The following is a 72089-nucleotide window of genomic DNA, read 5'->3' on the forward strand; positions in this document are numbered from 1 at the left end:
ATGTCGGCACTAGTACAGTGTATATCCACCTTTCGCAACAATGCAGGCTGCTATTCTCCCATGGAGACGATCGTAGAGATGCTGGATGTAGTCCTGTGGAACGGCTTGCCATGCCATTTCCACCTGGCGCCTCAGTTGGACCAGCGTTCGTGCTGGACGTGCAGACCGCGTGAGACGACGCTTCATCCAGTCCCAAACATGCTCAATGGGGGACAGATCCGGAGATCTTGCTGGCCAGGGTAGTTGACTTACACCTTCTAGAGCACGTTGGGTGGCACGGGATACATGAGGACGTGCATTGCCCTGTTGGAACAGCAAGTTCCCTTGCCGGTCTAGGAATGGTAGAACGATGGGTTCGATGACGGTTTGGATGTACCGTGCACTATTCAGTGTCCCCTCGACGATCACCAGTGGTGTACGGCCAGTGTAGGAGATCGCTCCCCACACCATGATGCCGGGTGTTGGCCCTGTGTGCCTCGGTCGTATGCAGTCCTGATTGTGGCGCTCACCTGCACGGCGCCAAACACGCATACGACCATCATTGGCACCAGGGCAGAAGCAACTCTCATCGCTGAAGACGACACGTCTCCATTCGTCCCTCCATTCACGCCTGTCGCGACACCACTGGAAGCGGGCTGCACGATGTTGGGGCGTGAGCGGAAGACGGCCTAACGTTGTGCGGGACCGTAGCCCACCTTCATGGAGACGGTTGCGAATGGTCCTCGCCGATACCCCAGGAGCAACAGTGTCCCTAATTTGCTGGGAAGTGGCGGTGCGGTCCCCTACGGCACTGCGTAGGATCCTACGGTCTTGGCGTGCATCCGTGCGTCGCTGCGGTCCGGTCCCAGGTCGACGGGCACGTGCACCTTCCGCCGACCACTGGCGACAACATCGATGTACTGTGGAGACCTCACGCCCCACGTGTTGAGCAATTCGGCGGTACGTCCACCCGGCCTCCCGCATGCCCTCCATACGCCCTCGCTCAAAGTCCGTCAACTGCACATACGGTTCACGTCCACGCTGTCGCGGCATGCTACCAGTGTTAAAGACTGCGATGGAGCTCCGTATGCCACGCCAAACTGGCTGACACTGACGGCGGCGGTGCACAAATGCTGCGCAGCTAGCGCCATTCGACGGCCAACACCGTGGTTCCTGGTGCGTCCGCTGTGCCGTGCGTGTGATCATTGCTTGTACAGCCCTCTCGCAGTGTCCGGAGCAAGTATGGTGGGTCTGACACACCGGTGTCAATGTGTTCTTTTTTCCATTTCCAGGAGTGTACTAGTACCTCCATCAACAAGTCGGAAATAATGTCATGAAGGTCATAATTTTCATGTTTTAAAGTAATTCTGTCCATAATTTCCATATCAGCTGTCTGATTATACACTGAAGCACCAAAGAAACTGGTATACGCATGTGTATTCCAATACACAGATATGTAAAGAGCCAGAATACGGCGCTGCGGTCGGGAACGGCTATGTAAGACGACAAGTGTCTGACGCAGTTGTTAGATCGGTTACTGCTGCTACAGTGGCAGATCATCAAGATTTAAGTGAGTTTGAACGTGGTATTATAGCCAGCACATGAGCGATTGGACATAGCATCTCCCAGGTAGCAACGAAGTGGGGATGTCTTGCAACGTGCTGCTCAGAAGAGACATCCAGCCCCACGTACTCTTACGAATTTATGGAGAGCCCTGCAGGATTCATGGTGTCAGTTCCCTCCAGCACTACTTGAGACTCAGGCGAGTCCGTGCCACGTCGTGTTGCGGCACTTGTGGGTGCTCTTGGGGGCCCTATACAGTATTAAGCGGGTGTACCGGTTTCTTCGGCTCAGCAGTGTAAAAGAAGATGTTTCTCGACATGATATTCGGTATGAAGTTGTAGGTATTCGGTAAGGCTGCGTTGTACGCCTCATGAGACAATCTTAGCATCCGGTTAAAGACAACAGCTACAATCGAGTTTTTATCCATAATGTTAAACGTTACACAGTGCTCGATGACATACATTGTGATACTGTCACTACGTGCCAAAAAAAAAAAGCTAATTTATCTAAAGTTCAGAAAATTTAAACAAATGTGATCATACCTCTGCCTTCTAAGTGATTGGAAGGTATTGTAGTTGTAGTTTATTGTATAGGTCCTGAAATACCTCGCTGTTTTCCTAGGAGGCAGTAAGTTGCCAAAGCTATCAAAATAACGCACAACAGTGCCCTTTTACTTGTACGTAGGTTGGAACTTAAATAGTGGCATCACTGCTGTGGAGACACTATGCAATGGAATCTACTGTTGTTGACACACCCACCTTACCTCCGAGCGAATGGACTCGCCCGTCCCACGTCACCAGCGTGCGCACAATCGAGGGAAACACAGTCACTTGAGTGGCCTAACGTAACGATGTCACAATGTTTTCTGAACAGGAACAACGGAGTTGATCAAGATTGAATGTGCCAGAGGTCGTACAGCACGACAGTGTAATCAAGGTCTTCAAGAGGCGTGCTGGGAATCGGTATTGCCGTACAGAACAGTGGCACACTGGGTAAAAGACTTCAACGAAGGTCGGCAAACTGTTGCAGACATGCATCGGGCAGGTCGTCCTAGCGTCTCTGAAGAAACAGTGCACGCTGTTGCCGCGTTAGTGGACAGTGACCGACGCCAGTCCTATATGGTCCTAAATCGCACTCCTTCAAATGGTTCAAATGGTTCCGAGCACTATGGGACTTAACTTCTGACGTCATCAGTCCCCTAGAACTTAGAACTACTTAAATCTATCTAACCTACGGACATCACACATATCCATACCCGAGATAGGATTCGAACGTGCGACCGTAGCGGTTGCGCGGTTCCAGACTGAAGCGCCTAGAACCGCTCGGTCACTACGGCCGGCCTCCACCCCTTTCCCTTCACTGTTGCTTAAGTAGTATAATTATATCTTTGCCTAACCCAGATATAACTTTTAGTGCACTCGTAGAAATGTGTAAACGTGCAGAGGAAGGGAATGCATGCAATTTTCTGGATACAATAAAGATGATGACTTAAATAATGGATGTTATTGTATTAATTTCTATATATTTGTATTTAACATCGTCCACTACGTGTAAGCTGTGGTATAAATTGCGATGTCTGTTTATAATACGTTCAGATGTTGATTGAGTATTGTGACTGTGAACAAGTCTCTCAGTTCCACTGGACAAAAGATTAAAAAGTCAAGTATTGGACTTTCAGTGAAAAATCCATAGAAAATTGGCACGGTCTCTAACAAAGCAAGCTGAGGCTGACTTATTTAAATCAATTTCCCAGATGTTACACAGTTTGAGAAAGGTATTCCAAAAGAAGGGACTGGAGAAGACAAAGCAAGGCAAAGAGGATGTAGCATAAGGAAACAACTTTTTTACGAAAGCAGAATGCACAGAAGAAGACGAAGAAGAAGTAGATGATGATGATGATGATGATGATGAAGAGTCATGAAAGGAAACTGCAACACAGACTATGAGTAAACTAACAGCATCCTCTATTAGTAAACTACCATACATGTGATACTTTGTACGGTACGGCACCAATTTGAGCCAACAGCTCAATTCACAGGTAACTGTCAAAGGAGAAGATTTAATAATTCACAGTGAATATATCAAGGAACAAGAGGGTTATGTAATCTGTTGTTTAAAATTAGAGCCCCTAAAAACAGTTACTCAGTATGAGGTTTTCAAAATTATGGCGTAACTATCAGAGCGAGCAATGTTCATAAACCGATCTAACACTCTTACAGACCAGTAAATTCCAAAATAAGCATATCTTTAAGTCCGCGTTAAAAAAAGGAAAACTGAAAATACAGGTTGAATTAGAGAGACAATATTGCAAGCTGAAAGCTTATCAGAGGTATGTGTTTGCTCCAGAGTGTATGAGGCTTGTTGAAAACAAGTGTAACGTAAAATATGCACACAGGTGATGGAGAGGATCGCATTTGACTCTCGGTTTTCCGAATGGGTTATACAAATCAGTTATACATCAGCAAGTCTCAGCTTGCTGACTACGCATTTTGCAAGTCTCAGCTTGTCCTGATTTGTCGAGTCTGTGTAATATGAGACGCTTGGAGGTTATTGAAGTATTGACTCACTGGTTAAGCAATTTTGCTTCTCAGAAATTGTTGGTAATTGCTGACTTACAGAAAACGGTGTGCAAATACGAGACAACTACTAGAGAAGTAAGTCGTTGGTACTGTTGCTGTTGGTGCTGCTGTTCTTGATGTTGCTGTTATTTTTGCTGCTGTCCTCTGCATGTGCATCATTGAATTAGTAAAAATGTTAGTCTAATATGCACTACCACTGCCAGTAGCTAAAATTCGTAGTTTAGTTACCAATTGGTTTCTGCAATTCAAGAAAGCAGGGAGTCTTGTGGTACTATGTCACAGAACATGAAGCATCTGTGTGATGGCGGAAGAGTAATATGCACCGAAAGACTGACTGTGTGCGTTGGAGATGGGCGGGCGGCACCCAACCTTGAGTGCAAAGTGTGTCAACACCAAACATGGAGTGGCAATGGTAGTCTGTCTGAAGAACTACGAGATACACCTACCATCAATATTCTCGGCTATTAGCAAAGATGAACTTAACTTCTGAACAATGATACCACATGCATGATATATCGTAAAGGAGTGATTTCGAAATTAGTGAAGTGAGCCAATGTGCGTGCTTGGTACAAATCTGTATGTATAATAATGCCAGTTCCTATTCATAAGGAATCACGCAGTGGAAATGTAAGAGACTTTAATGTTCAATCTCTAGAAGAAAGTTGTTGTTGCTCTTTATTTAATTTGAGTTTTCGCATACAAAGACATTTGATTTATTTCTGACCGCAGCGTATTTTCAGAAGTGAATGTCAAAATAATAAGTTGCTTACGTAGGAGTGCTTTACAAATTCTGAGCATTTTGATGCTTTTGAAATGTATTATAAACATGAATTTGTTTATTGTACTCAAGTGATTCTGTTTCAATATAATAAATTAGTTAAATGTTACATTAGGATGTATTATTCATATTATATACAGTTTGCCCACAAAATGGAATTCAGTGTAATTTAAATTTTCTTAAGGCAGATGCAGCTGTGTAAACTTGGTTAGCTCAAGAATTTACCCAAATTGTAACAATCTCAGTTTACAATAGACGATATTCTAAAAAGTGCCAAAGATAAATCACGATATGTGTTAAATTCCCACGTTTCCACTGTGTGTAACATGATTAGAAACTGTTTCAGTGTAAGAAACTGACTTTAAGGGAACTAGAGTATTTTTCTAGTGTGAAAAAATGTAAAAAAACATTAAATGTGTTAAAAATGTAAAAAGTATGTACAGTTTTAATTCGGAATATTCCTCGTTGTATGTAAATGTGTTCAGTCACTGAAGCGTGCATCTAACTTTCTTTAGGATATTAAAAATTGTATATTTAGAGTATTTTGGTGAAAAGTTTGAATTTTTTTCTTTACCATTCCCTCAGGAAGTATATTAAAAGGAAATGTACTGATGATGAGGTAGTCTGTATTGTGGCATAAACATTAATGGAATATGAAATTTACTCAAAAGTCAGATGTGAGATGCAATTTAATGACGAGAGAGTACAGTATTTGACAATTTACTCATTAAGTATGAAAGTAGAGAGAACATTAGGCAAAGTGAGATAAAATTTACTGTCAGGACAGTACAATATTTGACATAAACATCATCTGAATAGCATCAATTTATCTTCAGAGTTCAGGTGAAGAAGCTTGAAAATACTGTAGTATTGATAAATATCTCTGACTTTCACTAAATAATGCCTATCTTTCAACTTCAAGTAAAGTTTACGTAACTTTTTACTGCATATAATATGACATTATCGCTTTAATACTAATCTGTGAGGGAGAGGGTGACGTACAGTGCAAAGGGCGTGGAATGCAGAACTCAAGAGAACTAATTCCACGTAAGTTTTGTTTCATTTATGTAATTTATTTATTTATTGAAACCACTTTCTGATTGAAGTGCCTCATTTTAATAGTAGTACGCAGAGACTGGCTGGAGAGGATGCGGCGCTTGATGACTTATAAATAGGACGCGGCTTCGCCACAACGGGGTCAGAACGTACAATGTAAACAGAGTTGGCTGCAGTCGCCGTAGTCAATACTACTTACCTGTGCCTAGGTCGATACCGTTCATGACGAGAACGCTGGTGCCGACTTGTCGGGACCTTTACGGAGTATGTCAGGATTGTATGCTATTTCAGTTGTGCATAATAAAAGCAGGCGGCGAAAATTTCTTTCCAAACAAAACGGCAGTCCTCCCAAAAATGGGAAACTACCACAATCTACCTCACGGTGGGCGAGACATCACTTTCGAGGAGCTACTGTTGTACATGGTGCGTTGATGTCTGGTAAACGCGCCTGGCGCATAAGGAAGAACCATCGAAACCGGCGAGGCACACAGGGGACATGTGTGATCCGTGAGCTGCCGCAAGGTCTTGTAATTCTTGTAGTGAGCAACTTGTTGTAAGTCCGCAAGTTTGGCAACCGTTTTATGTAGCAACATGCTCTTTGGAAATTTATTTATTTTTTGATGGGTTTCACTATGTTACCCACCTTGAGAACCTATTAAATATAAACAATTTCCTAAAAAAGCGCAACATTTGCAATCTGTAACAAATTCTCATAATACTAACGACGAATGTGGTACGGGTTCAAGAGGTTTTCCATTTCGAATTCTCGTAGCTGATACTGTAAAGTGTGCGTTCTCCAGACTAAAATGGCCATTTTAACGATTTGAGGGAAAGAAATGCCCGTTGCTACAGGCGAGTAAAAATGAAATCGCTGTGATTTGTAGGTGACTGCCGGAGTGGTTAACACGAATATGTCACGAGGAATCCCTTCACAATTCGTGTTTATCTGAGCGAAGGTTACATCTCTAACGACCTCACGGTCGGTGGGAAACTAAATTCTTAACTTTTCCAAATTTCCCTGTAGTCATCCTGATTTTGGTTTATGCAGATTCCCTAAATCACTTCACTCGAATTTCTGGGGCGTTTTCTTCAAAAAAATTATGACCGATTTCGTTCTACTCCCTCCTCCCACTTACCTAGTTCTCCAGCTCTAATGACTTTCATGTGAATTGGACGTTGAACTGGAGGTCCTATTTCTTTTCTTGCAAGAATACCCAGAAGTCCGCCCCCACAGACTCAACGAAGAGGTCGATAAAATGAATGCCTGTTAATATGTGTACGGACAGTGAAGAAAGAGTTTGCTATAATTTTAATACTGACGATAGTACGGTCGATGGTAAATAAATCGATATGGCCATGTCTGGATCAAACAGGCAAGTGAAAAGGCTCCTTTTGCAACATCAGTGAAGGGGAAGTACGATGATGATATATCCATATTATGAGATAACCGTAACTAACTAAGAAAAGGTGCAAGCTGTTGATCAGAAAAGGATGCAAAAAATAGAAAATGTGTCCCAAGCAAGCGTATGAGGATGAAGGCATGACGATGAACGGCGGGAACCACAGGAAAATATGAGACTGGCCAGACGCAAGATATTTAAGGCGAAATTCTTTAGGTGCTAATTGTTCCCACCGGGAAATTAGCTTAATTGGTTACAAGGAAATTAAGGGTCCGTCTGTGATACTAAGATGAAGTTAACGCAATCGATGCAGTGCCACAGCCAGTCTGACTAATTCCCTGGCGAATTAAATGCCTGGTATTTGTTTGGCTGAGAACTGAATAATTGAGGCAGCAGCTCCTAGAGCTAAGCGCCACGACTATTACTGCCATCGTAAATTTTTATATTTTTAAGTTGCTCTAGCTTAAGACAATTTGGCACTTCAAGTGTAATGCTATGTAGGTAATGTGTAATGAGTCGTTATCAACGCCGTCACCACGTAAGAGCGATTGGTAGAATCTGGCTTTACTCAAGAATGATCTGTTGTTATCCAGTCTAAAAATGGTTCAAATGGCTCTAAGCACTATTGGTCTTAACATCTGACGTCATGAGTCCCCTAGAACTTAGAACTACTTAAACCTAACTAACCTAAGGACGTCACACACATCCATGCCCGAGGCAGGATTCGAACCTGCGACCGTAGCAGCAGCGCGGGTCCGGACTGAAGCGCCTAGAACCGCTCGGCCACAGCAGCCAGCGTTATCCAGTCTATTTGAGTGTCTCATCTCCAATTATTTTGAATTTACTGGACAGTTCTTTTCTTTTCTCTTTTTTTTCGACGACCTGGTAAGAAGATCAAATGCATTTTCGTAACTATGTTAATTTCAGAATAACGGATAGGAAACTACTAAGAATTGAAGAGGGAAGAAGCAGTAGATGGAAATATGCGTACTACAGCGAAAGTCTCTAAACTTAATATGAACCCAGTAATAGTGTTGTAGGAACAGAGGAAGCGAGCAATGTGGACTCAAGAGATGAGTCATTTCTTTAATGTTAACTTGACGGGGTGACGAATGGTGGGAGCTCAGTCAAGGCAACAGGTGTCCATGAGATACCGCCAGAATCTCTAATGTCAACAGGGTGATTTAAGTTCTAAAAGATTATTAAATTTGGTATCTAGCGGTTAGAAAATGATGAGCACGTATCACCAGTTTTTCAGAGTAGCAGCGACGTCGTATCCAGGCTAGTGACCATGGTAAAGGCTGACAACATGGAACTATACTACTAATTTTCATCCTTCATGTTGTGCGGTATATCGACAACGATACTGAACGTCTTACTTCGAGTGAACGCTGAGGATACAACAGTATTTTTATATACTTCGCAGTTCCTACGTTTCTAGGGTATGTAGGCTACAGAATGACATATTTATGACTATAGCGTCTGGTCGCTTGCAGTGCGTGACTCTTACTGTCAAAAGTTAGCTCGCTATCTTGCGCACCAGATTCCTAGTATTTGTCACCTATCGAAGACGTCTAAAACCGTATGGGGCGGCGATATGGACTAGCTTTTATTCAAATTAGTAATTAGTTTAGAGACTGTGGGGTGCGTACTGTAGGACCTTCAGTACACACACCATCAGATTATTTGACTTGTCGCTCTTACGAAGTAGGCGAGTGTCAGCAATATGTCTCGTGGTCTTATCGTGGCGTGTTTATCTTTTGCCGTTAGGTCAGACTATAGAAATGCCACTGGCACGCTTAGAGTAGCAGATTGACGGTGACCAACTTTAAACAGAACTTGATTAATTTTCACACACATTTATTAAAATGATAACAAGCAAAAAAAGTTTCTTAACTTGGTTCTGGATGCTATTTACAATTGACAAGCTGAAGTTCCTTTGGTATTGGTACGTTAATCTTATTCTCGCATATATCTCTGATACTTGACAAAAGTGTCTATACATTTATCTTCATGGCTATGTACAGGAATATGGTAATCCTATTAGGCGCAGACTGAAACTTGGTTATAATACCTCGCGCGTTCATGTATCACTGCGCGAGTGTGATCCACGAGGAGAAAAGGGTCTACGTTAGCAGCAATATCATTGGCTGCGTTACATATTAATACGCGGATGGGCGGAAGCAGTATTTAGTCCGTCTCTATGGCAGCGACATCTCGTAGTGCGGAGACGGACGAGCGCTGCGCCTGCGCTGTTGTGCTTAGTGGGGCGCGCTCTAGTGGGAAAGTTGTGTACGCGTTGACTATGCAGAACTATGTACACAACATCGACACATTAATAAAGGTAGCAAGCGTTAACTAGTATCCAGTCAACATCGGTGTCCAGTCGTTACATGATGCTCACACGACACCAATGGCGTGTAATGTAACAAATGTTGATGGTAATAATCATCATTTTCCCGCCTGTGTGACATCACATAAACATTTATGAATTGTATTTCGATGTATTTACATTCCCTTTATTTGAATAGTAGCTGTACCCGGCCATGCCTTGCTGTGACTCAGTGTGGTTAAATGGGAAAGAAAAGAAAGAGAAAGCACACGTATCTGATTTGTATGGGAACTGGATTTACGTTCTAATGTCCTTACCCCCCCCCCCCCCCCCCGTCTCTGTCCACATCCTCCTTCCCCTCTCTTTCTACATCTCCTCTCTCCCCCTCCCACTGTCCATTACCTCTTGCCCCCTCTCACTGCTGATATTCTGCTCCCCCACTCTCTCCATCTCCTCCTGCTCCACATCTCTGCTCTTTATGTCCACTTCCTCACACCCCTCTGTCCATCTCCTCTTCCCCCCCCCCAACCCCCCCTTTCTCTCTCTCTCTGAGCCTTGTCACTGCAAATCAGATTCTGTGGCAGTATTGTGATCATAAGGCGATAAGGTAGAAATACAACTCCCTATTTTATGTGAAAACCGTCTGTGAGGAAGAAAACAAAACAGCACATTGTTGTGTGCGCAATTTATATTTAAAATATATATAATGAGAAAGATATATACGGGAAAAATTATTTCTCTAACGGTTTAAATGCCCTGCTATCGTAGATACGAGTGAAACTGGCTGCGGCAAAGGAAGTAAAACAGTATATTTTTGCACGAGAGCATTGTATTTCTCACAGTCGGTTTTGACAGAAAGCATGTGAATTGTTATTTAAGAAGCTATACAGTCTGAATGATTAACAGAAAATCGTTTAAAATTTGAAGTAAATCGATCAATAACTTCCCGAGTTTTGCTATACGCATTTCACTATTATGTCATCCAAATGTTCATTAGAAGAACGTGTAAAAATCTGAGGTATGTTGGTCAAGCACTTTCTGAGATTACGGGAAACAACGTTTCCTCTTTATATGTTACATACATATTAATATATTTCAATATTAAAAATATATATCCTATGTCCGTCTAAATGTTAGAGTACCGTGAGAATATTTGAAGTAAGTCGGTCAAAGTGTTTCGAGATTTTTAGTAACAACGTTTCCATACGTGTTCTGTCATGACTTCAAAACAGTCGCTGAAGAACTGTCGGAGATTTAAGATTTAGAATAAAAGAACGAGAGATTTGTGCTACGAGATAACAACTTACCGCTTTATACATATATAATTATTTTAGATTATTCCCTTTTAAGAGAGTGATTGAACCTGATTAGTCATGATTTCATCTTCTTTCTTCGTTCTTCCAAAAATCCTCTTCGTACGTTCACTGTGTTCCCTCTTGCGTACTTCCGACCATCTTTTTCCCGTTCTGTTCTCCGTATGTTCTTGTTTAAGTGTGTGTCTCTGTATGATGTTTCTAAACTGTTCTCTATTGTTTATGTTGTCTTGTGTGATCCCCAGTTCTTTACTGTCTTCTTGTGCTTCAGTGATCCACTTTGTCTTGTTTTTGCCCTTGTTTACTATCTCAAAGATTTGTCTTGTGAGCCTGCTTTTATTCATCTTTCTGATGCATCCATAAAATTTCATACTTCTCCTTCTAATGGTGTCTGTTATTGTTTCTATGTCTTTGTAAATCTCTCTAGCTGGCCTCTTCATCCAAATTCCTTCCCGAAACACTAGTTCATATATTTTCCTCAGAATTTTTGTTTCCTGCTTTTCAATCTCTCTGATCTTCGTGTGACCATGAATCACTGTAGTTTCTGCAGCATCATGTGGTTCTGGTAGGACTACTGTGTTTTAGTCCGTAGTTTCGCAATGACAAAAATAGATTTCTTATTATAGTGATTCCAAGTGAGCTTATATGCTTTTTGTAATCTGGAGATTCTACCTTTATTGGCTATTGAGTTCAGTCCTGTTGGTTGGATTATCTCTCCCAGCTATCTGAAGTGGGGTGTTGAGTAGTAATGGTGAGATTATCTACAGGTTTGTTTTCGGTGTACTGTGTTTCTCGTAGGAGATTTGTAGCCCAGTTTTCTGTGAGATTTCGTGTAGTTTTTCCAATGCAAGTTTGGCTTCCTCTCTATTGTTCGTTAGAATGGCAAGATCGTCCGCGAATGCCAGATACTTCACCCTGATTCTCTGCTCTTTTTTAATCCCAAGCTGAATTCCTTTTATTTCCTTTTCCCATGTCCTCACAGTTTTTTCCAGAAACATGTCAAATAGAAAGGGGGGGGGGGTCATTCCATCTCCTTGGCGAACACCAATGTGAATACGGAATGCTTCTGATGTTTCTACTTTGAATCTGTATCTGTTAATGCCTGTTGAATAATTGCCGGCCGCTGTGGCCGAGCGGTTCTAGGCGCTTCAGTCCGGAACCCCGCTGCTGCTACGGTCGCAGGTTCGAATCCTGCCTCGGGCATGGATGTGTGTGATGTCCTTGGGTTAGTTAGTTTTCAGTAGTTCTACGTCTAGGGGACTGATGACCTAATATGGTAAGTCCCATAGTGCTTAGAGCCATTTGAACAATTTTTATTGAATAATTAACCTAGTTTTCCTGTCAATGCTGAACTCCTCTAAAGTGTGGAATAATGTTTGTCAATCTACTGAATCGAAAGCCTCTTTAAAATCGACAAAAGTTACCAGAGTATTTCTACATTTTCATCAGACTACCCTCCATTAGGAAAGTGGGTGCTCTCAGCGACTGTTACGTAATTTATAAATGATCTAGCGCAGCAATCAGTCGTCTTTTTTTCTTAGTTTTTTTTGCAGGTTTTATTCCGCAAATCCAGATTTCGTCTAGTGCCTAGCCACTATCAATGCACTATTTTTTATCTAAAAAATGGTTTAATGACTCTGAGCACTATGGGACATAACTTCTGAGGTCATCAGTCCCCTAGAACTTAGAACTACTTAAACCTAACTAACCTAAGGACATCACACACACCTATGCCCGAGGCAGGATTCGAACCTGCGACCGTAGCGGTTGCGCGGTGCTAGACTGTAGCGCCTAGAACCGCTCGGTCACCCCGGCCGGTTTTTTAATCTCGATGCATGTTAGTTCCCTGTTGTTCGGGCGTCAGTCACAGTTCTTTGAATACTGTTCAAAGAACTGTGACCGACGCCAGAACAACAGGGAACTAAAATGCGTCGAGATTAAAAAATAGTACATTGATGATGGCTAGACACTCGCCGAAATCTGGATTTGCGTAATAAACCATGCAAAAAAAAGGACGACTGATTTCTGCGCTCTATCATTTATAAATTTAAAAATTTCTACTTCTTCTCGTTTGCAAAATTATATTTAATTTCCAAATCTGTCAGAGGCAAGCTCAACCTTTGCCTGATACTCCCATATTAACTGGTCCGTTTGTTTTTCTAGTCTGTTTAACAGGGCCTTTTAAAGAATTTTGTATATTTCAGGGAGCAGTGAAATTGTCCTGTAATTATTTGGATCGGTTTTTGCACCTTTTTTGTAGAGAGGGTGAATTAATGCACATATATTTAATTTCCGTACTTCTGCTATGTTTCCGTCTTCCCCTTGTTGTTCTTCAAAGAATTGATTATTTCCTATACCTCTTTAAGTGATGGTGGATTTGAATCGGAATTGGGTGTGGGTTTTTCGAAATCAAGTTGTTCTGTCGGAGGCTCGCAGTTGAGAAGTGAGTGAAAATATTTAGCTAAAATTTGACAGTTATTTTTAGGGTTGGTTTCCAGTGATACACCGGGCCTGCGAAAGCATAGGGTAGGTGGCAGATACCCTGTTAGGTTTTGTTTAAAAATTTTGTACAAATTTCTGGTGTTCTTCTTGATAAATTCTTGTTCAATTTGTTTAAGCCAGCTTATATCTACGTTTTTCTCTTCGAATCACTTTGGATGAACTCTTCTGTATTCTCAAACATTCCAGCCATTTTTCTGTAGTTTTGTTGCTACTGAAAGTTTTCCAAGCTTTTATTCTTTCTTCTTTTGCTTGATCACAAGCGCTGTTCCACCATTTGTTTTTCCTCTTTCTTGAGGATTTTCCAAATTTCATAGTGTTTTTCAGTACTTCCGCAAGTTCCTTCCAGTTGGTTGCGTTTGATTGCCCAATTTCTTGGAGAATTTGCCTTTTCTTAATTTTAAGGTATTCTGGATAAGTTCTAACGGTTTTGTTCATTGGTGGTTTCTTTCTGTTAGGTTGAAATCCAATCTTTATTTGCAGCACACGGTGGTCTGACTCAAAAAATCCCTTACTGGTTCGTACGTTGAGTATTTCTTTGGTATTCTTAATAGATATGTCAACATGGTCTACCTGTAATTTACTCAAAGTTGAATTTGGTAATTTTCTTGTTGCAAGTTTGTTTACAGGTTTAAGGACTTGTGTGGACATGATTTTAATATCAAAATTTTCACAGAAGTTTATCACTCTCTCGGCGTTTTTATTTGTTCTCTTGTGAGCTGTATGAATTCCCGTTGTTTTCCTGAATTTTTTCTCTTTGCCGAATTGTCCATTGAAATCTCCTAACATAATTTTCACGTGATGAGTAGGGATTTTATTTGAGATTTCCTCCAATAGTTCCCAGAAGTAATCTATTATTTGTGGATCTCTTCTATTGTAATCATTTGTGGGGGCATGTGCATTTATCAGTGTCTGTGCCTTGTTTCCAGGTTTTACTGAGATTGCGGAGATTCTTTCTGATATTGAATGGAAGTTTATTATTGAATCTATAATTGATTTGTGTACAACAGAAGCTGCGCCAAATTGTTTGTGTCCGTTGTTCAGGTGGACTGCAGGTTTTCCTTTATAGATTCTGAAGTTTCCTGAATGAAAATGATTTTCGTCAGTAAATCGTACTTCCAGAATCGCAAGGATTTATATGTGGAATTTTTCCACTGCATTTGTGAGTTGTTTGAGTTTACCTGCTTTGGAGAGTGTGTTTGTGTTGAGAGTTCCTATGAAGTTTTTCTGTTTTGGTCTAAGAAATTTTGAGAAGCTCCGACTCTTCTGCGCATGAAGTTCCTGGTCCCCCAGAATCCGATGACCAGGAAAATTCATTCTAGAGACTGATGCCTGGGGTAGTGGATTTCTTTCCTTTTGTTCCATCATGCTTATTCAATTTGAAACTTGTTTTGTGGTGATCTTCGGTGATGGTTACACGTTTACGACTTGATTGTTGAGATCAAGATGGGCATTGAGCAGCCGCACCAACTAGGTGAACAGACGCTGACTACTACCCGCTGGATTCCAGAACAGACGCTAGTGGATATGGGCTACCTCTTCCACCACTTCCGCCGTACCGATGATCTTCACGTCCGCCTCGATTGCCGTTGAGGTCTTCACCGCATCCCTGGCAAGGGACCCTCATAAGCTACTATCACCAGGTGAACCTTGGTTACGGGGTGATACTCCTCACCTTCCTCCTTCTTCAGCCGGGCTTGGGACCGGCTTTCGCGGAGTTGCATTATATATATATATCGTGATCAAAAGTATAGGGACACCTCACTGAAAATGACTTCACTCTCGCAGGCATACGTTCAATCAGGTGCTGGAAGGTTTCTTGGGAATGGCAGCCCATTCTTCACGGAGTGCTGCACTAAGGAGAGGTATCGATGTCGATCGGTGAGGCCTGGCACGAAGTCAGCGTTCCAAAACATCCCAAACGTGTTCTATAGGATTCAGGTCAGGACGCTGTGCAGGCAAGTCCATTACAGGGATGTTATTACACTAAAATGTAGACTTTCACGGCCGGAAATGTCATGTCCATTATAATTATCCGGGCTGTTATGCCGTGGTCGGTTGATGAATTCTATGTCAATTCCCAACGTTTCGTCCCTGTCTGCGGAGTACATCTTCAAGGAGGTCTGTAGCTCGATGGAAGATCCAACACATCCACTGGCTCGCTACTGACTGCCGCTAAATTCCGTGTCCGCGCGCTCCCGCGCCGAGGCGTGACGTCACGTGTTTTGAAAACGTCAGTGCAATTGGCCGCTGTCCGCTGCCGTCGATCGCCGTTGCCATCACCCAGTAGTGGACGGGTGGTACACATCTTCTTCAACACCGGCATCCATATACCGTTTAATTTCACGCCCTCCTCCTTTCTACTGAAATTATTAGGGTGTTTGGCGATTTCGATTGCCTTCCTGTAGAGCCTTCCGTAATATCCGCTTGGGGCCGCTAGTACTTGCCTCTCCAAGAAACGAATATGGTGGTTACCTGGTTGGAAAGCATGCTCCGCAACAGCTAATCGTTCCGTTTCTCCTCTTCTGCAATTGCCCTTGTGCTCTTCCAAAAGTTTTGAAACAGTTCTTTTAGTGGTACCCACATAAACATCTCCAAAGCTGCATGGGATCCTATACACTCCAGCTTTTTCCAATGGTTTCCGAGCGTCCTTGGCAGGCTTAAGGTATTCCTGTATCTTCCTGTTGGGCCTGTAAGTTACGGCAATATTTCGCTTCGTCAAGATCCTCCTTATTCTTTCCGTTACATTTTTAACAAACGGCAGGAAAACCTTAGATTTTGCAGTAGCCTGTACGTCACTATGGTTTCTGGGTGGCAGTCTCAACGCACGTTTTATTTCGGCGGACGAATACCCGTTCTTCAATAGTGCATTGTGGAGATGTTCCATCTCAGCGTCGAGCAACTCAGGTTCAAAAATGTTTCTAGCTCTGTCCGCTAACGTCTTGATAACACCCCGCTTCTGTTGTCGGTGGTGGTTCGAATCCTGGTACAAATGACGGTCAGTGTGCGTGGGTTTGTGGTATACTGAGTGACCCAAACTACCATTTTCGTTTCTAAAAACAAGCACATCGACGAAATGTAATTTGCCGTCTACCTCCTCCTCCATTGTAAACTGAATTCTCCAGTTTGTACTACTCGGATGTTCGTGGAACCGGCATAGTTCCTCCCTGCCATGTCTCCCCAGCACAAACGTGTCATCCACGTATAGGAACAATACATTTGGTTTTTTGCTGTTCTTCGAATTTCTCCATAAAGAAGTTTGCAATTACGGGACTTAGGGGGCTTCCCATTTCCACGCCATCCGTTTGTTCATATAACTGTTCATTCCACTTGAAGTATGTGGTCGTCAAAGAATACTTAAACAACTCTGAAATATCGGCAGGAAAAATTCGATCCAGCTGTTCCAATACATCATCAAGTGGAACCATGGTAAACAGCGATAGCACATCGAGGCTGACCAATATGTCCTCCGGCTGGACCACTATGCCATTCAACCTGCTGATGAAATGTGTCGAATTCTTTATATAAGAGCCCGAACGGCCCACATGTGGTTTTTAACAGCGCAGTCCAAAACTTTGCTAGCGAGTTGTAAGGTGCCAGGCAAACCCAAAACCTTTCATGAAAACCCTGACATAATAAGCAAATCCAGTAGTATGTCACATAGCTCCGAATAAATCGTGACATTAAATTAACCAAAGTAATACGAGTAACGAGTGAGCAAATGGAATACCACAGACTAACACAAGAATGCCTAAATGTATGTCGTACCTTCCCACCGTGAGACAGACACAGTTCCGAGGGCAGAAACGAGAACAGAAGCCGAGAGCGGAACCGTGTTAAGCTAGAGGGCCCTACGATAAGGGACGGACACCCACGTCGCCAACTAACCACCAGGACCACCCCCCCCCCAGCCCATGTTAAAAGCTAGAGCCCTCCAGAAAAACAGTATAGATCTTACGATAACACAAAAAGGGCTACACCAGCCGCAAGTTTTAGCGTGAGACTTTTTCGCGTGTAACGTTGCAAACCTAAAAGACATTGCCCCACCACGAAAAGTAACCGCTAGGACCACCCCCCAGCCCATGTTAAAAGCTAGAGCCCTCCAGAAGAACAGTATAGATCTTACGATAACACAAAAAGGGCTACACCAGCCGCAAGTTTTAGCGTGAGACTTTTTCGCGTGTTACGTTGCAAACGTTAAAAACATTGCCCCACCACGAAAAGTAATCGCCAGGACCACCCCCCAGCCCATGTTAAAAGATAGAGCCCTCCAGAAGAACAGTATAGATCTTACGATAACACTAAAAGGGCTACACCAGCTGCAAGTTTAAGCGTGAGACATTTTCGCGTCTCTGTTACGTTGCAAACTTTAAAAACATTGCCCCACCACGAAAAGTATAACGTTTCTCATTGGATAGACAGACTTTTTGTAGGCGGAGCTTAAGGTTAACATTGAGACCCTGATTGGTCAGATGAAAACACAGCCAGACAGTTTTTTTTAAACCAACTTCGGTAAATTGTAGTAAAGAGAAGTTAGGAGAGAGTTGCTTCTGAGACGGCGAGATGCATGGAGCTGCGCAGACCGCCGCCCCCTGACGAACACCGACAAGGTAATGAACGCACGCGATGCCGCATTTTTGAGCGCATAAGGCTTCGCTCAGAACTGCAGAAGTCTCATCTGTTACATCCCCTTTTTACGTAATACTAGTGTCGATCGTCAATTGAAGCTCATGGTATTCACATTTGCTATTAGAAGTTAAAATCTGAAACGCGATGATTTTTCTGTTATATCATTATTGAGAAGCCACATCAGCCACTGTAATTTACGACAAGTTAGATAAGTAATTAAAGATAATTGAGGGTCACTGTAGACCATTTTGATAGTTTTCTCTTTTGTGAAACTTAATTTAAACCTAGATTATAGATGTGATATGGCACAGGTCATCCTTCGATCCATTGTAGAACTTGGAAACCCATTCAGGGAACATTCGTTCACATTTTTGTTGAACGCAGTTGGTTTTTATCATCCTGTATTAAAACATTTCCTTTTATCAATAGTGCAATTTATAAACAATGTTTTGCGAGTAGAATAAAATTTCCAATGGTAAACTTAACTGCTTTTTCGACGTTATTTTACCAGCTAACTAAAAATAGGAAAGCCTTGAACCCCTTCCACTAAATTTAGTTAGTATTAAGATTCTGTTACAGGGAGTGCAGTGGAGCTGACGCTGAAATCATTAAGTATTTGGTTATATCATCCCTAGTCTCACTGAATTCTTCTGAACTCTACATGTCATGTGTGGTCTGGCGTCTCCTTACCAGCAACAGGTCCCAGGTTCAAACTAGTCAATTCTCTAAAAAACACGCTCAGAGCGTCGTTGCGCGAAAGTGGTAGGGAGACACGACTTAGAACAAACAGATACCACGCAGAATGTTAGAGAATGGCGACCCTGCCAGGATGGTAAAATACCATGATTGAAGGGCGACCACATGCCTAACTAGGTCAGAAAAATATCGTGTTGAAAATTTTCGTAAAAGTAATTTTTGTTTTAGGCATAAATAGTTGAAAACAGTAGCTGCAGCGATAGATAGTAACAAAGTATTCAATAGAAAGTGAGACATTCTAGCAGAGACAATAGCATAATTAAGTTATGAATTTTAATATTGTTAGAATTAAGTTTTCTCTCCAATGCAAGCGCACAGGTGGCGGATACATCGTTGACAAGTTGATTCTGACCCAACAAGTAAGTGAATGGATTGTCAGTCTTGGGTATAATAAGTGCCAAGTCGTGTGTGCAAAAAGTTTATGAAACGCGTGAGATCGTATGAGCGCATGTTAACGCGAAGTAGGGCGCGTTAATTACTTTTAAAACAGAAAATAAGGGATTCGGAAAGATTATCAATGGCAGATCGAGACCTTGACCGAATTGAGGTAGAGACCCAACATGAAGATGGACAGAGATTAGAGGACAGTACAACAGACGATGCAGTATCGCGAGAAATAGGTCAGATAACGCACCATAACGAGGATAATGTACGTCAAGGCATAGAAAACGTAAGTCAGCATACGACAGAGGAGCAGGAAAGTAGAGAGACAGCCGATGAGGATTCTAACTTGCGTCTTGAATACGTAGAACCAATAGTACAAGTAATCAGAGCTCCCTCACCACAGAGCACAAGGAATGCGAGCAGAAAACGTGTCACCGCACTGTTCAATGCAATCGGTTGCAAACCAACACTTGGGCGGAAATACAGAGCGTCGGACTTCGGAAGAAAACGCAATAGGACCCACCAATCTGGCAGAATTGTTACAATTAATGACGGAAACCATGACAAGACAAAATAAAGAAATTGGGATCCAAATTAAAATTCAGAATGCAGAAACAACGAACCAAATTGCAGAAACCACGAGACAAATGCGTGAGATTAAAGAACAAAACAAAAAAATTCTGCTACACCTAAGTCATATTGAAGACGAGGCAAAAGAATCCCGAGAAGTGATAGAAAACTTAATAACAGGTCACAATCAATTGAGAACAGACATTGACAAGGTACAAACATTGCGTAATGACACTCAGGGCGAGATCAAAACATTACGTAACAACACCCAGGGAGAAGTCAAGAAACTAGAGAAACAGATAAACGTAATTACTAGACAAGCAGCAGGTACAGCGCGTGAAATTGTTGAAAACAGTGTGCTACACAAACGTATCACAAAAGCAGCGCTGAAAAGATATGATAACCGCATAGTCAAAATAGAAGCGCAAACGAAGCAACAATTTCAGAAATTGCGAACAGAGTTGTTGCAAACCATTGAAGAGCTTAGTGAACAAAATCGAACAAGCACTGAGGCTGCAACCACATCCGTATCTGTAACAGCACCGGAAAAACAAGCAATTAACGAAGATATCATGCATTTGCGATTCCAGTCACAGGTGGAAAATAAAATACGTGAAATCAGACAGCCTGCACCGCAACAAACACGTTTCGAAATTCTTGATGAACAAACGGCACCACAAATACATGCAGAACCACAAATGTATGTTTCAAGACAGTTTGGATCGTGCAATGAAGCAGCAAGGTTAGCCAGACGAGATACCGAACCAATACGTGACAATGGAAAGCCAGGTCGCGAAGAGTACAGTGCAATGCATTCAGCTACACGTTCACAACCGATGGAAGAAAATTATTGCGTATCACTTCAACGATACTACTCAAGGGTAGGCGAAAGTTACAGTGGACAATATCCAATGGATCTACCACAACCGGAAAGAACGACGGGAGAAATGATCAGAAACAAAAGTGGCGAAGAATCGCGATTTTCATATGGAACTATGACGAAGTACGACAACGAACATTTTCTCACAGTCAGAAAATTTCAACACTTTCGAGAAGGAAACTCATTACATCCACGAACTTTTATTGACCAATTCCGAGTACGATTAACAGAACACTGGACGCTAGCACACATGTCAGGAACAGTCGCAGAAACCATGCAAAACGTTGCAGCGACATGCCGATCGTACGAAGATTTCAGAGAGAAGTTTCTCTCACGATATTGGCCCAGCGAAGCACAGAACAGAGTGAAGTACGAATTATTACAAGACCCATATTTTGAAAATTCAGGAGAGAAGAGTCCCGTGAAATTTTTCGAAGTAATGGCAAAGAAAAATCAATGCTTAGATGTACCACACAGTGACGGAGAGTTGATTAAATTATGCGCGATGAAGTTACCATTGAAATACCAGCAATCATTAGCAGGTCGCGGAGGCAATGACGTCGAAGCAATTAAAGGTGTTCTAAGGGAACTAGAGTTCATATTTTCGGAAGATGACTCAAGAAAAAGACGAAGCGCACGTGAAAACGAAAGCAAAAAGCAGTGGAATCCACAAGACACAGTACGAAGAAACAATAATTACGAACCACGTGATAACTTCGCAACAAGAAACGACAATAGATTTCAACAAAGAACCGGTTATGGATTTAGAAGAGAATATGGCAATAACTATAATTCACCCAGGAACGGCAACAACTATTACAGAGGGAATAACGACAACCGGAACGGGTACTGGAGAACCAATAGACCGACAAATTATCAACATAGAAACCACTATCAACAAGCTGAACAAGAAAAGAGAATACAGATAGAAGAGGTGGAGGTAAGACCACCAAACCCCGATAAACGTTCGAATTGACAGCTAAGCGCCCATGCCAAAGGGAATGGCGCACCGACCCAGGACAAGTGCAGCACCTTGAACAGAGAAGTAAATACCTTATCACGAGAAGAGAAGAAGGAAGAAACAAATCCGCAGGGAACAGATGAAAACGAAGACAGGAAAATAACAATATCGTGTTGGGACGAAATTAATTGGGAGAATACTGAAGAGGAAGATGAATTAGCAGAGGCATGCACAACGAATGTAGGAGGAAAAGACGAAGTAATGAGTATTGCAGAGCTATTTGAGATGGAAACCAGGGAAAGTGAATTCAATGAGGATAAAGCGCAGTCAACAGAAGTTGAAAATAAGTTACTAGTGGGCACACAGCCCAACGTATATAATGAAGGAAGTTATGAAGCGATAATTAGAGCATTTAGATGCGATTATGTGGAAGTAGCGACGGAGAAGGAGAAGATAGACGAAGATGAGGAAAAAGTAGAGGATGTTGAAGAAAGCGTAAATGAAGGAAGAAATAGAGAAGAGGAAATAAAAGAGAGAGAAGTAGCAGTCTAAGCGTATCCAACAGAAAGTTCGAATTCACAAGGAAAATTCCTGAAAAGACTCATGTATGATTCAGTGGAGGATTCGTTGATGCAAGAAGAAGAAGAACAGAACCAACCCTCTCAAATTCAACCAATTGTGAAGGCCATGGTAAAGCGCATCCCAGTCAATATTGTAACTGATAACGGAAGTGAACTGACTGCGATCTCAGAAAATTTATTCATGCAGTGTAATGCCAATCAGGAATTGCCAGTTCTGAAAACATGTTAGATTAAAGTAAGAGGTCCTATTAGAAACAATGCTGCGGAAGTTACGAGACAAACAAGGTTAACTCTTTCGTGTCAAGGTCAAAAGATCGAAGCCAACTTCGTAATTATACCTAAACTAACTGCAGACGAGCGATAATGGATATGGGGAAAGGTAGCGTAACATTCGGGAATGTCACACTTCTCTTTGAGCAAAAGCTAAAATTAGAAGAAATACCAGTTATAAACAAACAATTAAGAATGATGCGAGATAAAGAGGATGAAGAATTAGAATGGTATGCACAAAAGGGGGAATCGCCTCAACTCATGTTAGAAGTCCATAAAGAAATCGACGAAAAATTGCAAGAAGTTCAAGGTATTTCGGAACACAGTAAAAGAGAATTAGAGGGTATTTTACGAGATAAAGCAGAGGTATTTTTACCTAAGACTGGCAGTATTAAACACTTTCAGTACAAGTTTGAAGTAAAACAGCACAAACCATTTAGAGTGCCACCCTATACAGTCCCATTAAGCTACAGGAATAAAGTATTCCAGTAGATATCTAAAACGTTAGATGACGATATTATTGAACCAGCTACCTCCACATGTAACAACCCGCTCCATACTGTACAAAAACGAGATGGGAGCATCAGGTTAGTGCTTGATTCCAGACAGATCAACACAATCATAATCACTGAGACAGATCGCCCAGAAAAATTAGAGGAATTGATACAAAACTTCCACGGTGCTTAGATATTTTCATCAATTGATTTATGGAGTAGTTTCTGGCAAATAGAATTGGCCCCAGAATGTAGAAATTTACAGCATTTGTCATATTCGGTAGATGTTACCAGTTTAAACGATTGCCATTTGGTTTAAACATACCATCAGCAGCGTTTATTAGGGGATTTAATACTATACTCAGTCCTGAAATTTTGCAAAAAAATTACTTGTTATGTTGATGATGTGATTATAGCAGAACCCTCTTTGGAACATCACAACGACACATTAAATCAGTTTTTACAGATCATGAAAGAGCATGGGGTCACAGTAAATATAACAAAATCCAAATTTGGAAGGCGAGAGGTCAAATTTCTAGGACACATAATTTCAGAGAAAGGGGTAATGCCCAACCCAGAAAAACTAACGGCGATCAAAGAATTCTGTACTCCATATAATAAGAAAACTCTCAGAGGATTTCTAGGTCTCACCGGGTTCTATAAAAAATTTATTTGTATCGACTCTTTCGCAACACCACGCCTATGTGCATTGACTGGAAAAAACACGCCATGGGTATGGGATCAACAAGCCAATGAAGAATTTTTAAAAGTGAAAAACGCACTAACAACAGCATCCAATTTTAGCACATCCTGATCTAACACAAAATTTTTGTATGGCCACTGATAGCGCGAAAATAGGTTTAGGAGCTGTTTTATTCCAAGAATACGAACAGGCAGAGCTAAGATCATATAGAACAATTGCATTTGCCAGTCGGGTACTCACAAAAAGCGAGAAAAACTATTCAGTCACGGAGCTGGAAGCATTGGCCATTGTATGGGGCTTCCAACATTTTCGATACTTCCTATTCGGAAGAAAAACAAAAGTATACACTGACCACAAAGCATCAGAATTTCTGTTATCCGCCAAACTAACTCATGGGAGGTTAGCCAGATGGATGTTAATACTACAAGAATTTGACTTCACTATTACACAGCGAATGTATTAGCAGATGCTTCATCACGATGTCCACAGGGTGCATCCAATAACATAGCGGAAGACCAGTTTACAATGTACTATATGAAACAAGTACCTTTCGAAAATTACATTACGACAGCATTGAAAAACATAGGCAAAGAACAGGACAAGGATCCCGAAATACTAGGAATCAAACACAAGTGGAGAAGTAAGGCTTTTCCAGACATTCGACAGCACTATCTCGTAAAAAAAAATGTTTTATTTTTTAGACGAAATGTTGCAACGAACGAATGGTTAATTTATATCCCAGATGAACTAATTAATAAGTACATATGGTACACACATTTAAGTAATGGCCACTTTGGACCAAAGAAATGCTTTTTAAAAATAAAACAAACAAGCCATTTTCTTAATATGGAAAGACGAATTAGAACAGTATTAGTCAAATGCAAAAAATGTATGAGGGCTAAACACATCACTTTCCAAACCAAACCATCTATGTTTCCAATAATCCCTAAAAAATTAAAACAAATAGCTGCAACAGATTTGATGGGGCCCCTCCCACGCACAAAAACGGATATATTTTGATATTTGTCGTTTTGGAACTTACTTCTAAATATGTTACCTTGACACCATTAAAATGGGCAACAGGTCTTACTATAAGTAAAGCATTTAGACAAGATTTTCTCAGACAAGTAGGTCGAGTGGAACGAATAATTTCGGATAATGGCCCACAATACAAATCAGTGCAATGGCAGAACACGTTAAAACAACATAAAATAAAACCCATCTACATATCTAAGAACAAACCTAGCGTAAATCCAGCAGAACGATCTATGAAGGACATAGGCACTTCATACCAATTATATGCAGGCAAAAGAAACAACGCTTGGGATATATACCTTAAAGATTTTCAAGAAGTAATAAATGAAATGCCACATAGCACTACACTACTACCTCCAGTTACTGTACTTAAAATATTGAACCCCCAAACATAACCAGAGAAAATGTTAGATTTCCTATTGTACTATGTAGACAGCACAAACAAGTCATAGCAACAGCACTCTCCAACATCAGAAAGGCAGCCATTAAAAGAAAAGAAAGAGGAGATAGAACAGCAATTAAAAGTACATTCTCAGTAGGCCAGAAACTATTTGTAAAAACACATCATCTCTCCAGCAAACAGAAACACAAAATACATAAGTTTTATGCTGCATACAAAGGACCTGTCATAATTAGCCGAATTGCTCATGATAATGCTGTGGAACTAATGAACCCAAAAACAGACAAAACTTTAGGACTTAACCATGTGAGCCATATCAAAAAGTTTGAAGATTAATTTTATTACTGGTAAATAATCGGCAAAATATTTCAAGATTATGTTGGAGACAAGATCGTCAGAAAAAATAAAAATGAAGAGAGAGGAAGGTGGGAAAAAGAAAATTTCAATAAAAACGAAAACAAAAATAACACCAATAGTACCATAGATTAAAGTAAGGGGATAAAGTGTAGATAGTCTAACAGCATGAAATACTAAAATGATACACCACGACACTACACAAAAAATAAAAAAACGAATTTGAGGATTCTTGTAGAAGTTAAGACTCAAAATATCTTAGAATTGTAACATGGAAAGGGCGCCGAAATTTGTAAGGCTTTTTAAGAAGGCATAAAACAATGTAGGTACTAGACATATGTTAGATGATTATAAGTAAAACTTTTTCTAAGAGCCATTGTAAAATCTCCAGCAAGGACGAGATGCAACGACCCACAAGTTGCAACGAGAGAAGTATCAAGAAAGAAAAGGACGTAATTAGCAAGACACGATTCCTACAAGGCAGAAGCGTCAAGAGAAGGGAAAGGACAGTGGAACCACAGAGTGGCGGAACCCTGCAGAGACACGACAGGACACCGAACGCCAGAAGGGTCTCGGAACACCCCGACTCAGAGGAGCGAGCAAAAAACAGCCGACGAGAAGACCGCTTGGGCAAGCCACCACTGGCAAAAAAATATGTGTAAAAGTCACACTACTGCTATTAAACAGCACGCTGATGCACGAAACTGAAGAAAACTTCCACAAAGTAAAAATGACATACCCAAACAATTTATCAAACTGTTACTAAGAGGAGAACTTCAAAGTGACTAGTTATCAACAAATATTTCCATATCCTGCCCAGAGAAGAACCAAGAAGTAAGTAAGAAGCAGAGAAAAAGCAGGAAGAACAGAAGTTGAAGATTTGCAAGATTGAGACCAACAAAGAAGATGGGTGAAGAATAGACGACATACCTTCCCAAATCCCTATCCCATTGTAAACTAGTCGTCTGCGAAGTGTTACAACGAAAAACGACCGCTTTCAGCGACACGTAACGATGACTTTCACGCATACAAAGCCAGTTAACCACGAGATTCTGCACTCACAGCTCCATTCCATTATGGGACCTCCACAATAGCAACACACACTTGCAAAGCCAACAAGGAATGACGAATGAAGCTGTACATCAAATACTTGCCTACATCCATCTCGCTCAAGCCCATCACCTTCGTGCAAAAACATTCGCCAGTCTCATGCTTAAATTTTCATAGGATTGTGTGAATGTGTGAAATCAAATTATGTGATGTAGGAATTGTGCAAAAGAAACTTGTGAAAAACTAAATAAGTTAAGCACACCAGACAGCTAATAAACTACAAAATAACAGTCATTGATTATGTACTTAAGTAAAAAAATAGACTATCGATAAAAATAAGTCATTAGTTCTGAAATGGACAGTATATAAAGAACAAAAGTAAGGAATAATAAGCACTAAAACTATATGCCACTTATTTTCTCCTCATAAAAATAAAAGAATAACTATATTTTACTTATTTTCTCCTTATATAAACAAAGAATAAAAAATTATCTTGTTGGATGTTTTCCCTTTTTCATAACATTTGTTACATTTGTTAGGATAATATCTCAATACTTGTGTATGTATATTTCTTTGTCAAAGCAATTCTTGGAAATAATTCTTATTTGTTAGTGTAACAATGTTGAAATGAGTGTCTAGAAACAAAAACATTTTTACTTGTGCATGATATTTAGAAAATGTGTTAGGAATAGATTTTACTTAATTACTACATTTATTAAAAAAAATTTTGTACGAAAATTGCTGTGAAAGACTCCTCACTTTCGATAACAAACTTCTTAAAAAACAAACTTCACACTTAAATAAAGAAAGAAAATAACTAAAAATAAATAGTAATAATAATAGCATAAAAATATTCTTCTCTTGTCAATATAAATATATTTTTGAGAATAATGTGGAAGAATATAAAAATATAAATTAGTAATACAAACTAGCATAGAACCAGAATAATGTGGCTGAACAGTAGGCAAGATAAAGGAATAATTTTTGACTGACTTAGACAACGATTCAATCATTGCCTAACTTCAGTGCAAAAATTAAGTTCGAAGGGTGGTGATATGTAAGGTGTCAGGCAAATCCAACACCTTCCATGAAAACCCTGACATGATAAGCAAATCCAGTAGTATGTCACATAGCTCCGAATAAATCGTGACATTAAATTAACCAAAGTAATACGAGTAACGAGTGAGCAAATGGAATACCACAGACTAACACAAGAATGCCTAAATGCATGTCATACCTTCCCACTGTGAGACAGACGCAGTTCCGAGGGGAGAAACGAGAACAAAAGCCGAGAGCAGAACCGTGTTAAGCTAGAAGGCCCTACGATAAGGGATGGACACCCACGTCGCCAGCTAACCACAAGGACCACCCCCCAGCCCATGTTAAAAGCTAGAGCCCTCCAGAAAAACAGTATAGATCTTACGATAACACAAAAAAGGCTACACCAGCCGCAAGTTTTAGCGTGGGACTTTTTCGCGTGTTACGTTGCAAACGTTAAAAACATTGCCCCACCACGAAAAGTAATCGCCAGGACCACCCCCCAGCCCATGTTAAAAGCTAGAGCCCTCCAGAAGAACAGTATAGATCTTACGATAACACAAAAGGGGCCACACCAGCCGCAAGTTTTAGTGTGAGACTTTTTCGCATGTTACGTTGCAAACATTAAAAACATTGCCCCACCACGAAAAGTAACCACCAGGACCACCCCCCAGCCTATGTTAGAAGATAGAGCCCTCCAGAAGAACAGTATAGATCTTACGATAACACTAAAAGGGCCACACCAGCTGCAAGTTTTAGCGTCAGACTTTTTCGCGTCTCTGTTACGTTGCAAACTTTAAAAACATTGCCGACAAGGTAATGAACGCACGCGATGCTGACTTTTTGAGTGCATAAGGCTTCACTCAGAACTGCAGAAGTCTCATCTGTTACGTCCCCTTTTTACGTAATACTAGTGTCGATCGTCAATTGAAGCTCATGGTATTCACATTTGCTATTAGAAGTTAAAATCTGAAACGCGATGATTTTTCTTTTATATCATTATTGAGAAGCCACATCAGCCACTGTAATTTACGACAAGTTAGATAAGTAATTAAAGATAATTGAGGGTCAATGTAGACCATTTTGATAGTTTTCTCTTTTGTGAAACTTAATTTAGACCTAGATTATAGATGTGATATGGCATAGGTCATCCTTCGATCCATTGTAGAACTTGGAAACCCATTCAGGGAATATTCGTTCACATTTTTGTTGAACGCAGTTGGTTTTTATCATCCTGTATTAAAACATTTCCTTTTATCAATAGTGCAATTTATAAACAATGTTTTGTGAGTAGAATAAAATTTCCAATGGTAAACTTAACTGCTTTTTCGACGTTATTTTACCAGCTAACTAAAAATAGGAAAGCCTTGAACCCCTTCCACTAAATTTAGTTAGTATTAAGATTCTTTTACAAGGAGTGCAGTGTAGCTGACGCTGAAATAATTATGTATTTGGTTATATCATCGCTAGTCTCACTGAACTCTTCTGAACTCTACATGTCATGTGTGGTCTGGCGTCTCCATACCAGGAACAGGTCCCAGGTTCAAACTAGTCAATTCCCTAAAAAACACGCTCAGAGCCTCGTTGCGCGAAAGTGGTAGGGAGACACGACTTAGAACAAACAGAAACCACGCAGAATGTTAGAGAGTAGGTGGGCGATCCAATGGCACTTAATATCGGTCTTAAGGGCAAATTTTCTTTATGAATTTTGGGCAATCCATAAAGCCTCGGTGGTAGCGCAACCGAATTGCAGAGACCTTTCTGTACACTTTCTTCAATGGAGGACTTTTTTATTAACCGCGACACAGTTCTAAGAACGTTGTTCGTGTGGTCCTTATTCAGCTTCCTCTATGCTTGCGGATCCAGTAGATCAGCAATTTTACTCTGATCGTCGGCCACATCCAGAACCACCGTCGCGCTTCCTTTGTCAGCTGGGAGAATCAAAATACTATCGTCGTCATTCGGGAGTTTTAAAGCTCTTCTCTCAGCCACAGTTATATTACTCTTCGGCGGTTTTGCATTGGCTAATATTCTCACTGTTTCTATACGAATTTCTTCAGCTGTTACAGAATCCACACTGCGAATTCCTGATTCTACACTGGCTATAATTTCTTCCGTGGGCACAAAACAAGGACTAACAGCAAAATTTCCTCCCTTGGCAAGTACAGATGTCACATCGTCAGATAACGAACGTTTGGATAAATTGATAACGGTCCGGGAAACGTCTAAATGCCGAACAGTCTGATTAGGTAGCAAATTATCAATTTTCTTCTTCTGTCTACTAGACGTTGTCTACATACGCTTCTCCATGGTATCATGCAGTAGTCTATCAATTTTATCCCAGTTACCGCTGCACAGTTCTTCACTGATAGTAATATGGAGAGAAATTAACTTACAGTTTCTGCTTGCCAAGTCCCGTCGGTCTGCTGAATGCGCTCTCGTAGTAAGGCCTCCTCAGTCCGTTTGAAAATGCGTTCTGCCTTTCCCGAATAAAACAGTCGCTTTATCTTCAGAAACTACGGTACAACGCCGACGGCTCTGAAACGAGACAGGAATGCGAGGGAACACAAAAGCTGCACTCTCTTCTTCTGGAGTCCTTCCAGGTGTCGCACTTCTCTTCACATCTCCTCCCGGTAGAGGCGTCTGATACTAAAATGTAGACATAGTATATTATAATGGACAGGGATGTTATTATCGTGTCGCCACTCCGTCAGAGGCCGTGCATTATGAACAGGTGCATGCTCGTGTTGAAAGATGCAATCGCCATCCCCGAATTGCTCTTCAACAGCGGAAATCAAGACGGTGCTTAAAACATCAATGTAGGCCTGTGCTGTGATAGTGTCATGCAAAACAGCAATGGGTGCAAGCTCCCTCCATGAAAAATACGACCTCACGATAACACCACCGCCTCCGAATTTTACTGTTGCTGTTGGCACTACACACGCTGGCAGGTGACGTTCACCTGGCATTCGCCATACCCACACCCTGCCATCGGATTGCCACATTATGTACCGTGATTCGTTACTCCAAACAACGTTTTTCCACTGTTCAATCGTCCAATGTTTACGCTCCTTACACCAAGCGAGGCGTCGTTTGGCATTTACCAGTATGATGTGTTGCTTATGAGCAGCCGCTCGACCATGAAATCTAAGTTTTCTCACCTCCTGAGTAACTGTCATAGTACTTGGGTGGATCCTGATGCAGTTTGGAATTCCTGTGTGATGGTCTGGATAGATGTCTGCCTATTACACATTACTTCCCTCTTCAAATGTCGAAGGTCTCTGTCAGTCAACAGACGAGGTCGGCCTGTACGCTTTTGTGCTCTTCGTATCCCTTGGCGTTTCCACTTCATTATCACATCGGAAACAGTGGACCTTGGGATGTTTAGGAGTGTGGAAATCTCGCTTACGTAATGACACAAGTGACATCCAGTCACGTGACCACATTCGAAGTCCGTGAGTTCCGCAGAGCACCCCATTCTGCTGTCTCACGATGTCTAATGACTACTGAGGTCGCTGATATAGAGTTACTGGCAGCAGGTGGCAGCACAGTGCACCTAATAGTCATTTAATCAATCATTATTCCCCCTCTTCATTCCTCAATGTAACTGGAAGAATCCCCAATAACTGGTACAATGTGAGACGCCTTCTGCCTTGCACTTCACTGTGATTTGCACAGTAAGGAGTTGGTTTGCAAATTAAGGGTATTTTATCAGTTGAAAGCAAACATTCAACGTAAATACGAGTGTGTGTTTATTAATATGACTGTTGTGTCAAATGTGCAAATGTTTACGTAAAGCACTGATGCACGCTACAAAGAAATTCCGGACAGACAATATCGCACGTTGTATTTCATCTGGACTTTTCGCAACACAGGGTCTGCTTATACGGTATTTCGTGCTTCCGGTGGTTGTTGGTGTCTCTATGTGGACCTCTTCTTATAATTTTCCACGGAGATACAAGTCTGCCGGTGTAAGCTGGTTGCCGGCCGTTGTAGCCGAGCGGTTCTAGGCGCTTCAGTCCGGAACCTCGGGACTGCTACGGTCGCAGGTTCGAATCCTGCCTCGGGCATGGATGTGTGTGATGTCCTTAGGTTAGTTAGGTTTAAGTAGTTCTAAGTTCTAGGGGACTGATGACCTCAGATGTTAAGTCCCATAGTATTCAGAGCCATTTTTTTTGTAAGCTGGTTGAGCGTGAACGCCATGTCGTATTTCCCGAAAAATCGATCGATCTCCAAATGTTCTGTTAAAATTGTTTGTTATTTCCGCGTTGTTGGAACAACATGGTTTCCCTTACTGCCTTGCCTTACTGGTTTGCCTTTATCTGTCAAGAACAAAAATCATTGTGTGAAATTTTTGAAATGGTGGAAATACAGAAGCGTATCCTGCAGCTGTTCGTGTTTTTATTTTGTTTCCCTCTTTGGCACCATAGCCTTCCACCTTCCAGTGTATCGTAAGCCTCCAAGGGCGGCTTACACCACATCGGCCTGTAATCAATAAGGCGGAAACACGCACATTGCACTGGATTTTAAGTTTACTTCATTGGTTATATACAGTTGATGTCTACCGGATCCTATAATATACCCTGCCTGGTGTTGTCTGGCCTGGCTCATTCAGCAGTCATGCTTTGTACATTTTTATAGGGCGTCTCTATTTTATTATGACAACTCACCATTGTGGTTTGTCTTTTAACGTGGATAACTTCTCGAAAGGTGGGACACCGTAATTGTCCATCTACATTGTGGAAATACAACCACTGTAAACCTGAAGATGTGCTTGTACTGACGTGAAAGTGGTGGTTGCTAACAAAGCACGTTCATTCAGCTATGCGCCTTTTGAAAGCATCTCATCATTCTTGATTTTTTAATTGTTTTAATTTTTATGATAATTTGAAAGGTTATTGAGTGTTCAGTGTTTTTATTTTTATTTCTAGCATGTTTCTGGTATTCGAAAAATGTAATGTGAGCTCTGTGTTTCCACTGGGTGTTTCATACTTCATATCTGTATTTTGGACATTTTTCAAACATTAGTCTTCAATAGTCGATATGTTGCACCGCTGAGGTTCTGAGTACAACTACTGTGATCTTTGGTTCTCAGCAGCTTTGTCCGTGAAAAGTGAGTCACGTGTTGGTCACTCTACTGAACGGTCTGGAAATAGCTTGCAGAGCATAGAGATAATGATACAGTGGTTTGTTGTGGTATTCAGTCCAAAGGAATGATGCCGCTCTCCATGCTACTCTATCCTGTGCAAGCCTCCTCATCGCCGAGTAACTACTGCAACCCACATCTTTGCGCATGTCCCTTTTGTATTCATCTCTTGGTCACCTTCTACGATTTTTAACCTCCCCCCCCCCCCCCCTCACACACACACACTTCCTTCTCTAGTACTACTCGTACGTTGATCCCTTGATGTCACAGAATATATTCTACAAACCGATCCTTCCTTCTAGTCAGGTTGCGCCACAAATTTCTTTGCTCCCCAATTTTATTCAGTACTTCCTCATTAGTTACGTGATCTACCCATCTAATCGTTAACATTCTTCTGTTGCACATGTTCAAAAAGCTATTTTCCTCTTGTCTAAACTGTTTATCGTCCCTGTTTCAGTTCCATATATGCATCCACTCCATACAAATACTTTCAGAAAAGATTTCCTGACTCTTAAATCTATACTTAATGTAAATAAATTTCTCTTCTTCAGAAACACTTTTCTTGCCATTCCCAGTCCACATTTTATATTCTCTCAATTTTGGCCATCGTCAGATATTTTGCTGCCCACATAGCAAAACGCATCTAGTACTTTATGTGTCTCGTTTTCTAATTCCTTCAGCATCACCTGATTTAATTTGGCTACTTTCCATAATCCTAGTTTAGCTTTGTTGATGATGTCCATTCAGGACCCTGTCCATTTCGTTCAACTGCTCTTCCAAGTCCTTTGCTGTCTCCGAGAGAATTACAATGTCATCGGCAAACCTCAATGTTTCTCCATCTGCTCCTCATGACCAGAGCACCTGCTCATCTTGCTCACGAATTTCACTCATTCCCACTATATCTAACTTTAATCTATCCATTCCCACTTTAAATTTTCTGACCTGTCTGCTCAATGAAGGGATCTGACATTCGACACTGCAGTCTGAAGAACGCCAGTTTTGTTCCATCTGATGACGACATACTCCTGAGTAGTCCCCGCCCAGAGATCAGAATGGGTGACTATCTCACTTCCAGAATATTTTACCCAAGAGGATACCATCATCATCTAACCATACAGTAGAGCTGCATGTCTTCGGGAGAAATTTCGGCTGCAGTTTTCCCTTACTTTCAGCCGTTCGCAATACCAGCACAGCAAGGCCGTTTTGGTTGATGCTGGAAGGCCAGATCAGTCAATCACCTAGATCGTCCCTGTCACTATTCAAAAGGCTTCCGCCTCTCTTCAGGAACCACATGTTTGTCTGGTACCTCAACAGATGCCCCTCCGTTGAGGTTGCACCTATGGTACGGCTATCTGTATCACTGAAGCACGTGAGCATCCCCACCAACGGCAAGGGGAAAGAATGTTGAATACTGGAAATATGATTTTGTAAAGATTAATTTTTGAAGCTTGAAGATTTACAGGTAATGTTACCGCTGCGCATAATACATTTTTGGAAGACGGAAGGTTTTAGTGGCATTATTCTTCATTGACTCGTGTTAGTTCCGTTGTTCAGCTGTAAAATAGTAAAGTTATTTGTTCACATGACTTGCACTCAGAAATTGTAGATTTACCACTCCTTTAATGTCAGTACTTAATTTCAAGGCAGAGTCGAAGATAGTTGTAATTGTTAAAAAAAGGTACCAGTATTTCAATATAGTTCTTGAGTGCTAGCGTCTTTTATATCATTTAGTAACGGCAATATCCTTCACCGTCTTCATACGAAAATTTGGTTTTCAAAATGTGAGTCAATGCATTGTACTCGCAGGACTATTGTCTTTAACGCTAAAGCAAGAGCTACTTGCAATAGCTGCATGTCCCTGCATTGCATTGCGCAAGGTTTTCTTTCCTTTAAGCTGGTTTGCTGCTGCGCTATATCTTTATGTCCATCACTTCGAACAGTACCGAGTTTCAGTTGTTGCAGGTAAACCGCATAAATTTGTTAGGGACAGTTTAAAATTTCAGTCAGGAAACAGTTGAATCATTCACCGTCGTGTGCCACATTTCAGAACTGTTATTAGGTTCAGTTTAGGTAAACATCAGTGTAGATTTCATTTCTTATGCAACAGACTTATTCCTACAGTGGACTGTCATATTTGCGTGTTTATTATTTAGCGCTGGGAACTTTATTTAGTCAGTTGCTTACGCGAGACTACATGGCAGTTTTTTGGGAAACTTTTTTGGTTATTTATTCTTTCAAAATTCTTTTTGTAATTTCGTGACGGTCTTTTGTTCTGTTAATTTTTCTGTGTTGGAACTGCAATTAACGTATTGTGAAGTCACGCATTATAGCGCTGTCTACTGCACTGCACAATACAGAGTTTCACAGGACAGCTTATTTAACATACAGTTTTACGTTTTCTAATTAATTGGGTGAATGCAATTCAAATACAGCTATAGAGTTTGAGATAGTTTTGGCGACTCGTTCTTATCAGATAGTGCTTGCGTAATTGCACCATTTGCATTGTTAAGGGTTACAACACAGACACACACGAAGTTAAAGATAGTAAACCAGTTCAGTTTACTCCCGTTTTAGGTCACAACATTAAACATTGAACAACAATGCTACTCACGAAAACGAAATTATTTCAGAGTAGTGCAGCATCTGTGTCGTAGGCACCATTTGCAGAATTGTAACCAATTTTGAAACTCAGTGTATGAAACAGCTGAGTCTGCGGAACGTGGAAGGATGAAAAGCATAGTATTCGCAGATCATATAAATAGGTATTTTATATTAGCTGCAAAGACCGAATTTAAATACCATTAATAAATCTTAGCTGGATGTCTCTCCATCAACTGCTCTCCTTTTTCGTTCGTGTATTTTCTCCTTCACTCTTCAAGTTTCTTCAATTTTTTTAAACAAAGATTAAAAGGGAGGTCTCTTAAGAACAGGATACTCTTCACACAACGCACCTCCGCAATAACAGTTTGGCGACATTCACCTCAAAACGAAAACCATATCCACTTTTTCGACTGTCGTCTGCACTGTGGAACTCTGAACAGCTTCATGAGGGCGTTGTCTGGTCACCACAACATCACAGCACATACTAATGAGCTGCAAGAACAGAAATAGACACACCAACCGTGCCTGAATTACATGCTTGCTTACATCTGGTAAAATAAGGCAGAATGTTTATAGGGTCTCTTCGCCTGACAGAAGAACGGTAGTTTACCGTGCTGTTATCTTGGTGGCATTAAATCAGTTTCCACACATACTATGTCGTTGCGTGTCTCTTGTAAGGCTCTTTTCAATTACACAGGAAAAAGAAATCACCATTTCGAAGACAGAATTTGACACTGATAAATTAATAATAGATGGAATCTGTAGAGACTACGCAACAGACATAATTTCTAGGACACACAAAGATACTTGCAAAGAGTAATTCATCAACATGTTATACCCTTAGAGTCCTATCATCAGAGCGTAACAACCAGTGTCAGAGATATAGACACGCTTTCATATGTACACCCAGTTGGCAACTGTTGAATTCTTTGCTGGAGAACAACTACACAAATTATAAAAACAGTTTTCAAAGTATAGAAAAGACCATAAGAATAATAACGAAACATAGTAGTCGAGCTCAGTGGAAAGATATGATCAAAACATGGGGATTTTAGCGATGAACCTGGAACAAGGTCTACCCTGAACTTACATTTTCTAAGTAAGAATAAACATAAAACCAGAATAACATTTTCTACCAAGAGATAGAATCTTACATAAACTGTACAAAGAGATTAAAGAAACTGATAAACTGAACTTATTTAAAAAGGAAATTAAAAAGTACTTGTTCAACAATAGGCACACATTCTATACAATTCTGGATTAGTTGTATTATAGAGAGAAAGGCCTTGGTAAAAATTAACCCAAATAAATAATAACTGCGGTAATAAAACCTACATTATTTTACGTAAGATTTTCAGTCCACCCTTTTTCTCCTTTTTTTGTTTTCTGGGAATCTTTGCTTTCAAAGTAATGCTATGAATAATACTATCACCTTCTACGTTATGCAGTATATAATCCTAGCATCCTGTTCTCCTTCTGAGCTCAAAGTCTGAGCAACAAAAATACCATTGAACCAAGAAAACATGCAACACGAAATAAACACAGTGGAAAAGATTGCAGTTGGCAATGGTTACAATGTTTCCATGGTTGACACAATCCTAATGGCTCAAATGGCTCTGAGCACTATGGGACTTAACAGCTGTGGTCATCAGTCCCCTAGAACTTAGAACTACTTAAACCTAACTAACCTAAGGACATCACACACAGCCATGCCCGAGGCAGGATTCGAACCTGCGACCGTAGCAGTCGCGCGGATCCGGACTGCGCGTCTATAACCGCGAGACCACCGCGGCCGGCGACACAATCCTAGACAAAGTGAAGAAAGACCCAGGTGCAAACTGCACCACAGAAGAAATACAAATGTATATCTAGTATCCCATACATTGGGAATGTATCAGAGAAGAGTGCACATATTTTCAAAAATCACAGAGTAAAAACTGGGTGTTCTACATCTAATAAACTACAACAAAAACTGGTAGGTAATATAAAGTCTAATCATGATCAATATTCAGACTCCTGGGTGTATTTTCTTCGAAGAAGAACAGACCGAGAATAAAGATGCTTCTGAATCCACGACGCGCAGTGTCACACGGCGAGTGCCGTGGCTCTTCGTGTACAACGCGCGGTTTACCGGTACCACGTCCGCCCCTGGTAGCTGAGTGGTCAGCACGAAAGAATGTCGATCTTAAGGGCCCCGGTTCGATTCCCGGCTGGGTTGGCGATTTTTCTCCACTGGGTGTTGTGTTGTCATCAGCATCATCATTTCATCCCCATCGACGCACAAGTCGCCGAAGTGGCGCCAAATCGAAAGACTTGCACCCGGCGAACGGTCTACCCGATGGGAGGGCCTAGTCACACGACATTTACATTTAGCAGAGCCACAAAGTCGTCAGTTCTGTGCATTGACTGCCCCCTGTAGTGTAAAATGTGCCTCGTCACTTTACAGCCACACATGATCAAGTTCGACCAGCGCCAGAAAGCGAAGAGTAAATTCCAAATTTGGTGCGGATCATGAGGTTTCAGTTGCTGCACCGTTTGGGTCTTGGACGGGTACCAGTTTAATATAGACCGGAAAACTTTGCGCACTGTTGATCACGGGAGAGACAATTCTCGTTATACTGCACGAGAACTAGCGCTACCCTAGGTGCATGCTGTATGTTGAGTTACAGCAACAGCAACTGGGACAGAATGATACCAAACGCACCCATGTTTTCGAATTTTATTATTATCTTGAATGAGATTTTCACTCTGCAGCGGAGTGTGAGCTGATATGAAACTAGCCGGCCGCGGTGGCCGAGCGGTTCTAGGCGCGAAGTCCGGAACCGCACGACTGCTACGGTCCCAGGTTCGAATCCTGCCTCGGGCATGGATGTGTGTGATGTCCTTAGTTTAGTTAGGTTTAAGTAGTTCTAAGTCTAGGGGACTGATGACCTCAGATGTTAAGTCCCATAATGCTCAGAGCCGTTTGAAACATTTGATATGAAACTTGCTGGCAGATTAAAACTGTGTGCCGGACCGAGACTCGAACTCGGGACCTTTGCCTTTCGCGGGCAAGTGCTCTACCACTGAGCTACCCAAGCACGACTCACGCCCCGTCCTCGTTTTGTTATTACCTTCTTTAAAATGTTAAATGACATGGGGCCTATCCTCAGACGTTTCAATCAGTACTGTAATTGCTGCTGCTGATATAAAACAGTTTCATTAACAGTGTAAGGTCTCTCTTCTCAATAGCCATACAGTTCACTCACGTTATGGCTTGTCAAATGTCAGGCAGTGTTCAGAACCAGATTTGCACCAGGTGGCCAAAATTGGAACTGATTTTTTCCCATAATTTTTAAGAACATGTCTCTTGGAGAACAGCGGTTTTTTTTATTACTTAAAAATGAACATGAACAGTCACAAGCGCAGAAAAACTGTGTTTTTTCTTGCAGGCGTGACTGTTCATATTCATTCCTAATTTTTTTCCAGCGTAAATCGTTTCCGTATTAACACGTTAGTGTATCTACCAAGTTTCGCTGACATAATTACAGCCCACACTGGAGCTCCATGTGTAACTGTTCTTTAATTAAAAGCAGCCAGGACTACTTTTAGAATGAAACTCGCTGTGAATACATGTGAGTTGGCCTTATCTGGCTCAGCCTGTTTGTGGGTGGGAGAGCTGGTGAAGTTGCGGCCCGAGACACTTAGAGAGCAGTCACACCTGGCCGGCCGCTGACCCCAGCGCAATGTGGCGCACAGAACGACGCCAGGCCGCCGTCAGAGAGGGCCCGGCGTGGGTGGCCGGGCAACGGCTCCGCCTCACACCAGGCTTGCGCTTCAACGTAGTAGCAGCGGCGCCGCCCTGGCCAGTTTATCTGGGAGCACTAAGCACAGGGATAGCCACGGTATCGGGACGAAATCGTCTTTAATCCTTGAGAAAATGTGCCCTCTGATAGCAAAGGCAGATAAATTCGAAAACTAATGTCGATTCAGTTAAAGCTCATGCATCCATGTTGTCGACAAGAAGACTATGCAGAAGATTGGAAAAGAAAATTTAGGATTACTAGACGACGATCAGTGTGACTTGCTAAGCCTACACAAGACAGTGAAAGTCAAGATACTGTCACAGGATTTATTGACTTAGAGAAGCATCCGATAAAGTAAACGGACATAAGATGTTTGAGATGCCCATTAAAATACACCTTCGAAAGTTGATACACGTGTTTGTACATCTGAAACATGATGAATTAAAAGGAAGGACAGCGTTGGCCGTCATATGGATGGTTTAGTGATTGCAAAATATATTTTCAATCACATAGTGATCATCTTCAGTGCTGTGGTGTACAAATTAAACTCATAGACACTGGTATCAAGTTATCAGTAACCAAAACTGAGAAGCGATCACAATAACTGAAGTCGCTGTTTACCTACTCTGATCGCTTCTCAGTTTTGCTTACTGATAACTTTATACCAGTGTCTATGAGTTTAAGTTGTACACCATAACACTGAATATGATCACTATGTGATTGAAAATCGATTTCAAATGGCTCCAAGCACTATGGGACTTAACATCTGAGGTCATCAGTCCCCTAGAACTTAGAACTACTTAAACCTAACTAACCTATGGACATCACACACATCCATGCCCGAGGCAGGATTCGAACCTGCGACCGTGGCAGCAGCGCGGCTCCGGACTGAAGCGCCTGGAATCGCTCGGCCACTACGGCCGGCTTGAAAATCGATTTTGCTATCAATATTACGGCCAACGCTGACCTTCCTTTCAATTTAACATATACGGTCGTTCTGCACACAGCACTCCTTGGAGTCGCCAATGAATGAAATATGATGTATACTCAAATTTCACGCTGTAGCTCAAATGGTTCAAATAGCTCTGAGCACTATGGGACTTAACGTCTGAGGTCATCAGTCCCCTAGAACTTAGAACTACTTAAACCTAACTGTGGTGTGCGTACTGTAAGGCCTTTGGTACACACACCATGAGATTATTTGACTTGTCGCTCTAACGAAGTAGGCGAGTGTCAGCAATATGTCTCGTGGTCTTATCGTGGCGTGTTTATCTTCTGCCGTTACGTCAGACGATAGAAATGCCACATGCACTCTTAGAGTAGCAGATTGACGGTGACCAACTTTAAACAGAACTTTATTAATTTTCACACACATTTATTAAAATAATAAAAATCATAGATATTACGTAACTTGATTCTGGATGCTGTTTACAATTGACAATCTGAAGTTCCTTTGGTCTTGGTACGTTAATCTTATTCTCACCTATCTCTGATACTTGACAAAGTGTCTATACATTTATCTTCATGGCTATTTACAGGAATATGGTAATCTTATTAGGCGCAGACTGAAACTTGACTACAAACTAATGCAGACTAACGCACACTGACTAATCGGAGGCCTGTACACTCGTTATAATACCTCGCGCGTTTAGGTATCACTGTGCGAGTGTGATCCGCGAGGAGAAAAGGTTCTACGTTAACAGCAATCTCATTGGCTGCGTTACATATTAATACGCGGATCGGCGGAAGTAGAATTTGGTCCGTCTCTAAGACAGCGCCATCTCGTAGTGCGGAGACGAACGAACGCTGCGCCCGCGCTGTTGAGCTTGGCGGGGCGCCCTCTATTGGGAAAGTTGTGTACGCGCTGACTACGCGGAACTATGTACACAACACTAACTAACCTAAGGACATCAAACACATCCATGCCCTAGGCAGGATTCGAACCTGCGATCGTAGCGGTCGCGCGGCTCGAGACTGAAGCGCCTAGAACCGCTCGGCCACACTAGCCGGCCACGCTGTAGCGGTCGTGAGTGTTACTTATCTTCCAGATTGGAGAGTTTATGTTAGTCAAGATTGCCTTTAAACCGACCGAGATAACCAACCGTTCACTGGTTTCAACAAGGTCGTGTCCTAACTCTACGGGAAGCTGGATCGTCCTTCCCCGATATTGCAGACAGGCTTGGCAGGAATGTAGCTATTGTACTTGATTGCTGGCAGCGGCGGTGACGAGACTGTATGACCGCAAGAAACCGGGCTCCGGGGTCCGCGTTGCACTACCGAGAGGAAAGACCGTCGTGTCCAGTGTATGGCTCTGTCGCATCATACTGCATCTGTAGCAGCAGTTTGAGCAGCAGTTGGCAAATGAACTGTTACAAATCGGTTCATTCGAGCACAGCTCCGAGCCAGACGCGTAGCGTGCACTCCACTGACCCCAAACCACCGCCGTTTGCGACTCCAGTGTGCCAAGCGAGAGCTCATTACAGGGAAGGATGGAAGTCTGCTGGGATTTTTGATGAAAGCCGGTTCTGCCTCGGTGCCAGTGATGACTTTGTATTGGTTAGAAGGAAGCCTGTTCAGGCCCTGCAACCAACTTGTCTGTGACCTAGATACACTGCACCTAGAGCAGGAGTTACGGTCTGGGGTGCGATTTCGTATAACAGCAGGAGCAATCTCGTGGTTATCCCACGCACCCTCGCTTTAAATTTGTACGTCAGTCTTGTGATTCGACCTGTTATGCTGCCATTCATGAAGAGCATTCCAGAGGGTGCTCTCCAGCAGGATAATCCTCACCCACATACCGCTGTTGTAACGGAACATATTCTACAGAGTATTCACATGTTGCCCTGGTCCGCTCGATCAACAGATCTGTGTCCAATCGAGCACATATTGGACATCAACGAACGAGAACTTCAGCATCGTCCACAAACAGCATTAGCCGTCCCTGTATCGACCGACCAAGTGCAACAGACGTGGAACTCCATCGCACAAACTGACATCCGGCGTCTGTCCAACACAACGTATGCAGGTTTGCATGCTTGCATTCAACACTCTAGCAGTTACACTGGTCAGCAAAGTACCAGCATTTCACATCTGCAATGGCTTACCTCGCGCTTACATTATCCTCTTATCTTGCAATGTTAATCACTTAAATATATTCCCTGGACAAATGAATCCCGAAATTTCATTAGACTACTTTAATTACTTTTTAGTATTGCGAATTTATTCCGTCAGTGCAGATACACCTTTTAGGGAAATATGGGTAATATACAGTACCCGAGAGCTCCTTAAAAAGTAACTTACACATTATTATGGGATGTCAGGTGAGTTTTATTCAATGCTCCACCGCACTTCAAACTGATACAGATACTTGACATCATTTTGCAACATAGTCACCATATATCTGTAAACAATGCTCGGAACATTCAACCAAGTGTTCAATTTATCGACTAGAAAATCTCTTTCCCCACAGGTGTTCTTTAGCGTGGTGAAAAGAGGGAAAACGCACGGTGCAAGATCTTCCTTCCTACACGAGCAACATCAGCGACGTCTGTGTGGCCTTGGTCAAACTGTCCGCACCATTTCACTAAGTTTTGACCCGACATCTCATTTGCTCCACATATCGCCACAATTTCACGTTGAGTCCGTGCGCAGTTAAGACGTTTTGCCCACAAGAGTAGTACTGTCGCGCATACTTCAGCTCTGGACTACGTTCCCAGTTGCCGCACCACTTCAGTCGCACTGTGATGTCCATTTATTCGGAAAAGAGTAGAACTGTGTTTACAGGTAACCCAAAACATGTGCTCCCTTCTGCGAGTGAGCCACTTTTCTTGCATCATGGCGTTAGCGTGGGAGGATATGTGTGACTGAACTCCCTGCGTATAAAAGAGTCAAGAGGCAACAATTTCCCGTCAGAAAGATCACAGTTCGTAGAAGTGGATGAATAGTCATCGACTAAAACAGAAATCATACCTAGCGTTCACCAAGTAAATCTTACAGGCCCCCTGCTATTCCTGATCTACATAATGACGTAGGAGGCAATCTGAAAAGCCCTCTAGTTGTTTGCAAAAAATTGGTTCAAATGGCTCTGAGCACTATGGGACTTAACTTCTAAGGTCATGAGTCCCCTAGAACTTAGAACTACTTAAACCTAACTAACCTAAGGACATCACACACATCCATTCGAACCTGCGACCGTAGCGGTCGCGCGGTTCCAGACAGTAGCGCCTAGAACCGCTCGGCCATTCCGTCCGGCAGTTGTTTGCAGATGATGCTGTTATTTACCGTTTCTTAAAGTCATCAGATGATCAAAACCAACTGAAAAATTATTTAGATAAGACGCCTGTATGGTGCAATTAGAAGTTTGAAATCATTCACAGGAGTAGGCAAGAAATCCGATAAATTTCGGTTGTACTATACATCACGCCGTGCGGTTAAAGGCGCTGCAGTCTGGAACCGCAAGACCGCTACGGTCGCAGGTTCGAATCCTGCCTCGGGCATGGATGTTTGTGATGTCCTTAGGTTAGTTAGGTTTAACTAGTTCTAAGTTCTAGGGGATTCATGACCTCAGCAGTTGCGTCCCATAGTGCTCAGAGCCGTTTGAACCATTTTTATATATCACGTTAGTCTAAACGCCGTCAGTTCAAGTAAATACTTAGGGATTAGAATTATGAATAACTTAGAGGGTCTCAGAAAACCACAGAAAGGGCGTCCGTCTAAAAGGGGGCAGGTAAAACACAATAATGTAGTTGTAGCAGCAACTGGTATTGTAGTTCTAAATTGCCATAGCTATGTTGGGAAAGAACCGGAGCTCCAAGCCCTATTAGGAAGCACTAAAGCTCAAATAGTTGTAGGTACGGAAAGCTGGCTAAAGCTGGGAATAAATTCAGCCGAAATTTTTTCCAACGACCTAACAGTGTTCAGAAAGGATAGATTAAATACAGTTGGTGTTGGAGTATTTATTGCTGTCAGGCATAGTTTACCTTGAACTGAAATTGAAGCAAATAGTTCCTGCGAAATACACTGCCGTTTGTGAAAAATGCAACACCGAGAAGGAATTACCCCAATAGCACCACATTTGGTGGAAGTAGCGACGGGTGTGCAGGGAATGCGTGATACGTTTTGCAGCGAGATGGGGTACACGTAGGCCGAGCAGAGCCCTCTCGTATCGGGCCTAGTGTAGTCGGCGCGGAGCTGTCACTCAAAGTGGAATCAATACAGTGAGTGCCAGTATGCCTCGTCGACGTCAAAGGGAGCCATGTCGGCATGTGAGCGAGTTCGAACGGGGCAGAATGATCGGTCTCTCGAAAATGGGGTTGTCATACCGTGTCATTTAGGCTCGCACAGGGCATACTGCTACGACAGTGATGCGTGTGTGGAAGCAGTGGATAGAGGAAGGTGGTACGCAGCGACGAGTGGGAACTGCGCCACGGAACACGACCACAGAATGGGATGACCGTCATCTTGTCTGCATGGCCATTACGGACCGTACAGCGTCATCCACAGTGTTGGCTCCTGGCTGGAGCACTGCAACAGGTGTGAACTTGTCTGCATCGACGGTTCGTAGCCGTCTGCTGCAGGCTGGACTGGTTGCACGCATGCCGTTTCGTCGGCTTCCATTGTCCAGAAACCACAAGCTCATCCGATAACAATGGGCACGTGAACACCTTCACTGGGGTGCTGAGTGGCAACTTGTAATCTTTTCGGATGAATCCCTCTTCAACGAGTCCTACAGTGATGGCCGCATACGTGTCCGGCGGTACCGCGGTGAGCGCAACCTGGAGGGCTGCATTGTGGAGCGGCATAGTGGGTAAACACCAGGTGTGATGGTTTGGAGCGCCATTGGTTATAACAACCGATCTCGTCTCGTACGTATTGCGGGCACTTTGAACAGCAACCGGCACCTAACGGATCTTATGGAGCCTGAGGTACTCCCCCTGCTTCAGGCATCTCCACAGGCCACAATTCAACAGGACAATGCCCGGCCACATATTCCGAGGAATGTACAGGCCTCCTTCGAAGAGCGACGGGTACCACTGCTTCCATGGCCTGCACGTTCGCCAGACATGTCGCCCATCGAAGATGTCTGGGATATGGTTGGTCGGTAACTGGTGTCACCGATCTGTGGGCTCGAATACAAACTACGTGGAGGGAAATCGCTCAGTAACGTATTCAGAACCTTATTGATTCAATGCCACGGTGTATATCAGCTCTAATTGCAGCGCATTGTGGCCACACGACATACTGAGTAGTAGGGCTCAAAGGACATGTACAGATTTGAAAAGGTAATCATTACTTGTCATGCAGCTAACCTGTGATATTAAATTAATTGAAAATTCAAGCGTTTCCTTCTCGGTGTTGCAATTTCCACAAACGACAGTGTGGTATGGGTAGAGGTCATACTTGATAATCGGACAAAACTATTAATTGGATCGTTTTACCGACCCCCCCGACTCAGAAGATATAGTTGCTGAACAGTTTAAAAAAAAACTTGACTGATACAGTCAGTGGTGACTACAATCTATCCTAGATAAGCTGGAAAAATTATACTTCTAAAGCCGGCGGCAGGAATAAAGCGTCATTCGAAATTGTACTGAATGCTTTCTCAGAAAAGTTTTTTGAACAATTACTTCATGAGCCCACTCGTAGGGTAAACGATTGCGAAAGCATACGTGACCTCTTAGCAACAAATAATCCTGGACAAATAGGGAGTATCATGATGGGCACAGGGATTAGCGACCACAAGACAGTTGCTGTTAGGCTGAATATCGTAACTCCCGAAACCATCAAAAATAAGCGCAAACTACATTTATTTAAAAAAGCTGACAAAATGCTCTTAATGCCTTTCTAAGAGGCAGGCTCTACTCCTTCCGATCTAATCATGTAAGCGTAGGAAAGATTTCGAAGAGATACTATCGACGGCAATTAATAGATTAATAAGTATGGTACTGATCCCTTATGGTACACAAAACGGGACAGATCGCTGTTGCAGAAGCAACGAAAAAAGCATGCGAAATTTAAATCCCCAAATTTGGCAACTTTTGCAGAAGTTCGAAGTATAGCGCATTGCTCAATGCGAGATGCTTTTAATAATTTCCACAACGAAGATCTGTCTCGGAATCTGTCAGAAAACCCAAAGAGATTCTGGTCATATATGAAGCACACCAGTGGCAAGACGCAATCGCAATCGATACCTTTACTCCGCGATAACAACGTTGAGGTCACTGATGAAAAAAAATGGTTCAAATGGCTCTGAGCACTATGGGACTTAACTTCTGAGGTCATCAGTCCCCTAGACTTAGAACTACTTAAACCTAACTAACCTAAGGATATCACACACATCCATGCCCGAGGCAGAATTTGAATCTGCGACAGTAGCAGTCGCGCGGTTCCGGACTGAAGAGCCTAAAACCGCTCGGCCACTCAGCCCGGCGAGGTCACTGATGACAGTGCCACTAAACCAGAGTTATTAAACACTGTTTTCCGAAACTCCTTCACCAAAGAAGGCGAAGTAGATGTAGATGTTGATGTTTGGGAAGAAAATATTCATGAATTCCAATCAAGAAAAATTGACAAGATGAGAAACATAGAAGCAGATATCCTCGGTGTCGCAAAGCAGCTTAAATCACTTAATAAAAGCAAGGCTTTCGGTCCAGATTGTATAACAGTCGAGTTCCTCTCAGAGTATGCTGATACAATAGCTCAATATTTGGTAATTATATACAACTGCTTGCTCACAGAAAGATCCGTACCTAAAGACTGGAGAACTGCTCAAGTTACACCAATACCCAAAAAGGGGAGTAGGAGTAATCCGTTGAATTATAAATTACCTCGTAGAAAACGCTTTATTGACGCATAGTCAGCACGGATTCGGAAAATATCGTTCTTGTGGAACACGACGAGCTCTTTATACTCATGAAGGGGATGTCAACTTGATTCCATATTTTTAGATTTCCACCTTTCGACACCCGTCCTCACAAGCGCATTCTAACCAACCTGTGTGCCTATTTCCATATCGCCTCAGTTGTGCGACTGAATTCGTGATTTCCTGTCAGAAAGGCCACAGATCGTAGTAATAGACGGAACGTCTTCGAGTAAAACAGAAGTAATATCCGGCGTTCCTCAAGGAAGTGTTATAGGCACTCCATTGTTCCTGATCTATGTTAACGACATGGGAGACGATCTGAGTAGCCCTCTTAGGTTGTTTGCAGATGATGTTGTCATTACCGTCTTCTAAAGTCATCAGATGACCAAAACGAACTGCAAATGATTTAGATACGATATCTGTACGGTGGGAAAAGTGGCAATTGACCCTGAATAAAGAAAAGTCATTCTCATGAACATTGAAAGAAATCCACTAAATTTCGATTGCGCTGTAAGTCACACAAATCTGAAGGCTGCAAATTCAACTAAATTCTTAGGGATTACAATTACAAATGACATAAATTGGAACGATCACATAGGTAATGTTGTGGGTAGAGCAAATAAAAAACTGTGATTCATTGGCAGAACACTTAAAAGGTGCAACAGGTCTACTAAGGAAACTGCTTGCACCACGCTTGTGCGCCTATTCTGGAGTATTGCTGTGCTGTGTGGGACCCGCATCAGGTGAGGCTGACGGATGATATCGAAAAAGTACGAAGAAAGGCAGCTCGTTTTGTATTATCGCGAAATAGGGGAGATAGTGTCACACGCATGATACGTTAACTGGAGTGGCAATCATTAAAACAAAGGCGTTTTTCATTGCGACGGAATCGTCTCATGAAATTTCAGTCTCTAACTTTCTCCTCCGGTTGCAAATTTTTTTATTAGCGCCTACCTATATAGGGAGGAAGGATCGTCACAATAAAATAAGAGAGATCAGAGGTCGCACGGAAAAATTTCAGCCCTCGTTTTCCCCGCGTGCCGTTCTGGTGTGGAACGGTGGAGAAATATCTTGAAGGTGATTCGATGAACCCTCTACTAGGCACTTAATTGTGAACCGCAGCGTAATCGTATGTATGTCTACATAGGTAGCAATGGAAAAGCGTGAAAGGAGTGCAACAGGTACGGCAGGGAAACAGTGTTTCTTCTTGAAATTTCCTGGCAGATTAAAACTGTGTGCCGGACCGAGACTCGAACTCGGGACCTTTGCCTTTCGCGGGCAAGTGCTCTACCAACTGAGCTACCCAAGCACGACTCACGCTCCGTTCTCACAGCTGTACTTCTGCGAGTATCTCGTCTCCTCCCTTCCAAACTTAACAGAAGCTCTCCTGCGAACCTTGCACAACTAGCACTCCTGAAAGAAAGGATATTGCGGAGACATGACTTAGCCACAGCCTGGGGGATGTTTCCAGAATGAGATAAGCTACATCAAAGTTTAGAGCTACAAAATACACCTAGAAATTGTGCTACGTTGGAAGCATTACAAATAAGGCATGGCGGATGAAGCAGTGAAGCTGTAAGTAGTGGACAAGCGCAGGAAAAAGGAATACCTCACAAAAGAAAGTCGACTAATAACGAACCTAGGCTTCAATTTGAGGAGTAAATTTATAGGAGTGTAAGTCTGAAGAGTAACATTGTACAGCGTGTTCATGGCGTTCGTTTTGAAAGCAATTCAGTTAAGCGATTTGTTAAAACCAGGGAAGACCCATACCTTGATGTCCTGGGGGATAACAGAATCGCCGTCGTTCCAAATGGAGTCCAGCATCTTAAACAATGCGCTACTTTCCGCTCTAACAACAAGCAGTGAAATCGTAAGAAATGAAGAAACAAGACGGTGAAACGCTGTGTTAGAGTATAACAGCAGAGGTTAATTTCTCTCTAGAAAATAGTGTAGTTTCAGATAAGACGCATGTTATAGTGCAGTTTTCTCCATAAGCGTACCGCTGAAATGGTTAAGAAGACGGAGATGGAGAAGAAGTGCCTCCGAATTTATTATTTGAAAACTGGTGAAACTTTTTTTTAAAAAAACAATCTTTATTAACATTTCGCATCTTCGTTCTTCAATTCTACGTATTTATTTCTCAACAAAGTCACCCTGGTGACGAACACATTTCTCTCAACGGGAGTCCATTTTTTGTTGGTTCCGTCACTGTTGTAACTTCGACATTGTTGACGGAGCCACAACCTCACCTCTGCTAGCACAGCTTCGTCACTATCAAAGTCCTCGAAGGTGGTCTTTAAGTTTTGAAAACATATGAAAATCGGATGGGACCAAGTAGGGACTTTGTGGAGGATGGTCGATGACGGTGAACCCAGGGCGTCCGATTGTTGCACACGACGCAGCGTTCATGTGTGGTCTGGCATTGTCATGATGAAGGAGAGGGTGCTCGATGAGAGGAAAAACTCTTTGAATTCGGAACTCGATTACAGCACCGAGATAGTTATTTTATTTATTTATTTAACCTGATCAGATTAGGGCCATCAGGCCCTCTTTGACATCGGACCAGTGTTCCACACATGCAGCATTTCACACATCAGAGTTACATCATGAACATAGTTTAAATGAGAAAATTAGCTTACTCTAGTGACAATATGAATCAAGAGTAGTGACTAAGACCTAATAAAGTAAATGCGGAAGTATTTTTACAACAGTTGCTATACATACAGTTTATGATAAAAGCAATAATAATAACAGTAAAACAAAAAAATCAAATAATAATGATAAACATGACTAAGACCTAATAAAGTAAATGCTGGCAGTATTTTTACATCAGGTGCTATACATACAGATTATGGTGTAAGCAATAATAATAACAGTAAAAAAAATCAAATAATAATGACAAACATGAGAAAGATTGGCAATAGTAATGAAGGTTTGTGCAGATGTACATTAATATTTTGGTGTGTAAAGTAGATGTTTACTAGTATAGCGAGTTTTGGGTAAGGGAGGTTTAAGGAGGGGGAAAGAGCGAATTAATGAGGTGAAGTGCACTCATGTACAGAGGAAGGCATTACTGTTGCTTAAGTAGATACGTCATTAACTGTTTTTTGAAGCCGGTCGTGTTTTTAAGTTCTCTAACATAACGAGGGAGGTTATTCCAGAGTCGGGTTCCCGCTACTGTAAAGGACTTGGAGAAGGTGACTGAGCGATGCAGTGGAACGGAGAGGATTTTATTATGATGGGAACGTGTGTTTCTGTCATGTTGTTCCGACATGAGTGTTAGGGACGAGGAGAGATATGAGGGACAGTGTACATTTATAAGGCAGTAGATGAGACAGAGTGTATGGAAATCTCTGCGTTTGTCTGCACTCAGCCAGGACAATTTTGCATATGCTGGTGAAATGTGATCAAAAAGTCGAACGTCACAGATATATCAGACGCAGGCATTCGTGACCAGTTCTAAACGTCGGGAATTTTCCTGAGAGAGGCCTTGTAGGATAATATCGCTGTAGTCAATGATTGGGAGTATAAGCGTTTCTACTAATTTCTTTTTCAGATCGAAAGGGAAGAGTTTTTTTATATTTTTGTAGGACATGAAGGGATACTGATGCTTTTTTGCACACTGCAGTTACGTGCTCTGTCCAATTTAGATTTTCATCTATTATTACTCCCAAACTCTTTGCTGAGGGCGAGAAGTTAATATTTGTTCCATTTAGGATAAGAGGTGGTACGGTTTCCCGATGTTTTGGGCTAATGAGCTTAGAGTGACCAACAAGTACCGCTTGGGTTTTAGATGGGTTTAGTTTTAGACCTATGTCCTGTGGCCATTTTGACAGTGCATCGAGGTCAGTATTGAAATTTTCAATAGCTTTCTTGAGATTGCTTGGTTTCGCACTTAGATACAACTGAAGGTCATCAGCATACATATGGTATTTGCAATAGGTCAGGACCGATGACACATCATTGACATAAAGAGAGAAGAGTATAGGACCTAATACTGAGCCTTGGGGAACGCCTGACACTACCTGCCACCATTGTGATTTTATATCCCCAGACAGGACGCGTTGCTGACGAGATGTCATGTATGAGCGAAACCATTGCACTGCGCTTGGTGAGAAATTTAGTCCGCTAAGTTTGGCTAGTAAGATGTCAAAGTCGACAGTATCAAATGCTTTGCTGAAATCTAAGAAGCAAATGATAGTTGCTTCTTGTCTGTCCATGGCAAGTTTCAGGTCATCTGTCACCTTTATCAGAGCGGATGTTGTGCTTCGATGTTTACGGAAACCTGATTGGTATTCGTCTAGTAGGTTGTTAGTAGTTAGGTAGTTGGTGAGCTGGTCATGAACTATATATTCTAAGGCCTTTGATAGTGCAGGAAGTAGGCAGATGGGGCGGTAGTCAGAGGCTGCTGTGGCGATGTCCTTTTTAGGCAGTCGCTTAATTTGTCCCAGTTTCCAGGCCTCAGGGAAAACACTTGTGATTAATGAATCGTTGAAAATGTCTGTTATAGAGGGCAGTAGTTGGTCAATAATAAGTTTTACCATCTGGATAGCGATGCCATCATGTCCAGTAGATGCTGATCTAATCCTCATTATGGCTTTGTTGACAGTACTGCAAGTGACGTGCTGTAGAAGAATTTTTCTTTGCTACAGTCGTTCATCCCAATGAAGTAATCAATGATTCTCTGGTTTTTTTTGCTGATCAATTTTGGTTGCAGGTAATGTGAAGAATCGGTTTAGTTCTTCAGCTGGAACCATGGGATTTTCTGCAACTTTTATTTTGCCTAAACCGAGACTACGGAGATTTTTCCACAGGATAGCTGGTCTACATCTATTGTCAGCTAATGTACGGGCATGTCTGAGCTTAGCGTTTCTCACCGCTTGACTGACTTTGTTTCGTTTCTGCTTGTATACAGCGTGATTTTTCAGGTGTAGGGTGTATCTTGTATGCTCGATGTGCAGCATCTCTGAGATTCATGAGCTGTTTTAGTTCATCAGTCAGCCAAGGTGCAGGTTGCCTTTTTACTTTTCTGGTCTTTATTGGAGCATATTTGTCATATAGTTGAGTAATTTTGTTAGTGAAATCGTGGAGTTTGTCGTTTATGTCCATGAGGGGAGTAGAGGTCATCCCCCAAACTATTTCTTGTGCCTCAGTTCCGAGTTCAGGCAAATTTATGCGTTTCAGGTCTCGGTATGTAGACAGTTTTTGTTTCTTTCTAGGGCATTCTAGTGAATACGTCATGGAAATGATGTCATGGGCAGACATGCCAGGCGCAGATATTTGAGAGGTGCGGATTATTCTGTTCGGAGATTTCGTTGCGAATATATCTATGAAAGTGTGACTGGTAGTCGTGTGATGAGTAGGTGCCAGCTGAAGTAGCGTCATATTTGAGGAAGAAAGCATCCTCTTAAATTTCCCAGTGGAAGGACTATTGCACAGAAAATTATGTCGCAGACGGCTGTGTTACACGCTACAATTCGGAGCCCTTTACCGGCAGAGGGCTGCAGATACTAGGTACCCTGAAGAATAATGATGTAGAATGTTAATGACGTTCGTTTCATTTAAAAAGCTTTAAAAGTAGTCACATAAAAATTTGGGGGCTTTGCTTTCCAGTGCGCCTTCGAAGATTAAAGTGCTAGATGTATCAGATCTTCTATTGCATTAATGGTATTATGACAGTTATTTGATACACAAGGAGATGAATTACGGGGACCTGTACCTAAAAGAAACTGATGAAAAACAAAGTCTTTGTAACAATTATGTAACTTATCCGGACGCATCCATCTTAATAACTTGTAACCGAATGTTGCGGAGGTATTTTATGTTCATAGATAATAAGAGTCATCTCGAGTTGTCAGTATTTGTGACGTGCGGAACTACATTCCTATAGTAGAGATTTAGCAAGACGAATAACTGGATTAGTTTTCTTATTTTAGGGGACTATATTTTTCTAAATTTCAGAACTGAATATGGTAAAGGATTCTTTATTTGCTGTGACAGTCTGTTCTGCTCATCTCAGTTGCTCATTCCGGATATGCCGAAGTCTATAACCAAAAACACGAAAATGTTCGCTGACGATCTTTCAGTGCCACATAAAGATCAACTGTCACTTTTGTGTGTTTAGTTTGGGGTCGAAATTTAGCACACATCTTAGTACTGAATAAAGGTCATCACTCACGCCTTATATTGAAGAAGTAATATGTTTAGGACAAACACTTTGACATATATGGATGTCGTCAGAATGTGAGTGGTAGTTATGATAATATAACACAGACAAGATATCACTGAAATGGATTAAGCACTTCCCTGAACCACACCACTCTACTTTTAAATGGAACTGTTTCATTTTCAGTCGAAGATATTTTTTTCTGCTGTGTCTAGTATTGCCAAATTAATTAGATTTGCATTCCCCTCCTCATGTTCCATCAATCTGATCTTCCTTTTCCTAAGATTTTTCGAAAGACTTTCGTCTTCACCTATCCTGACAGAGCATTACTTCTTTTCATACATTATCTGTGCCCATAGCTTTTATGTTTTCTACTGTTTGGCCCAACTAGACGATCTAGCAAAAGTCTTCAGGTAAATCTGTTAGGGAAAGTGTCTTGAAAAGTGTCTTAGACGATTGCAGTAGACGAAACCGTTGTGAGGTTTAGTTGCACAGTGAAGTGTAGTGTTTCGCGTTTAGTAGTAGCCTAAAATATAAAAGGATCGACAATATTGAAGCAATGATGACAGTGGATAATGTTTGGGATTCAGATGACATATGCATGGAGTTCATAAACGACTGGATGAAAAGTCTGTTTTGCATGCAGAGACTGTATTCGTAATTTGCGCCTTACTTTGACTCTTCGTGAATATTAAGTGAAACACAAATTCCTGTAACGAGCCACTGATGTAGGACAATTTTCACGGCGTGTTTCAAAGCTTGTATCTCTGTCATTAGTGCAGTAAGTGAAAACCGTTAGAATATAATGAAACTTGTTGTTTCACTATTTTGCAGGTAGCCTGAGAAGAGTAGCTTTCAGTAAACATGCAATGGTACCGCGCAAACTATTGTAAAATGCTAAAGTTGTACGATGAAATTGCTCGCCAAGCAGTTGTTAGTAAAGACTCTGAGCCTATTCTCGATAGTGCAGTGCAGGCCCCGTATCTACAGAATGATAAGCTACAGAGTACCCGACATTTCCCTAACCATTTTTTAACTCATACAATATGAAAGACACGAATATAACATGGAAGAAGAAGCCGCAGCAATGAGATTACATCACTCGAAATGACTGTCCTCCATACCGAAGCAGAGTTGCCATTTCTCCTCGGCGCATCTGACCGCTGGCGTAAAAAACTGCACTTTCCGCTGACGAAATGCGTTAACGCAGGGCGCGGGATTAGCCGAGCGATCTAAGGAGCTGCAGTCATGGACTGTGCGGCTAGCCCCAGCGCAGGTTCGAGTCCTCCCTCGGCCATCCTTAGGATAATTTAGGTTAAGTGGTATGTAAGCTTAGGGACTGATGACGCATTTGAACATTTCATTCACGTAGGCGCTGCAAATCCCTAAACTTCTCATTGTACACCTGACTGTTGATGCGACTCCATGCAAAGAAGTCCAAGGGTTAAACTTCCTGGCAGATTAAAACTGTGTGCCGGACCGAGACTCGAACATGGGACCTTTGCCGTACGTGGGCAAGTGCTCTACCATCTGAGCTACCCAAGCACGACTCACGCCCAGTCCTCACAACTTTACTTCTACAGTATCTCTGCTTAGCAACGTAAACAGAGATCGCAGTTTGGTTCGCATTGTTAAATAATTTAAAAATATAGTTGTATTACAGACAGTTGTACTTTGAGCGGTGTCCATTATCGTTCATAGCCTTTCGACAAGCAGTTACACAGAAGTTCCGTTTGTCTGGGACCAGAATAGCGGCTTTTGCGGCCGTCCTGAGCGGACGCGTTGTTTCACTTCTGTTTGGATTTTACGACTTTATTTTCAGTCTCTGCGTCAGTGTTGTGTAAAATTGTAATTGTGATGATGCAGCATTTTAGTTTCCTTGTTTTCGCGAGCTGTTAACTTCTGACCTGGCAACCACATTTCCCAGAATGCTTACCCTAAGATTTGGATTTGACAAAGCAAGCCGTAATGTCCAGCCAAGTTCACTGGAGATTCATGACTGGATCGTTGACGTTATTGGCATTACTTCGGATCAGACGCACACTGCTTATTATGACTTGGAGCAATACTGCTTTTTTGTGAAGCTGCTTTCCCCGTTGGTGTTGGAACGGATTTTGCGGAAATTTGAAGAAAAAGCTGAATTCCGCCATCGCGATAATTCGGTGAGTACAGTTATCATTTCAAATGCTGATGTTGATTATAAACAAATCAGAGTATTTAATTTGCCCCCTGAGGTAGAAAACTGCTACTTAAAAGACGCATTATCTAAATACGGTGACATCATCCAAATTCGTAATGAACGATGGTCAAGCCAGCATAGATTGCAATGCTTTAGTGGTGTTCGTTCTGTCGATATGCATGTCAAACAAAACATTCCATCTCATATTTTGGTTTGTGGCTACAAAGCGCACGTTATATACAATGGGCAGACTTTGACTTGTCATATATGTAATGAAAGTGGGCATCTCCGGCAAAACTGTCCAAAAAAGGTGTTTGTATTGCAGAATAATTTACAACAGCGTAAAAGGTTAACACTGGCTGATCTTGTGACCGAAAATCAGATGACGGGTGGTGAAGTTTCCAGCATTACGGGGAATGTGGACAAAATACTCTTGAAGCATTTCCACCTTTACTCAAGAAAGACACTGTAGACAATCCGGCTGGAAAAAGTAGTATGGCCACTAACAAGAGACGTCGAACTTGTGACGGCAGTAGCACAGATGAAGAAGATATCAACCTGTCGCTGAAAGCTGTAGGTAACATTCAGAAAACAGTTCTGGAAACTGCTGTTTGAGACAATATTGTCAGCATAGATTCAAACTCTGAGTCAAGTACATCAGTAGACAAATCGAATACGCCACCATCACTCGAACAGGTCGAAGTGACATCACAGTGCCATTCTGTAGCGCTGGACGCGCCAGTAGATGGCAATGCGCTGCTCTTAGTGACGCCACAACCCCGCGCTGCAGTACCCGTACGTCAATCAATGCAGACAGATTCACACGCGAATGCAACTCAAAGCAAACATGACGAGGTAGCGAGTGATTGTCAACAACAGCCGACGTCACAGCCCAAATCCCAAGACGAAGAAGCGGAGTTTTACAGCAATAACACACAAACAGTAAACGAAAGTGATCATAGAAGTGATGGGGCATTGGAAGAATGTTTGCAAACTGCTTCTGCACCACCTTTGGCAGAAGAGATGGTGGCACACGACTGCCCCTCAGATCCACCGACACCGCCCTCGGTGGAAAACTGCTCAGGGGGTGGGCGGAGCAGACATTCGGTGAAGGCCAGTGTCAATGCAAACCGCAAGAAAAGTAAAAAGAAAGGTTCTAAAGCAAACCGTGATGGTGGTCTCCAGTCAGATTCTCAGGAAGTATCCGGCATGAAGTGGCATGAAATGATAGACTAGCGGGAAAAAAGATCACTCCCCTATGTTACAGTCATATACGATTACCACGTTAAACAATAATAGGATACAGTCGGATGTTAAAATAGCTACTCTGAAACAGTTTCCGTATGAGTCTGCGACGGATATTGCTCTCCTACAGGAAGTGGTATTCCCGCAATTAAATTTTTCCAATTACTTTGATTTTTACAATATTTCCACTGAAACGAGTGTTGGCACGGTCATTTTATTTAGAGAAGGCATCCCCGTACATAACGTTGATAAATTAGAATCGGGGCGAGGTATTGGAATAAATGTAGCAGGAGTTACTATAGTCAATTTATATGCTCCTTCTGGCAGCAGTAATAGAACTGCAACAGCCACATTCTTTAATTACTGAGAAAAAAAAACCCTCCAGCTTATAATAGGGGGAGATTTTAATTGTGTATTGAGTCGAAAGGATCAAATCCCCAACTTCAATTACTCAACTGACTTGAGACGTCTTGTTGTTGATTTAAAATTAAAAGATGGGTGGAAAATAAAATACCCAACAATGGGGGACTTCACTCATATTGTTGCGAATACCTGTAGTAGAATTGATACAATTTACGTATCGGAAAATTTAGCAGATAAAGTACTGAAAACAGAAACTGTTCCCGTTAGTTTTTCCGATCACAGTGCGTTGTTGACCTGTGTAAATTTAACACCACAACCTAACCGAAGAGTAAGAAGCCAGTGGAATCTAAATATATCGTTACTATCAGGAGAAGACTTAGAAGATGCCCTAACCAGAGCATGGGAAATGTGTCTCCGTTCACTGAAGAACTTTCCAAGTGTGATAGAATAGTGGACCCAACGAGCGAAACCGAAGCTAAGGGAAGTTTTAATATCTTTTAGTATAGATACGGCCAGAGAAAGGAAACAGACTGTAGAATTCTGCTACAGCGTGCTAAGGGACCTCTCCGATCAGACAGATGCAATTCCTACAAGATTAAAAAGATATCGAGCAAATAAAAGCAAAATTAATAAGTCTGAAACGTAAGGAACTGGAGGGACTTAAAATAAAATCCAAAGCAATGTCAGTCACTGAAGATGAGACTGCTGCATTGTACCACCTTGTCAGACACGCTAAGAATAGAAGAATAAGTTTCATGGATGAACTTCAAATAGATGATGGTACCATAATCACCACCCAGAAGGAAATAATTAAAGAGATCTCAGCGTACTATGAACGTATGTATGCGTCAGGGGAAACAAACGAAGAAGAATACGATGAGGTCTTTGGTACATATCTTCCACGAATATCGCGAGATGATGATGAAAACATTTCTTCGGACACAACCAAGGAAGGTGTATTAGAAATCGTGTGCAGCTCCCCTACTAGGAAATTTCCAGGACCTGACGGACTGCCCATTGAATTCTATAAACGATTTCGGACCCTAATAGGAGAAAAGTTCACCGAAATTGTCAATGAAAGCTTGCAGGGAAAGCCAGTGCCTGCAGAGTTCAAACAATGCAAAATCGTGTTGATCTCGAAGAACAGAGGCTGCAAAAAAATAAACAACCTACGGCCGATTTCGCTTTTAAATTCGGATTATAAAATTATAGCTCGAGTAATTAACAAGCGCTTTACATCATGCACCGCTGACATCATAGGCCAACATCAGACTTGTAGTTTTAGAAGGACGATTTTACAAACTGAAGCTTTGTATCGCGATGTTATTGCGCTAGCGCAGGCAAGTAACATAAAATGTGGACTGCTTTAATAGACTTCCATAAGGCATTTGATCAAATTAATCACAAATACCTGATAGAGACAATGCGCCGAATGGACTTCCTGCCAAAAACCATCGACATCATTAAGAACATGGCAATGGGTGTTACTGCACAAATCTCCGTTAACTGTCAACTACAAAACAAATTGAAATAAAAAGGAGTGTTACCCAAGGAAGCCCCTTATCCATGCTCCTGTTCGTTATATCGCTGAAACCTTTCTTGAGACAGCTACAGCACAGGCTGACAGGCATTACCATTCAAGGAACAAAGACCATGGTAGGTGCTTACTCGTACGATGTAGACGTAATCATCAGAGACCAAACAGATGTGACACAACTAGAGATGGTACTTGCAAAATACTGTTCCGCATCAGGTGCGACGGTAAATGAAAACAAAAGTAAATTTCCAAATACAAAGCGGCTTGCTAACTTGCGCATTGAGTGGGCGAACCATGTTAATGAACACAAAGCTCTTGGGATGGCATTGACAACTCCCCTTTTAAAAATGATAGCAATAAATTGGCGGGAGGTGGCAAGAAAAATCAAGGGAGCTTTGATTGAAAACTGTCAACGTAGCATAGACCAGTTCCAGAGAATACTGTTTAGCCGGCCGGAATGGCCGTGCGGTTCTAGGCGCTACAGTCTGGAACCGAGCGACCGCTACGGTCGCAGGTTCGAATCCTGCCTCGGGCATGGATGTGCGTGTGATGTCCTTAGGTTAGTTAGGTTTAATTAGTTGTAAGTTCTAGGCGACTGATGACCTCAGAAGTTAAGTCGCCTAGTGCTCAGAGCCATTTGAACCATTTGAATACTATTTATCAACACGTATATTTTATCCAAGGTCTACTACATAGCATCAATGGTGGCGAAGACGATCATGTCCACCTTAGCAAAGTTCTTGTGGAAAGGGGAATTGTTTCGAGTGCCGATGAAGACAGCAGTTTTGGATCCAAGGAATGGAGGAATGGGTCTAACCGAGATAAAGTCTAAAGCGATGGCATTGTATGTCAAACGAACATGGAGCATAATGTGTAATGAGCCAGGGTGCATTACAGCAAAACTATACGATACTGTCAGGCCAGAAAGTGTAGAGCTGCCGCTGAATATACAAAAAATAAATTTTAAGCTAAAACACATTAGGGAGTATTATCTTGAACTAAGTTATCTCAGCAAAAAGCTTTTAAACTCCAAAAACGTTACAGCAAAGGCGATTTTAGCTGAAAGACGGAAACATGAAAGGAGAAATAACATGGAAACTAAATATGCTGGAATAGCATGGAATGTGGTTTGGAAAAATATCAGTAGTGATGTTCTTTCGTCTGACGTGAGAACAGCGTGGTACAAGGTAGTCAATAACATCATCAGCACTAATGAGCGTCTCTTTGCCATCGGTTTAAGTGACACTAACCTCTGCAGAAAATGCAACCTCGTTGATAGTGTGTCTCATCGTTACACATGTGGAGATCGGATTATAAACGCCACGGTCGTTTTTCCCACCTGTATCTCTCTCGTTATCCCACGTTTCAAGTAAACGAGGTGTACAACCAGGACGTGGATCAGTCATATTTCACGTCTAATATGTCATTTGTAGTGAGGACCAGGAATCACCGTAAAATAAATACGTACGAGTCCGTTGCTGTATAGTTCAAAGGGTAAGGAGTGTGTGTAAAAATTAAAGTGACTGGTGATCTAACATTTTATTATAGAAATAAAGTACTTTTCCCTTCCTTAGCTCCCGTGAGATTTGTTTTAAACAAAGAAACAAAACAGTGTACTCATTGGTCTTGCCAAAATCCGAGAAGCGGTTCTTCTTGGTGTTGTAGCTCTCAGGGGCACCGTGGGATGCTCTCTGTGTGAGGCGTCTCTGGCCATCTTTGTGAGTCTCGCTACAGCCTGTTTCAATAATAAAATGTTTGATCACCAGTCGCCTTAATTTTGGCACAAATTCCTTGTCCTTTAAACCACACAGCGACGGACTCACACGCGTTTATTTTACAATGATTCCTAGTCCTCATTACAATTGGCGTATTAGAGGTGAAATACGACCGACCCCACACCCACACGCATAGTGTCGCCACAGGCGGCAGCAAGACTCACAGAGCTGCGCAGAGGTGTCTCACACAGAGGGCACCCCGGGGCGTCCCTGACAGCCACAACACCAAGAAGAATCGCTTCTCGGATTTTGGCAATATAGTCGTTACGAAAGATACGAGGGCAGTTCAATAAGTGATGCAACACATTTTTTTTTCTGAAACAGGGGTTGTTTTATTCAGCATTGAAATACACCAGGTTATTCCCCAATTTTTTTGGCTACACAACACTATTTTTCAACGTAATCTCCATTCAATGCTACGGCCTTACGCCACCTTGAAATGAGGGCTTGTATGCCTGCACGGTACCATTCCACTGGTCGATGTCGGAGCCAACGTCGTACTGCATCAATAACTTCTTCATCATCCGCGTAGTGCCTCCCACGGATTGCGTCCTTCATTGGGCCAAACATATGGAAATCCGACGGTGCGAGATCGGGGCTGTAGGGTGCATGAGGAAGAACAGTCCACTGAAGTTTTGTGAGCTCCTCTCGGGTGCGAAGACTTGTGTGAGGTCTTGCGTTGTCATGAAGAAGGAGAAGTTCGTTCAGATTTTTGTGCCTACGAACACGCTGAAGTCGTTTCTTCAATTTCTGAAGAGTAGCACAATACACTTCAGAGTTGATCGTTTGACCATGGGGAAGGACATCGAACAGAATAACCCCTTCAGCGTCCCAGATGACTGTAACCATGACTTTACCGACTGAGGGTATGGCTTTAAACTTTTTGTTGGTAGGGGAGTGGGTGTGGCGCCACTCCATTGATTGCCATTTTGTTTCAGGTTCGAAGTGATGAACCCATGTCTCATCGCCTGTAACAATCTTTGACAAGAAATTGTCACCCTCAGCCACATGACGAGCAAGCAATTCCGCACAGATGGTTCTCCTTTGCTCTTTATGGTGTTCGGTTAGACAACGAGGGACCCAGCGGGAACAAACCTTTGAATATCCCAACTGGTGAACAATTGTGACAGCACTACCAACAGAGACGTCAAGTTGAGCACTGAGTTGTTTGATGGTGATCCGTCGATCATCTCGAACGAGTGTGTTCGCACGCTCCGCCATTGCAGGAGTCACAGCTGTGCACGGCCGGCCCGCACGCGGGAGATCAGACAGTCTTGCTTGACCTTGCGGCGATGATGACACACGCTTTGCCCAACTACTCACTGTGCTTTTGTCCACTGCCAGATCACCGTAGACATTCTGCAAGCGCCTATGAATATCTGAGATGCCCTGGTTTTCCGCCAAAAGAAACTCGATCACTGCCCGTTGTTTGCAACGCACATCCGTTACAGACGCCATTTTAACAGCTCCGTACAGCGCTGCCACCTGTCGGAAGTCAATGAAACTATACGAGACGAAGCGGGAATGTTTGAAAATATTCCACAAGAAATTTCCGGTTTTTTCAACCAAAATTGGCCGAGAAAAAAATGTGTTGCATTACTTATTGAACTGCCCTCGTACTAATGTTGAAGAGCAAGTTGTTCAGCAAGGGCCGTCCATGTTTTGCGGGTGTGTTCTGAATTTTACACTGGAGCAGAAAGATACAACTCGTCATGATAATGGTTCGATGACTGCTGCAGGTGAGCGGTATCCTGGAGATAAAGTGAAGGCCTTTGCAGGACTGGAGGCTTTTAATAGCAGAAATATTCTTGCTTATCGTACCTTTCAAGTAAACCAGATGTACAACCGGGACATGTGTCGATCCTGTTTCACGTCTAATGTGCTATTTGTTGTTATTACCAGGAATCATCGTAAAATAAACGAGAGTGAGTCCCCCTAGTGACTGTTATAAGTTTTTATTACACTATTGCAATGTGACTGTAAGTCTCCAATTTCCTTCAGTATTTCTGCTGGGATGTTATCTGAGCCTGTCGCTTTGCCATTACTTAGATTATTGAAGTCACTATAGATACTTTGTTCCTCCAGTTTGGATGCTTACCCACTGTTATGCCAATTGTCCGAATGTGCGAAGAACATGAAATGTTCCCTGATCTGGTTTTGGTGAGATACGATGAGCTCTCAGCACTGGTGACGTATTCTACTCCTGTGTATATACTCCTTGAGACGCAGTGCAGTGCATGGGACAGGGTACGTCATGCCGACAGTATCGACTTTCTTTCCTATTCCATTTGTGTACAGAGCGAAGAAAAAATGATTGGCTACGTGTCTAAATCTTGAATTCAACAGTGCCTTGAATGACCTAAGTAATGCCAAAGCGACAGGCAGAAATACTGAGGGACATTGGAGAACTAACAAAAGAGTACTATGAAGATGGAAAAGAACCACCTACAGATTTGCTTAACAGCAAAACAGTAATAATCCCAAAGAAAGGAAATGTTCTGAACTGTGAGAACTATAGAACTATCTCCTTACTATCCCACATTTCTAAAATAATGTTAAACATAATAAAAAAATCGAATAAAAAAGAAAATTAAGGCAAACCTAGGAGAAGACCAATTTGGTTTCAGATCCGGAAAAGGAACTAGAGAGGCAATACTAGCTCTGAGGATGGTATTAGAAAGACGAATTGGAGTTAATAGGAAAACCTACTTGACCTTTATAAATTTACAAAAAGCATTTGACATGGTTAATTGGAAGTTGTTACTCCTTACAATGAAGGAAATAAATCTTGATTGGAGGGACAGAAGATTAATCTGGAACCTGTATAAAAGGCAGGAAGCAGAGATAGAAGTGAATGGTGTGAAGAAGAAAGCAAAAATAAGGAGGGGAGTAAGGCAAGGATGCCCATCATCACCATATTTCTTCAACTTAATTATTGAAAAAAGCATTGAAAAATTGGAAAGAATAACCAAATCAATTAAAATTAACGGGGAACGAATACACTGTATCCGTTTTGCAGATGATATAGTACTACTTGCTGACTCAGTAAAGGAAATGGAGTTTATGTTGCTAAAATTTGCCAAAATCCTTAGAGAATTTAATCTAAAAATAAGAAGAAAACAAAAACTTTGGTAGTAGGGAAGACAAGAGAAAATGGTAAAGTTAATATTAAACTAGAAGATGATGTTCTAGAGCAGGTTGAGAACTTCTGTTATTCGGGGACTACAATCACTGACGACAAAAATGTATCACAGATATAAAGAGAAGAATAGCCTTGGCAAAGCAAGCTTTCCAAAATAAAAGGAATTTACTAACAATCATATAAGCCTAGAAAGTAGGAAAAAGTTTGTGAGAACTTTTGTCTGGAGTATCTTACCATACGGATGTGAAGCGTGGACTTTGGCAACGGCAGAGAAAAAGAGAGTGTAAGCAATGGAAATGTGGATATGGAGAAGAATGACGAATACAAGCTGAGTAGATAGAAAAAGTAATGAACAGGTCTTAACAGAACTGAATGAGAACAAAACGCTGCTGAATTATATAGGAAGAAGAAAATAAAAAATGATAGGGCTCGTAATGAGACACAACCAGTTCCTAAAGAATGTATTTGAAGGAAAAGTTTTAGGGAAAAAACCAAGAGACAGGACAAGAGCAACGTATTTTAGTAACATCAAAGAATATATGGGGATAAAATCGTATGAAGAATTGAAGAGGATGACAATGGAGAGAGGGACGTGGCTAGATCGACAAGGCACAGCCTTTAGTTTATGCTTGCAATTTCGGCCTTAGGCCATTATCAAGTGATATTATGGCTTTAGGGCGAAATTGCAATAGTGTAATAAAAACTTATAGCAGTCACTAGCGGAAATATGACGTCCCTCAAAAAATTTCTTATGACTGTGAATCCCAGCTACAACAAGTTTATTGAGTGTCAGTCCGTCGCTGTATGGTTTAAAGGTCAAGGAGTGTGTTCATTTTAGCAGTGTGTCCCACTGGTGCTATGAGTGGGCGGACGGCGCGGACAAGAGAATGATGTGGGCGCTGCCGTGGCCGATAAGCGGTGATGTGGAGAGAGCAATCACCTGAAGCCAACGCCATCTTATAGGGGCCAGGGCCATCGCCGTTGTGTGTGCAAGCAGTGGACAAGCCTGCACCATGTCGCTAGGGGCCGAGGTGTCCTTAACGGCGGTCTGGGCCTGAAGGTGTCAGGTAGTCAGCTGACGCACGGTGACGTACAAGCGAGTTCTGGGCAGAGCCGAATCGAGGGCCTCGAGAAACTGGTGAGCTGCGGCTACGACATCCTGAAGTCGCAATGTTCTGCAGGGGGTTGACCCCTGTGTGGACGCAATAGTCTGGTGGAACAATTGACGTCTTTTCCAGACTGAACGCACAGCACTCTAAGTGGAGGCAGAGAAAAGAGCTACCCAAGTGCTTTCGCACTGACAGTTTCATGCCGGTGCTTTTATGATCGATACAGTGCACTGTGTGCTGTATGAGCGGTGCACTAGGTGTATTTGCTAGTGAGAACATTGAGCCATGGCACGGTCGACCTTGCTTCAGTGGTCACCTCGGTTCGATATCTCTGCTAAATCGAAACTCTGATTACTAGAGAAAGTCCGACGTGGCTAGTTTTGAAAGGCCAAGCACGGTGGCCCTGAGACGGGAGTAAGATCGGAAAGCGCTGCTCTTTTGCGGATAGAAGAGGTGGAGCCACTGGGCGAGTAACTGTTCGCTGTGAGCTGTCCCCTGTGTGGGCAGGCGGTGCTACGTGCCGGTACTGAGCCCTGTCAGGCCCAACGAAGTAATCGTACACAGTGTGTCGGTGTTTGCACTAGGCGCGTGTTAGATTGGCTTAATTCCAAGCGTGGATCGCGGTTTCAGCTAATGCAGTTACTGGCTCCTACAAAAAAATGGCTCTGAGCACTGTGGGACTTAACATCTGTGGTCAGCAGTCCCCTAGAACTTAGAACTACTTAAACCTAACTAACCTAAGGACATCACACACACCCATGCCCGAGGCAGGATTCGAACCTGCGACCGTAGCAGTCCCGCGGTTCCGGACTGAGCGCCTGAACCGCTAGACCACCGCGGCCGGCAGGCTCCTACAGAAAGCACCGTTCCAGATATAGCAGTTATTGCCGATAGTATGTCGAACGCGTTAGTTTTGGATGGGCCTCCGTGGCTAATGTATATGGGAATGGAATTACAGCACCAGCGATGAAAGATGCAGTGAGATTTTTTGGTAAGCAACACTGTTCTAAATATACGTCTTAAAGAAAAACTGTGTAAAGTTCGCCATCCCAAATAGCAAACATATATTTTTTTTCAGTGTTTGTGTAGTAACGCGACGGACAGACCTTTCCAGCAAGCGAAGTGGCGCAGTGGTCAGTTCACTGTACTCGCATTCGGGAGGATGACGGTTCAAATCCACATCTGGCAATTCAGATTTAGGTTTTCCGTTGTTTCCCTAAAACACTCCAGACAAATTCAAGGATGGTTCCTGAGCCGTGGCGCTCGTTACTGGCGCGCCAGTCTCTTGGATGTCCATTATCGATCCTTCGAAGTTTCTTATCTTTGCTTGCCTTGTTGTTTTCCGCATTCGCGGGGCGAGTGGCAGTTGACGTTTGCTCGGGCTACCTGCTGAGACGCCGCGAGGTACGAGGTGAGAAGCAACCACGTATATATGGAGTTGGTTGTACGCGGTCTGCCGGTTCAGGATGGAGGATATGTGTTGGCTGCCGAATACTAGTTTCAGTTGCAGCTGGCAGACTTATTCAAAGTTCTGCACAGCACACTGAAAAGAGTTTACTCTCCTACAGCAGAGCCGAAAGCGCGACGTCCGCTCGCTACAGGAGCTAAGACGCTTCTCTTCGATAACAGCTCCAAAAGCTTCCCTCTGCAAAAATCAGCACCCCCACGCTATTTTTCGAGCTGGCCAATCCCGTGGCTCTAGACCAGCACAGTTCGCTCCCACTATTATTTCCTGGCTTCTTCCAGCCAATCAAAACATTCTGGGTCTTACTGCGCCTAGAATGTTTTCGAACAAACTGAAACTCCGTTCAAAATTTAACCCACCAATCGTGTCTCTCTGTTCGTCCTTGCGCGGGAAAAGGTCATTGCACTAGCTTAACCGCGTTTCTTAGAAAGCTCCAGAAAACGTTTAGATTCGTGGGAAGGCTCCCTTAGGCGCCAGCTCATCTCGACATAGTGGCGTCGGCGTAACGCCCAGCGCCAATGAGGCGCCGTCCCTCGAAGGCCTGCCTGTGTTGTCCGCGCAATGGGTGCCTACCTGCTCCGACGGCGCGTCTCCCCCAGTGGGACGCTTTCGCGTGCCGACTCGTAATGGTCGGTTGAAAACTTCTGCACCCCTCTGCCCTGTCTTTCAGCCGTTCCGCTCGTCCGTTCCAGCCAAACTCTGTGAAAATATCACCTGAACTTGATGCAACATGCGAATTTCTTAAAGTTAATACGCGTCTTATGCCGTCTGATACTCCCTATATTAATTTCAATAAGCTGATTGCCTGATAAATAACATAATAGCGGATATCTAACTCGTCTTTGCAACAATTATTATATTACAGTAAGGTGCAAAATACTGCTACCTTACAACCTGCGACCGTAGCAGCCGCGTGGTTCCGGACTGAAGCGCCTAGAATCGCTCGGGCACAGCGGCCGGACATTAAATTATATTGGATGCATGAGCGATATGATATTTTTGTGTGTATCTCGCGATTATGGCGAAGAATGGGTACGTCATCTTAGGCACGTACTGCTGGCTGAATAATGAAGATCGAACCATTGCAGAATTTGGCGACCGTAAGAAAGAACCAGAAGTGCGGGCAAAAAGTATCAGGATGGTAAAATTTTGAAAAATACATTTTTTTCTGGAAAAAAGAAGAGGACTGGAAAAAAAGAAGCAAGAGAGCAACTGCAGAACAAGATCTGTACGTAGGCTCAAGAACAGAAGAAGAGACCTTAAATGAGGAGGGGAGGCGGACAAGAGGAATTTATTTGTGCAGGTAAAAATTCAGCAGCTGGTGGGGGAGTGTTTCAAGACTTCTAGCACCTATCAGCACTCCGAGTCGGCGCAGACGTCCCGGGCATCAGTCCCATGCAGCAAGGCAGCTGTCTCAATTAGCCAGCGCGTTCCTGCTACCTTTACCGCCGTCTACACATGGAGAACACACTGCAGACACTGCCTGACTAAGATCGACTGCTGAAACTTGTGTTTTGACAAGAAAACTTTGTGATTGTGAGAGCGCTTAGTGTTGATGAGAATTAATTAAATTTGACAAAAAATTATAATAATTATTACTGACAGCTGAAAGAAGTTTATCAAGAGCGCTTTTCTTTAATTCATTATTTACAACTAACAGTAGCAGAGGAAAGATAGAACTCATGTCTGTGACACGAGCTATGACTACATCGTGCAAAATAGAGGGTCAGTGTCTGAGCATGCAGCTATTACGAAGGACATAAAGGAATCATTGCCCGCTAGTCTGGCGCTAATGACTACAAGTATAAAAGAGATTAATGATATTTTAGCTTCAAGTAGTGCTAATATGGACAGTAATTTAAAAGATGTGAACGGTAATATACATCGTAGTTTAAAAGAGATGAATAATAGCTTAGCCCGAAGCAATGCTAATATGGACTGTTGTTTAAAAGACGTGAATGATAGGCTATCGGATGCATTCGATCAATTAAATGCTCATATTATTGAATTGAGATTATAAAGGGAAGTTATTGAAACATAAACAGAATAATTTAAAGAGAAGATTTCTGGAAAAATAGATGATAACACTGCAAGATTTGACAACAATGGACACCAGACTAGAAAAGGAAGCAATGAGTAAGAAAATATGTAAGTAAGCTGAAGAGATCAGTAGTTTTACTGATTACGTCTAGCACAAATCTCGAAGAGTAGTTTAAGGAGATCAAACAATGAATGGATACTAAGGTACCTAAACTCTGAGACGTAATCAGTGCGTCATTGGGCAATTTTAATGCTGATCACGCCAGCTACAAGAGAATAGTATGGAATAAATAGGAGATAACCTAGAAAATTTACAGGGGTAAGTAGATAATAGAAAAGTACAACGTGAAAGCGATAGAATTTATCTAGAGGATATACACTGAAGAGCCAAAGAAACTGCTATACCTGCTAATATCATGTACGGCAGAAGTGCCGCAACACGACGTGGCATGGACTCGACTAATGTCTGAAGCAGTGCTGGAGGAAACTGACACCATCAATCTTGCAGGGTTGTGCATAAATCCGTAAGACTACGAGGAGGTGCTTCTGAACAGCACGTTGCAAGCCATCCCAGATACGTTCAATAAAGTTCTTGTCGGTGGAGTTTGGTAGCCAGCGGAAGTGTTTAAACTCAGAAGAGCGTTCCTGGAGCCACTATGTAGCAATTCCGGATATTTGAGGTGTCGCATTGTCCTGCTGGAATTGCCCAAGTCCGTCGGAAGCTTACGTACGTGTCACCTGTGAGAGTCGTATCTGCACGTATCATGGGTGTCACATCATTCCAACTACACACGCCCCACACCGTTACAGAGCCTCCACCAGCTTCAACAATCCACTGCCGACATGCAGGGTCCATGGATTCATGAGGTTGTCACCATAACCGTGGATATTTGAGGTGTCGCATTGTCCTGCTGGAATTGCCCAAGTCCGTTGGAAGCTTACGTACGTGTCACCTGTGAGAGTCGTTCTGCACATATCATGGGTGTCATATCACTCCAACTACACACGCCCCACACCGTTACAGAGCCTCCACCAGCTTCAACAATCCATTGCTGACATGCAGGGTCCATGGATTCATGAGGTTGTCACCATAACCGTGCACGCCCATCCCCTCGATACGATTTGAAATGAGACTCGTCTGACAGTCATCAACAGTCCAATGCAGGTGTTGACGGCCCAAGGCGAGGCGTAAAGCGAGGGGGAATGGTGCACACGCTGACACATGTTGATGGCCCAGCATTGAAATCTGCAGCAATTTGCGGAAGGGTTGTACTTCCGTCACTCTGAACGATCCTCTTGAGTCGTCGTTGGTTCCATTCTTGCAGGGTCATTTTCCGGCCGCAGTGATGTCGGAGATTTGATGTTTTACCGGATTCATGATATTCACTGTACACTCGTGAAACGGTTGTACGGGAAAATGCCCACTTCATCGCTACCTCGGAGATGCTGTATTACATCGCTTGTGCGCCCACTATATCACCACGTTCAAACTCACTTAAATCTTGATAACCTGCTATTGCGGCAGCGCAAACCGATCTAACAACTGCGCCAGACATTTGTTGTCTTATATAGGGGTTTCTGACCGCAGTGTGGCATTCTGCCTGTTTACGCATTTCTGTGTTTGAATACGCATACTGTAAAACGTCATGGTCTCCTGACCTTCGTTGCTTACATATTCCGCCCTCACAATCATATTCCGCACATCAAGACGCTGCATTCGAACCCAAACTCGATAAGATAAAGTCAATGTTGTATGAATTCATATAAACAATACGAAAATAACAAGTAAATCGCAAATGCGCACCATGGTTGAAATACTCGAGGCTGGTGTACACACACACATTCAAGACACGACGGTCACGAACACTTTTAGTTCAGGAGAGGCAAACCACACGCCAGGAGGCCGGTCCCTTCAGAGGACGAGTCAACCTATCTATGTCGGCCGGCGACCACCCGTAGAGCAGATAGCATTTGCCCGAGTGAAAGGAAGAACCACCCTGTGTTTGGCTTAAAAGCAAATTCCGCTACATTGTGTGGGAGCACCCAGCCTACGCATTCCTTACAAACATAGCACACACTTTCAGAGGTTTTCACAGGGAGACAGCAGACGCCAAACGTCAATGCTACAGATTTTCGGATTGGTCGCCTTAAACGAAACGTCATTCTCCTGTATTAGAAGAGCAATGCTGATTGGCAGACAATATTCCTGACGCCTTGAGCTGAAGGAGTAATGGAAGAGACCAAAAGATATACCCCTTCATGTCTGGTGTGGAGAGAGAGGCCGTTCCGTTGTCGCTCTTGGAGCGAGAACACGCAACGAGAGCGTGTGCGCTTGTACGTGTACTCAAAGAGCGAGGAACAAGTCTCTCCTCAGTACTTCACTGGGAGAGCACCTCTGTCGAGAGCAAATTGGCGTGCGACTCTATATTGAGTCCTTGCGATTAAGCGTTGTTCACTGTGTTGGCCGCCACTCTTTTTGTGCGGTGTGAATGGACAGAGTTATAGTTAAACACCTGCGAGCGAATTTTAGAGTGGCATTGCGGTTATCTGACTGGTGTACCACGCCAATAGTTAGACTAGGGGTGAATAGGAGTCCTTGACTTCATCAAGGTGTAGGGAGAGTTTGATTGACGAAGGTCAATCCAGATAGAACGAGAGTTATCTTATTTGTCAGCAGCGAGCGGCGCAGACAGCAGTCATCGCAACTTATGGTATTGTGCGCTACAGCTCTTGCAAGCCCCATATTTCCTCCACAACAGTATACTTCACTGCAGTTCACACACGACAGCCTCGACCGTACCTAGCAACATTGTAACGGATAATTATTCAAGTTGAGTAGGTGCGGCTCTCAGCCATTCTGCCAAGTCAATAACAATCTTAGACTTTGTATAGAAATTTCATTAGCGAATCCTATCCTTAAGAGGTAACTTCACATTCCGAAAAGAACCCGGAAATAACTTGTTCAGTTCATAACTAAAAGTGCCATTGTGATTTCTCAGAATTTTTGCAAAAAAATTTTTTTTCGTTAGTTTCATGTTTTTCTTACACTAACTAGCACTGCACAGTACCCAAGTATCCCACTAGTTACATAAGAAATTTTGTGAATTTTTGTGTCATTTCCTTACAGCAGACGACTCCAGAAGATATTTATTGCTGAAAGTTTTTCAGGCATTTCTCTTTAGAACGTTAGGGGCGTCTGTCTGACTTCTGTGGTAGTGAGGGGGTGGAAATTGCATCTTGCAGGAGCCACAGGGTAAAGGGTACACCTCAGATTAATCCGTTGGGCAGAATGACAGAATAGCACCCACACGTCGCTCACAATGCCTATACCAGTTTCATTGGTGCTTCAGTGTATGAACTCAGGGTAAGAGTTGTATGTTCCTCAGGAGCAAGGAGAAGGATACAGGTAACTGAAAAGTTATATTGTTAGAAAAGGAATAGTGAGGGACACAGATAAGTCAACTGCAGAAAGTTCGCCCACGAAGGGGCCAGAGGGCAATCATGGTACTAATCAGCATGGATATCTCTAATGACATGTTCCAAGAAAAAGAAATGATAGAGCAGAAGAAAGAATCCTCCGATTCAATCAGTTGTTGGAAAAATGGGTATCTGAGAATGGGACAGGGTGGCCTAAAGGATCCTGTCCTTTAAAACATGGAATGGAGTACACCCGATCCTTCTTCTGAAGTGATTTGAAGGTAGTTACCTTTCTCTGGGAGTGACCATAAGAAACTAGAGAATGGTCAATCTTGAGTATGAAGGATTTTGTTGAGTAGAGAGTATTTTTCATATCTGTCAAAAAGGAGTATTACAATACAGAAGACCAAGAGAGACTTGTTCTGTAACTTTCAGATCCTAAAACGTCTGTGAAAAAATGGGGAGGATATAAACGATATTTCAAGGGATAATAATTCGATAAACCGGCAGAGGAAGAATAGTTGATTCGTGTATTAACTAATCGCCTGCTTATTTCTGTTCAGTCTTCACCAAGGGAAGTACCAAATTTAATGAACTGTTCCATTATTTAGAACAGCCAGACCATCTCCATGAAAACAAAGGAGAAGAGTGGAC

The sequence above is a fragment of the Schistocerca americana genome, chromosome 1, assembly GCF_021461395.2.
Source record: "Schistocerca americana isolate TAMUIC-IGC-003095 chromosome 1, iqSchAmer2.1, whole genome shotgun sequence".
Taxonomy (NCBI): Eukaryota; Metazoa; Arthropoda; class Insecta; order Orthoptera; family Acrididae; genus Schistocerca; species Schistocerca americana.